The 72,089-nt window shown below is 29.5% G+C and overlaps 2 protein-coding genes across 3 annotated transcripts in view; one reads left to right on the top strand and one right to left on the bottom strand.

Moving 5' to 3' along the window:
• Positions 1 to 4,454, top strand: part of LOC129909111 (protein rhomboid) — an 11,934-nt gene extending 7,480 nt beyond the window's left edge. The window contains exons 2-5 of the mRNA XM_055986073.1: positions 2,889 to 3,144; positions 3,213 to 3,318; positions 3,374 to 3,716; positions 3,772 to 4,454. Coding sequence (XP_055842048.1) covers positions 2,889 to 3,144; positions 3,213 to 3,318; positions 3,374 to 3,716; positions 3,772 to 4,095 — 1,029 coding nt within the window. The 3' untranslated portion in view covers positions 4,096 to 4,454. The remainder of the gene's footprint in view (positions 1 to 2,888; positions 3,145 to 3,212; positions 3,319 to 3,373; positions 3,717 to 3,771) is intronic.
• A 9,659-nt stretch (positions 4,455 to 14,113) lies between these two features.
• LOC129909110 (protein TIS11) lies at positions 14,114 to 50,164 on the bottom strand. Of its 2 annotated transcripts, none has more exons than XM_055986071.1 (3): positions 48,782 to 50,164; positions 17,863 to 18,368; positions 14,114 to 16,469 (listed from the first exon to the last, which is right to left on the bottom strand). In XM_055986071.1, the coding sequence occupies exons 1-3, from the start codon at positions 48,845 to 48,847 to the stop codon at positions 15,674 to 15,676; spliced, it is 1,368 nt and encodes a 455-aa protein (XP_055842046.1). In that variant the 5' UTR covers positions 48,848 to 50,164; the 3' UTR covers positions 14,114 to 15,673. The 2 variants fall into 2 exon arrangements, with proteins under 2 accessions (XP_055842046.1, XP_055842047.1); XM_055986072.1 differs by lacking the exon at positions 48,782 to 50,164 and adding an exon at positions 18,458 to 18,586.
• Positions 50,165 to 72,089: the final 21,925 nt, after the last annotated feature.

The following is a 72,089-nucleotide window of genomic DNA, read 5'->3' as shown; positions in this document are numbered from 1 at the left end:
TGAGGCAACAAACATGTATAACTGAACTTTTTAAAAGATAAAATCAAATAAAGTATTAAAAACATTTGAGCCTTGGTGTAGTAAATATATTTAGATAACATAACTTCCTAATACCTCCGCTAGTAATACAAACTTAAATAAAAAAGGACCTTTAGAACTCAGGGTTTTGTTTATTTATTTTGGAGCTTTAGATTACATTTTTAAATCAGCAAACCTAACTACAGTTTTTTTTCTATTATTTTTGTTAGATATCGGTTCATCATAAATTTGTCAAGTAGAATGTTATTTTTAAGTAACCAAACAAAATACCTTTGTTAACTTCGTGATAAATATATGTGTAATATCGAATAATTGTATATTCTATTTAAATTTAAAGTCTTTACTGTGACAAATAATGTTAATCATATAAAAAGTTGAGAATTTAATACTGCTTGGTGTTACTGGTTATGAAAATATTTTTATTCTAAGGTATTCATTTATAAGTTAACTATACAGGTTTCTATGAATTTATTTATCTAATCAATTATTAAACTTTAAACTTTTTTTTTCAAATTGATATACAGTGTACACGGCATATGTATTTTTTTGCAATAAAATAATTTTCACACGCAATTGAATGACAATGAATCATTTATATGAAGGAAGAAGTATAAAATAAGTACAAGTGGAAAACCACAACTGTATAACAAACCGCATTGGAAAGTGATATTGAATTAGAAGCAACCAAGCTGCTGTAAGTTGAACTATGCAAGTTCATTTAACTCATCTTCTAATGAATATACGTATAAATGAGGTTAAGTCAAGTTCAAAAGAAGATAATAATAAACATTGGTTGGTTTTATGACTTGTAACAATAAAATTATTATATTTTCTTTGTTGAGAGATTGAATTATCATAAAGTAGGCATCACTCCTAAAGATGTTATCATTTTTGTAGTTCTTATTTTCTTATTTATGATTTACATATTGAAGCTTAAAGCTTTGTACCTTTATACAAAATTATTAAAAAAAAAAAATTATGTACTATAAGTAATGTCTGCAAAGGATTTTTAACTATCCTATGAATATTATGTGGTGTTAACATCTCTCAACACTTAGAAAATCGAAAATTGTTTTTTTTTTTGTTTAATAACTTCTTATTTTGTCGGCTTTAATTTAATATTGGATACAAACACATTCTCTCTCGATAATCAACAGAATTTAATAAATTATATCAACAAATGTAACTCACAACAACATCATTAATATGAGTAAACTAATAACAAAAGGTTAACGAACTTGTGGAGTATGATTAACATGTACCTACTTACTACACGGGTGTTTTTTTTTTTTAATTTTAAGATTCTTAAGTAAATAACCTGTTTTTTCATCTAATAAATAATTTAAATTATATTTAAATAACTTTAGTTTAAGGATGATCTTACTGAATTGTAAAATATATAAATTAAAGCTTGATTAAGTCGCACATAAATGCTTTTATAATTTAAATTCTTTCCAATGTTTTACTTTTTATATTAAAATTCGATAACCCTGTATAGCCCAATTTGTATTTTAAGTGAAAAGTTCTAGTGTAATTCCTTTTAATAGTTAACTTTATGTTTTTTTGGGATGTTGAACAGGAATTTGTCAAACAAAATTTTTCGAGAGAAACTGTTTTTGGAGCATAATTTGAAAAGAACTCCTTTCGCAAAAAAAAATTGTATATTTGATTTTATTTGATATCTGTTTTTGTGGATGACTAATGGTTTCCGTTCAGAAGAGCTTTTATAACCATACTTTTTGTATGAAAAAAAATATTTTTTTCAAATGTGCTGATATGCATGAAATTTCCCATATAAAAGTCATCTTTTATAATATGCAAACCGTTTTTATTAAGAGAGAACACTTTTCAAGTAATATGCCAATAATAATTTCGTCATATAGTCTAAGTTTCAACCTCACTCGCGGAATAAAATCATTTGAATTTGATAGGGGTAGGATAAGCCAATTCCAAATTGGCAAAATGCGGACTTCGTTACACCTCTTTTGCTATTAACTTCCAATTTTGGAGTGTCAATCTTTTTCAAACAAAAAAAAAAAATCGCGTCACAACATCAAACATAGGTCTTTATAAATAAAAGAATGTGTTTTTTGAGTTCTATTGATCGCATTATCAAGATTGATGTTTGTAGGCTTAAAGTTTCTGTATTTAGAATATGAAAGAAATATTACGAATTTAGGCTAATGAGTTGGAAAACTAACTTTTTTGAACCCCTTGAAAACAATATAAAGCCAGGACTTGAAAAAATCGAACAAAAAAATTGGAGTTTTTTCTCATTAAAGACCAAAAAGTTGTACATACTTTTATGTCTCGAACAGTTCATTAAACAAAGCGTGTGTGGTGTGGTTTGAATTCATAAATTATCAAAAAATTTAACTTTCAGTGTTATGGACTTATTTTTGACGAAAATAATCACGATCTTGAAGCTTGTAAAATTTCCAATAATTCGAGTCTAAAATCATTTGTGTAGGACCAGTGGTTTCAAATTTTGTTACTATATTATTGGAATCAAAAATACTATTAGATCAAAATTTTCTGCCTTATACGAATGGCTTATATTTAAACGGTAGATTTGCTACCGACAAGTGATCCACATTCCACTTGGACGCCTCTAAACAACAACAAGATTGTATTCGAAGTCAGATTTCCTATTTGACAGTCTTCGCACCAACGATTACATCTTACATCTTTGTTAAAATCTTGGTATTACTAAAACAAGTGCATTATTTTTCTTAACTCTCTTCACATAATAGAGAAGGATTTAAAAATCTCATTTATACTTAAAAATACAAAAAGCTCTTGCCTTATGAATGGTAGTTTTTAATATTATTTTTTTCTTTCAATTCTAGCATGACACCGACAACGATGGCTACCTCGACGTTGGAGAACTTAAACTTCTCATTGCACAAGGACTCTGTCAAGACATACCACAATCTATGGCAAAAAATATTATTCAACTATCAGATGAGGACAGAAATGGACGCTTGGATTTTGAAGAGTTTTATAAACTTTCTGTTAGAAACCGCTGGATGCTGACCAGTTATATACATAGTTATTGTCGAATGGTTGTACCAAGACGAGAACAAATACAAGGCGATCAAATCGGTGAGGAATAAAGAAAACATTTGTTTCTTCCTTTTAATCTTATTGATAAATTTTTAATCTACATTTAGATGGAGCCTACGAAAGACAAATGTCATTCTGTCCACCACCACTTACAATGATAATTTTCTCAATGGTAGAGATCATTATGTTCATGATAGATGTTATTTATTTCAAGTGAGTTTGCATCTTCAGTTCTTTTTAAAAACTTTATTTACACTCGTTTTTTTAGAGACGATCCGAAACAGTCACAACACATTGGTGAAAGCACTAAAGGACCCGCTGCTACTTTATTCATCTTCAATCCATACCGAAGATATGAAGGATGGCGTTTCGTCAGCTATATGTTTGTTCATGTAGGAATAATGCATCTTTTCATGAACCTTGTCATTCAAATTTTCCTTGGGATTGCTCTCGAATTGGTACACCACTGGTGGCGAGTTGCCTTGGTTTATCTTGCCGGTGTAGCTGCTGGATCAATGGGAACTTCACTAAGCAGCCCAACTATTTATCTTGCCGGTGCATCAGGAGGCGTTTATGCTCTTATCACAGCCCACATTGCCACAATAATTATGGTAAAGATCGAACATTGATCGCTTTGTTTCGAAATTCAAACTTTTTTTCTTTCAGAACTTCTCAGACATGGACTACGCAATTGTACAACTTTTTGTATTTTTGATTTTCTGCTTTACCGATCTGGGAACCTCAATATATCGCCATTTAAACGATAAGCACGACCAAATTGGCTATGTAGCACATTTGTCAGGAGCTGTAGCTGGTCTGCTAGTGGGCATTGGAGTGCTACGCAATCTTAAAGAACGTCGTTGGGAACGCATTCTCTGGTGGATTGCAGTTACTTTCTACTTCGCACTCATGCTAGCTGGCATTATGTTCCAAATCTTCTATCCAGAATATTTCCCTAAACAAGATTCATGGAATGGAAATTTATACTAATTATTTTACAATGAACCGACGACCATTGCCACAAATTAAAGCGCAACAATGATTTTTTTTTGTATGAATGTGAAATACGACCACCAAAGTGCCCTTAGAGGTTCAGTTTCGAAGTAATAATTTGAATTTGTCAGCATTTACAAACTAAACTAAACAAAAAAAAAAACAAAAAGTGAAGACAACAAATTTAGTATACAACTAAATCGAACTTAATATTTTTGTATTTTATATCAGCAGGGCTTATTTATATATTTTTTATAAATCTTTTTATAATGGTATTTTTGTACACTTAAATTTGTATTAAAAGGCATTTAGTTTTCTTACGTCCGTATTTTGTTTTGTTTTTAAGTATACAATACATAGCTTAAGCTATAATTGACAAAAAAATATAATAAAATCAAACATTGACTAAATTATCGTGATAGTTTTAAGATAATGTTAAAAACAAAATATTGATTTCAAATACAATTGCAATTACATGAGTGATAATATCAAATTTAGAAGTATTTTTTTTATTATGAAATATTTTTATATTTTGGGAGTCCAATTCAATTTTTTTTCTTTTCTTCTTTTCTAATTATAAATAAAAAATATTTGAAGTTATCAAACTCAATTAATAAGAATTTTAAAATTAAATATAACCGAGGATAAAAGTTGAATAAAAAACGTACCCTAAAATATTTCCTCCAACAAAATTATTATGACTAATTTATGAATATCTCGTAAACGACAAAACAGATTTCAACCAAAATTTTTATACAAAAACGTTAAAACAAACGTTATTTAAAAACTCATTTTTGGATTTTTAAAAATTATTTCAATTTTTTTTTTTTTTTTTGAATAACCGTTTTTTTTTGAAAACGCAATGATGAATTTCATCGAATTTTTGTTTTTATGTGTTGAATGATATTTTCTTAGAAATTTTTTTTAATACCAACTTTTTTTTTGAAAAATGTTATACAATTTTTATATAAAAAAATTATTTAAAAAAACGGCTCTAACGATTTTCAAAATTTGTATGCAAGAAATCAAACTGCATACTTGGCTTTGTGTAAAAGTTCCTTTAAATCGGTGTTTAATTAACTATAAAAACAGATTTTATTTTTTTGCACTACTTATGAAATTCCTTAAAATTAACAACATTTAAATTTATTGTAATTTTTTTGTTAAAAAGCTTCAATATAACAGTTACTTTTATCATAAGAGCAAGTACGTGCGACCCCAGTCGTGCATTTTATTTCAATTCGTTTTCGTCGCTTTTTCCCCGGTGATGTGACAGATATTCATATAATTTACTGTTGGAAACGAAAATATGATTTTTTAGTCCGAGCTACTCTAAACTGCACTGAAACTCTTGAATCAATTTAAGCTCGGCTAAATTTTGGGGAAAATTTTGTATTGGGGCTAAGATTTAACTCGATCTGTGTGCTTATACATATATTTCTCAACATTGGCAATTTGTGGAAAATCATTTTTGCGGAATGTTCAAAAAATTCCTGTAATGTTGCTCAAACACATTTTTATAGTTCTTCTTTAATATTTACCACGTCCTTTGTGCCGGTTTTACGAAAATTTCATAGATTTATCAAAATCACAATTTTTTTTTTGATAATAAATAGTATTCATTTATAATTTCAACATGTATCGACCACAAACATTGTTGCTTTCGATTGAATGTCCGGAAGCGTCCAGAAGTCTTCTGGAAGTGCTTTGTTGAAATGAAAATGACAGATGAAACGCTGCTCAGAAATTAAATTCTATTCTCGACTTCAAATTGGAATTAATTCAAATTAATACATACATACTCCAACGTCAAACCGAATTTCCAGATGCAAAAGCAAATAATAATTTGTATTGATCTTTCACCAACACTTATACACAATCCCAAAAATTGAGTAGAAGCGATTTATAAACTGTTACATTGGATTTTCGTATGAGTGAAACCAATCGATAACCAATTTATTTTGTTTTAACTTGTAAAAAATAAAACCAGTCTCAGTTCAGAACCCAACAAACTGAAAACATAGGTTCCTGATTGACGACTTAGCATATCCTTCCTTAGCAGGAGCGCCAAAAAAGGGAGTTGAAACCCCGGAATTCAAATTTTGGTTGCTTGTGATATCGCACCTCGTAATTTTGATGTTTAAAGAATGGCCAAAAATCAAGTTGCTGAATGTGCTCATTTATAAATGCTAAGCTTTGGTCATTTTTTTAGTCAATGGCCGTTTTCGGGTTTCGCGCTTAACATTTGCACAAATATTTGATTTTAAATTTTTTCATTATCATTAGAAAATACATAATTCCAAAAACCCACTGGACAGTTTCTAGAAGAAATGTTATATATATGTCAGCAGGTAGCTTCTTTATTAAATATACAGATTAAAAGGCAGAATTGCAGGAGCCGCAACAAGAAACATAAATGGTTCACTCGGGCGTATACGTGTTTATTTTTGTCTATAAAATAAAACCACTTGCTAAAAATGAAATATTTTTAATACAAATAAGTTTATTAAAGTTTTATGAATCGTATACATAGCCATAGAGGAAGAACTATAGAAACATACTTTTACGACTCAGTACTTTCTGTTTTTGAAGCAACCTGGAACCTCCGAGAGTTTTCCTGGGAAGCAGTCGTGCATGAATGAATGAAAAGTGAAACTAATTGTTTTTTTTTTCAAACGGCTCTCACACTACAGCCTTTTGTAAACTCGAAGAGCCTCCGCACATTTCAAAAATTTTACCGGCCAGAATTCTATATTATGAAGAAACTACTCGGCCGACATTAAACCTTTTTAACTGCTAGCTGCTATACCTTACCGTTGTATTTTGTATATTTTTATAGGTTTTCATACAGATTGAGACTCCTATTTAAATATCGGCCGATAGAAATTCTGTGGTGTGCGGGGTCATATAATTCAGTTTTAATATTTTTTTTTAAGGAAAGTTAAGTTTACCTGCTGCCAAAAATCTTTTTTTTTCAGAACTTTTATAAATAGAGAAAATCAAATGTTTTTTATTCCCGGGCCAAATAAATAAATCAAATCGAACTTTTTGTGGGACAAAATGTTTTTGTTGGAATGTGTTGGGGTGTATGTATATATTAGGGATGTTGCGGATGTGGATTTTTTTGAAATTTCACATCTGCAGAAGCTGATGCGGATTTTAAAGATCTTATATAAAAAACAAATATAAATGAATGATAAAGTTATTAATAAAATTTTTATTTTTTGTATTTAATAAGATAAATTCAAAATAGTTGCATTAGGCTTAATGAAAAGTAATACCGCCACCTTCTCTGCATCAAGTCGCTTACACAGAGGTTGGTAAATTAAGACCACGCTACTAAATAATAAGTAACTGTTTCCTAAGAACATTGCCTTGTGGAGTGGGTAGAAATCGTCTTCAAAGAAGTGGGGTTTTCTCCACATTGGCTTTTTTTGTCCGGAAAGAAAGATCTCTTTTAAAATTTAGACTTTTTGCATTTTTTGTCGAAACTTCTTTGCATCCGCATGAAAATTCGTATTGATTATTGCGGATGCAATAAAGTGCCATTCCCCGCGTTGAACGCAGGCCACCTGAACTTAAAATCGAATTTTCAGAGACTGTGATAGTGATTTGTCAGATGTCATAAAAAGTGTCATAAAAGGTGGTATTTAGCTACGTTTTTTGACATTTACACCTGAATTCGGCTATTCGATTCACGTGAATCGAAAGATTTCCTTCCTTCACCACTTCAATATGGCTTTGAAAAAACGCTAAATTTCGAAAGCAAAACGTTGTTTCCGTGTGTTTTATAAAATTAAAAAAAAATTTTGTTTAAGTTTAATTTTAACCCCCATTTAAACACTTCTTATTTTAGACTTTCACGTGAATCGAATAGCAGAATACGGTCGTTAGTTACGATTTTCAGGTAGAAATTTTGCACGTTCAAACACCTATCGGATAGGCTATCTAGTTAAAAAAAAACGCGTTTTATATACATAATCGTTAAAAAGTTTTGAATGTTTTCTTTCTCAAATTCTAAAACGATGAAAAATTGCAAATTGCAATCGTTTTCTCTAAATTCAGATTTGGGGTCTCCGACAGTTTTTTTTTTTTTGATTTTACATAGTATTAATACATAGATTGATAGCAAAAACAATGTGAGAGAAAACAGTGTTGACTTTAAACTTTGAACTTTTTACGTTTAAGGCTAAGGCTTGATGCTCATTAGTACTGATAGGAATAAATGCTGCAAAATTCTCAAAATTCGTTATTTTTAAGTTTTAACATTAAACATGCAATCAAAGAAAGAAACAAACCTTAAATTTAATGCTAATAAAATTAAAATCACTAATAAATTGGTAGGACCCTCCTTATTACCAATTTTACCCTTTTTATCCTTTTCAACTTCTGTTGTTCGGAGGGTAAGGGTGTGTAGGCAACCAACATTCACCTCAAAAATTTTAAACATTTCACATCCAATGACTAAAAAATATACCAGGTTAACAAAGTCGAACCATGCAAGAAGAAGTTCGAAGAATAAGTAACTTTTTTTTAATTAAAAATAGGAGATCCAATCCAATTTACATTGTTTCTATAATTATTTTTTTTTTTTGTTAGTTCTTGCAATAGTGTTAAATCATAGAAACTGTTGATTTGAGTGATCCCGACCATATCTGAACTGAACAAACTTTTGGAAAAATAAATTGGAAAAAACTGCAATTACGTCGCACATAGGAGTATTTCGATCAAAAACCTGGACAAAATTATTTTTTGAAGTAAAACTAATTATTTTTGCTAAAAATTATTATTTATGCAAGGAAATAATTTTTTTTTCAGCAAAACTTTAAAAATGCTTGTGAGAAGAAAAACTAAAAAAAAAGTATGAAATTTAATACACCCAAAATGTGAAAAAAATTAAATATCTAAAATATTAGACCTTCTAGAATGGAACCATTGTGATTTTTAGGCTTAGTGAATCCAAATGCATTAATATCAATAAAAAAATTTCTGGAAAATGTTAACAACCAGTTAAAATTAAACGTAGGGCGTATGAGTGATTTTTCTAAAAGTGAAAACTTCACTCGCAAATTATTTTGTTAATCGCAAAAAATCGCACCCAATTTTTTGATATTAAATTTAAAGAATAGTCAAAGTTATCATAAATCTATGTATCGAAGCAGAATAGGAGTGAATACTATAACAAAACACTTAGACTTTAAAAAAAAGTAATAAAAATATCTATATGTGGCAGACTCTTTTCCCACTGTCATTTACTCAAACAAAAAAAATTTAATATTTCCATAACTACTCTTTAATTATTATTCAATACCTGCAATTGTATTTTTCATATGAAAATTTAATGTTTAAAAGCACACTTGCTCACAATCAATCTCTAAATATACTCACCAAATCAGCAAAAATTACAAAAAAAATTCCAGAAAATAAACAGCTGACTTTGAACTTGTTTTGACACACCAAACACTTCACCACAAAAAAAAGAAGTGTATCATATGATTCCATGTATATTTAGCATCCGCTTTGTAAAAACTTTTATTCAAAATTTTGATTTTTAGAAAATCGACTTTTGTCCAGCTTTTCGACCAGAATACTCCTATGTGCGTCGTCTGCAGCGGAACTTGTCTTAAAGGTAAGTAAAAAATTAGTTTAAAAACTGTGTTTTCCTGTGCAATTCACTACCATTATGGACGTTTAGCGTTTAAAAAGAGTTGAATTTTTAAAATTGTTTGTTGGTTCCTTTTGAATCCCGGTCAATATGAAGAAGTTTAACATTCCTGCACTTTTGTTATATAGACCTTCTATACAAATGGCAAATCCATAATCATTTTTAGACCCAAGTTTATCTTAGACTGGGGTTTATCCAATGTTATTTGAATAGGATAAACTCCAGTCTTTTTTAGAAGCGGCTTAGACGTGGGTCGTATACAATAAAAATGAGACTAAGCTCTTATCTCACTTTTCAGTACATTTTCTTGAGATCTATCTCATATTCTCGTAGATAAACGTACGAGTATGTTACCTTTATTACTTTCAATCAATGAATAATCTCCCAAGCATCTTTCAAATTTAGCATAAGCATGCAATCCACGCGATCAATTCTCCCAAGGACAGTACATCCAGAATGCCAGATATGCGGGAATGTAACCCTCACCCCATGGATTAATGCGCAATGGGACCAAACCAGACATAAAAGGGGATGTGAAATGTGAATGAATCGGCATGTCAACTCAGAAGCAGAATGTAGGTAATTAAATACAATTAAGGGTGACGGCAGATGAGTATAGCATGGTTTGGTTTTTGCTTGAACCTCATGGATCTCGACTTATCAACTTATATAACCATCAGTTATGCTATGTTTGGTTTATTTTTAAAAATTGAAGTATGTACCTATGTAAGTTAAAATTTATTTTGGAAAATTTCTGCTGGCATCGTCTGTAGAAATGCGGGTTGAAATCGCCTGCATATCGTTTTGCATTGAATTGAAGAGAGGGGCAATTTAATAATTGATATGTTTAATGTTTACCATTCTAATCACGCGATATAATGCAGTGAATAAATGAATTCATAAATAATACTTTATTCATTTCAAAAAGTAACAGATCATTATGTTATTAGTTTATTAGGTTTTCGACGCTGTGAAAATCCCAACATCAATTTCTTTCACTGCGAAGGAATGGAAAAATATTTGGTTTGTTGAATCATATTCTAGACTCCATTCGATTAAGAAGAGCTGTTCAGTTTTATGCATTACATTTTGCATTATGGGGACAGTGTGATCTCAGAGTTTGTATACCAAAATAAGTACATCAAATAGGTATTTAAGGTAGGTATTTCCAAGGGAACCGTCTCTTGCGAGGAATTGACATTTCACCCAAAGCATCATTGTCATTTTAAAATTGCATCTCTGCTGAGCTGATCTCGTAAATTTTAGGTCCCTTCCATTTTGGCAAAACTAATTACACGCACAAAAGAAAGGTTGAGAGTTGTTAGTCATTATAGGCCTTGCTCCTTCATGGGTTGTCGTGCAGCAAATCTATTAATTTTATAACATAGAGGGAAACTTTTGAGGATGATTTTCGTTTCCGTGTTTTAAACAAGGAAAACATTCCCACCAAAATTTGTATTAACAATAGTCCCCCCCGACAAACAATTTTGGTTATATAAAGCTTTACAGATACAATTGTTGCTTCTGTAAAGCATTATAGAAGCAAAATTGTTAGCAGGGCCATTAACTGGAAAATTTGTATTTTCATAAAAGGAGTTTAAAAACACTTTTCCGACTTATCATCAAATAGGTAGTTGTAAGAAAAAACAAGTTGATATTTTTTCTAAAATGTCAAACTCTAAAAAATCCACCCAATAAAATTTACCTGTAAGAGTTTTATGCAAAAAACATAAATTTTCAACATTTTTAAAGTTTTGAGAGTATTATCTTGAGTATAATTAACAAATCTTCTGATATTAGCTTTAAAAGAAAAAAAAACCGTTATTTCTTACATTTTATTTAATAATTTATGTACCTATATCTTGAAAGTTCCTAGAAGAAAGAAACGACGCCATCTCTTTAAAGATCAGTCGGAAGAAGAAAAGTGTCCAAGAGAATTAAATGATCTTCAAAATGTACATATATGTACCTAATCGTGAAAAAATTTCCATCCAGAAAATTTTAATTTCAATTTTTGCTATTGTGAATTCCGGGTGAAATGTTGCTTATGTCTCGAAAACTCCTCATGGTTTTAGCTTTCTTTCAGGTAATATGCGAGGTAGTTAATAGCTCTCTTATCACTTCTTGTTAGAGAAGAACAAAAAACCAGTTTAGCGAAAAAAACTTACTCCCTTTGGCAATAGCTTTTTAAATTCCAGGCGTTCAAAAATATTTCGGGTGGAAAAATTTCCACGTGAAAACCAACAACAATCATAAATATCGTGCTCTTTATGAAAGTCTCAAAAATGGTGGATTTTCATTATCAACTTGCCAACTACGAACTACCTACTTTTTTCTTAACTTGATTCATTCCACTGTTCTTCATAAAAAACAGTTTTCGATTCCACCAATGGTTATAATGGGTATTAAAATTTAGCTAATAACTTGTGGAGCATTTTTACTTAAAAGCAAGTACAAAGTTGATTCTGATGAAAACTTTTTTAGAACCCAATTTATCATTCGCTTATTTGAATTGATTTCAATGAAGAGCTAATTACGTTGGTTTCAATGATGAACTCTAACCTCAATTGTCTACCAACAACAATTTATTTCACAGGACATTTCAATGAGAGCAATTGATTGCTATGATAAAAATCCACTCCACTGATTTCTTTGAATGATGTAATTCAATGATAGATATAACAAGCCCTTTAGTATATAAATTTAACCACACATTAGGGTGTTATTCCATAAAAATTTTGCTAAAACGTACCAATTAGTCATAAAAAGTTATATATGTACATAACTTTTTAATAAAACAATAATTTATTTTCATATTTAATGATTTATTTATTCAATCAAACTCACAATTTTTTGTTTTTTTTTTATTTAAATTAATATTATTAAATAACTATTTCAATGTAAAAATATATAATATATATAATAATAAAATAGATAAAAAATAAGTTATATAAAGAGAAAAAGCGTTATATGAAAACTAACCCAAATATAATATATTGGAAGAAAAAAAAATAATAATAGCAATAATTATTAATAAGATATAAATTTTAGGCAAACAAATAATGTATCTGCATATTTATATATTAAAAAAAAAAATAATAATTTATTAAATAAATTTTACAAATAAATGAAATCAATTTGTTGTTGTTTTTTTATCTCTGCGGAATTTATTCGGAAAGTATGTTGCAGTGTTGATTTTTTATTTCTCAAATAAATGGTAGATCAATAAATTTTTTTTATTAAATTTAATTTTTTTTGAGGGTCACTGTACCGACACATTTTTAAGACTTTCGTTAAAGCTAAAATTTCAATAATTTTGGAAGATGTGTTTCGTTTTGTTTTTTTTTTTTTAATTTTTTTTTGTTTTTATACATTTTTGAAATTGTATCAATTTTGCTTATGAAAAATGCAAATTTAAACAATTTAATTTATAGAATATTATATCGTTTATTCAAATTTCATGTAAACAAAGAAATTTATAAAAAAAATGTATTTTTTTTTAATTTTTAATCTTAATAACTAGTGGAAGAATTGACTTATTGTTTTCTCTGTAAAATGCAAAACATTAGAAAAACTAAATTTAAATGTTAAACATACAAAAAAAAAAATTATAGAAGTTTTACACACAGCACTAATGAATTTAAATTATTTATTCCTGACATAATGCATTTTTTTTTATTCATAACGTTTCAGTGTTGTTTTTGTTTTTTTTTTTTTTTTTGTTTTGTTATTTTTTATTTCATTTTGTTTTTAATATGCAACATTCTCCATTCATGTAATAATTTAAATATATAATATTTATAAATAAAAAAAAATATTTAAATACGTTGTTTATTTTGTTTATAAACTAAATCAATGTAAAAAAAAACTAGAAATATAAATTATTATTTTTATATGCTATAAAACCATGTCTATTTCTGTATCGTGTGTTTAAACTTAAAAAAAAAAATTAAAGAAAATAACTAGGAAGCCCAATATTTAAGGAGTTTTTCTCAATCAATTTAAATTAAGTTTGTCTTTTTTTTGTTTATTTTTTGTTTTATTTATATAAATTAAATAATATTAATAATTAAATTTATTCCTGGGGATGTCAGTTTTTATTTTTTGTTTAATTATATAAAGGATTTTGCAATAAATAATTCAGCTTATCATTAGATTGAAAAAAAGTGTTTTGTTTTTTTCTTTTGTGTTTTTGTTTTTGTCTTGTCTACACATCAATGTGAAATGAAATTAAAAAAAAATGGTTTTTATACATCGAAAGATTCCATCTACTAAACATAGGTTCACATTTTACTGGATCTTTTTATTTAAATTTTTATCAAAGTCCAAACAAATTAAGCTCAAGTGGAATTTGATTTTTTTTTTCAATAAAATATAATCGATGGATTCTAAAATCAAAAATATAATTTGAGATTTGTTTTTTTTTTTTATTTTGTTGTTGTTTTCATTTTCAAAAAAATGTCTTTTTTGTCGCTTTGATTCAGAGAAGCATTTTTTGTTTCAGCAGAAAAATATAATAATTAAATAAAATATGCGCAATTAAGAGTGAAATGAAAAAAAAAAAAATAAAAATGAAAAATAAATAATAACATTGTTTGTATTAATCATGATTATATATAAAAAAAAATTGCAAAATGGCTTAAATTACTACAAAACTAGATAAAAAAGGGAAATATATAAATGGGGTAACACGTATTCTTGGTCGTTTTTTTTTTTATCTTCGCCATACAGTCTAACAAAGAAGATTTTTTTTAATTTTATTTTTATAAATAATAAATGTTAAGCGGAAGACAGCATATTTCAGCATTATGACTTTTTTGTTTTTAACTTTCATTTTTTTTTGTTTTTTTTTTCAATATTTGTCACTACAACTATTAATCGTTTATATGGAAAGGCTTATATAACAATCATATTAAATAATAATAAATTAAAAAAAAATATATATAAGGCACTTTGAGAATAATAATTTGTAATATCTTGTGTCTTGCGCTAAGTTCTTTTTAAACAAAAATTATTTGTGTGGTTTTATATAAACAGTGATTTGTTGTTGTTGTTTGATTTTTTCTTCAATTATTTGTGCAAAATATTATTTAACAAAAATTCAAATTCAGAAATTTAGACTATTCTGCTTTACTATATGCGTTTTACTCTTAATCTGTTATAATGTTTGTTTAAAATCCATGAAAAATATAAAAATAATTATTCAAAACTCATATAAAAAGCAGAATAAGTCAAAATTCTTTCTTAATTGTTTCTCACAATATATAGTTTGTGCTCTTGCACATACACAAGACTCTTAATTAACAAATAAAAATAAAAAAAATATAAAGATAGATATTTTGTTTTTTTTTTTTTTTAATAAAATTAGTAAGTTTATATCACTTCCAAACAAGTTTTTATACAATAAAAGTTGTTTTTCGATTTAATTTAATTAATTTTTTGTTGTTGTTGTTGTATTTACATATACACAGCTATTGTGTGTAGGCATTTCGTCGGAAATTTTGTTTAAATTATCTTTCAAAAATAAATTTCAAATATTTAAAAAAAATATAGATACATAATTTATAATAGAATAGTTATTATAAAAAAAAAAAACATTTTTTTTTATGAACAGAAATAATTTTTTAAAAAATATATATATACTTGCTGATATATAAGAACTAATATGTTCACCTGCGGCATTTTTTTTTATATAGTCAATCTAATTGATTTGGTCAGTTCGATTTTGTTTTTGTTTTGTTTGTTATTCCAAAAAAGCTTTGAAACGGGAATTATTATAATAAGGTAAAGTCCAATGAAAAAGTTAATATATAAAATAGATTTTTTAAAAAAATGGCATATTCTATCGAATGTCCTGATATTTTTTGTTTGTTTTTTGTTGTTGTTAATTTTTAAAACAAAGCACACAACTTAAAGGGCTAAATTAGAAAAAGCATCTAAGGTTGAGCTGAGTCTATTAAAGACTGGAAGACGTGCTTCTTCGCTGCTTGCAGCACTTGAAGTGTTATTGCCAGATGTGGTGCTATTAGCTGAGCTATTACCACCATTAGCCACAATTGATATTGGTGAGCTAGATTTGTTTGAAATGCGTGTCTGCGAGATCGGCTTAATGTACTGATGGTTATTATTGTTATTATTATTGCCAGTCATAATAATTGATGGTGGTGGTGTATTAACAGGTGACATTGGGCTATTTGGACTGGCTGGTGGGCTATGATTGTATGAAAAAGCCGTTGTTTGAAATACCGAACTAGCCGGACTGATCTGATCAACAAATGGAAAACTACCCATTGAATTTGTTGGACTAAGAGATATAGAGCCAGTTGGTGAGGCACGATCAGATCCAGTTGACATTGACAACGGTGGACTTAATGGTAGTGGATGATTGTTTAGAGCATTTTGACGAGCAAATGCAGCATTGATACGATTTTGATGTTGAATTTGTTGCTGATGATGTTGCTGTTGTTGTTGTTGCTGTTGTTGTTGTTGAATCATTGCACGTGCCTCGTCGGCATTATGGACGAAATGGCATCGAGGACCATAGGGGCAAAAGCCGACACTATGAAAGGTGCGGCAATATTCAGTTTTGTACTTTGGGTGTCTTTGTAAGTTGCGCAACTCATGATAACCATGAGCAAACTGGCACTTTTCTCCATATTTACATTCACCGGCTTCTTCGAATGGACGACACAGCTCGGTCTTGTATCTGAAAATAATAAAAATACACAAAATAAATAAAACAATAATGAATAAAGGATTAATAGTGAGAGTATTTGAGTAATAGCGCAACTTCGCAACAATAACAAAAGAGAAAGGAAATATTACGTCGACTATGTTGGGTGTCTGGTGTGAATTTATTGGGTAATTTGAGCTGCGAACAAACTGAAAGCACGCCAAACTAAACTGTGTGGAAGTATTTTTTTGGTTGTTACGCTTACGTTTGCAAAATAATTTTCTTTTATGTGTGAAATGTGATACGGTTTAAGTGTTTCGATTAAACATCATTTATTTGTAATCAAAGATATTTTTTTTTGTTGCCTTGATACATAAGAGTTGTTTTTGCTGACCCAATTAGTATTAATGTAACATTATAAAAACTCAAGGTTTGTTCCACAGTCAATTGGCAAAAGACTTTGAAATAAATTTAAATTTGGTTATTCCTACTGATGTTCAAAACTTCAAGAGAGTAGGTACAAAGTGCAAGAATTCTTGGTTTTTCATTAAGTTTGGTTAGAATGGACAAGGATATGGTCAACCCCAGTGAATAAACTTAGAATCTAATAAGGTTAATTGAACATTCATAATATTTTAAGAAAACCTTCTTGAGAAAGGCCATATTTTGAAGAAAAAAATATTTCCTTATTCTGTTTCATGAGGTTATTTTTTTAAAACTGTCTACTTTATGATGATAACTTTGAAAAAAAAAAAAACTTTTCTTCTGTTCTCTAATTTGAAGTTGAAGTGTCGTGATGCACCAAAGAAATTCAAATTTCCCGCTCTACTTAACATGCAATAACATAACTTTTAATTTCAATTTGAAATCAGCAACGAAAAGTCACAAAATCAGGTACGAAATTTCATGCAACAAATAAATCCAATGTTTACAAGTGTCGATTATCAGAATAGAGCAAAAAGAAAATTATATTCGCTCACGTATTTAAAGTCTATCAAATTTTGTTTCCGCTTCCGGTGGTTCCGGAAGTGGTTTTTCAAAATGCAATATGCAAATATTTTAATTTTAGACTTTAGTTGTGAGTTTAAGAGAACTTTTAAAAATACCAGGAAATAATAATAAAGAAAAACAATAATTAAAAGTAACCGCAAACATAATGCGGATATTTGTTTGGTTATTATTTAAATGCACTTAGTGGGAAGCAGTTTAAAATAAAAGAAAAACGAAAAAAAAAACAAACAATTTCAATAATAACAATAAATTAGTGAAATTAATGTTAATTATGTGCAGTTTTGATGTGCTGAGAAAATTGGCCATTCAAATATTTTGCGGGACAAATGGTTCAAAACCTTGAACACGTGGTAAAAAAAACGGAATCACAACTAACTAAAGGTAAATTTTATTTAAGAAGAGATTTTTAACTCACCTAGATGTGTTAACCTGTGGCAATGGCTCAGATTGTGTCCTTTCCAATTTGCGGTGGCAATTTTCGAGCAACGTATTAACTAGTGAAACAACATTGGCAGCACTGTTTTGAGGATGTGATACAGCACGTGTTAAAGCTGTATGGATGTATGCTTTTTGTTCTTGATCCTGTTGTTGTTGTTGGTGCTGTTGTTGTTGTTGTTGCTGCTGCTGTTGTGCAGACAACACATTCAAATGATGTTGAATAATATTAGCTGAGGCTGCAACAGACGAAGATGTATTACCATTTTGATTGGTTGTGTTCAAATTCAAATTATTATTTAAAACATTTGAATTAAGAAGTGAAACACCAGTCGATGCCAAATGAGTTACTGTCAACATTGCGTTGTTGATATTGTTATTATTGTTGTTGTTTACTGTATTGTTATTATTGTTGTTGTTGTTCGATTGTGAATTTGCCACCGCATTCGTTGCTGACTGATGCAAATGTATAGATGATTGTTGATTCTGAAAATAAAATTAAAAAAAAAGGAATATTATTAATTTTGAAAATTGTATTTATGTATGTATTTCTTTTTAGGAGTTGGGGGTCACACCTTTAAAACTAAAAAAGATATTCTAAAATTGGTCTTGTTTTTGACATTATCATACGAATAGAAGTATACTTAAAAATAATACAAAATAATGTACAAATAATAATCTAACAAACGGAGTTACGAGATAGAAAATAAAATAAATCATTATTTTTTTTTTTTAAATATTGACGAGAATTAAAATAAAGTGACTATTCGAAAACTTTAAATAGTTACAAGTGTTTTAAATTAGGGACTTAAATTGTCTAAGCTTATTTCTTTAATTAAAGAAGAACCTTGTATACTTATTAGGTAGACATACATTAAGGCATTAATTTTTTTTTTATCGAAATTGGAAGCGACAAGAAAAAGTACCTACAGAAATTTTAACACACAATGCAAAAATTACAAAATATCATTTTGGAAACTTTATTTTTGAAGGAAAAGGCTAACAAGACTAACAACTCCCAGTCATTCTTTTGTAATTAATTTGCAAGAATGGAAGGGACCTACAATTTACCGCCAAATTCGAACAGCAGAGATGTACTTTTTCATGACCATGATACTTTTAGCAGTTTTGTCAATTCTTCGCCAGAGGTAGTTCCCATGAAAAAATCTTTTCAGTTTTAAGTGGTGGAGGCTAGGAACCGAAAAAAAACCTCTAGCAGCAACCATTGCGCCACGGGGTTTGTTCTACAAAGGCAGAAATATATAACTGAAAATTCTGATTCGCAAATAATCACTTTGCTTTGGATAAAGTAGTTATCAATATAGATGTTATCGTAGGGGCTCTTTCTGTAACTTATCACATACTATCATTTTTAATATATCAATTTTAATAATCTAATAGATTGATTTTTAGGAAACCTCTTCAAATTGTACTTGACAACATTTGATTGTGCAAACGAACATACTTTTATAACAGATTTGTGTTCTAAGTAATACAGAAGAAGAGAAATCAGTAGACACAATGTCCTTTCTGAATCATAAGAAGCGAGTTTTGTTTTACACGTAGTATACACTCATTGTAATTCCATACAACTCACACATGTTATTTCAAGGCTATCAGGCTTTTAATAAAATTTCCCATTCCAATATAATGTAGTTTAAAAAAATTAAAGAATCTTCTTGAGAATTAATATTAAATCCATATACCTTTGTCTATACATACATTAAATTAAATTTAAAGATCAAAAACATTAACATCAAAAAACCATTACTAGAAGAAAAAAAAAAACCTGTTAACTTGATAGTCATGTTATTTTTTTGTTTCTTGTTCAATCTTCTTAGCAATATACAATTTGAACTCGGGAAGTTAACTATTAACTTTGGTAATACCATCTATTTTTGTACCTTGAATAAAAAAAAACCAGTCTTAAAAAATTTATATACGATCAACTAATGTGACGCAAATAAAAAATTAAATGATCTTAATTTGACAACGCAATAATAATTAAAAATGAAAACAACAGTTGTTATCAATTTATTTGTACATTTGCAGTCATATACATTTTTTTTTTGGTTTTTTTTAATGGAACTGTTAATGTTACTTACTTACTTAATTGTTAATATGTTTATCGATCTTTAATTTAAGCTTTAGGGATTTCCCAACCCAAGGTGTTTTTTTTTTAGCTATCACCTTTTTATAACTTAAGAGAATAACTCTACACAAAGTACCTGCGGCAACGGGAAAAGTGTAGCGTTTGTTTTAAGTCGTTGGTTGTTTCTGTCGTGGCCTGACTGACTAACTTGTTCGATGAATATCGACTTTGATCATAGAAAGGGAACTATAAATCGGAATAAAACTTTTAACCAAAAAGCAGTACATGTCCCTCTTCAACTTTAAACGTTGAACTTTGATGAATGTGCTATTTTTTGTTACTTTGGAAGCAAGTAGGTACAGAAACTGTATGAATGCTTTCACATTTTAAGTTCTAACAACAATCTCAATTTTCAGTAAAGTCAGTAAATTTATAAAAAAAAAATTGATTAAAATTGATTCATTATTCTTTAAGCATAATTCCGCTGTTCTATAAGAAAAATGCAATTTTGCGATCCCAAGAATCTGAACTAGTCTAGTTTACTTCACATGCGTTACCAAAATGCATGAATATACAATTTTTTAAGAAAAAGATCTGTTCGCTTATTTTATTCTTTTAATTTTTTTAAATATTTTTTGCATTTCATGATACTAGCATATTAAAAAAAAAAAAAATTATAATGCATGGACAAAACGAGCGGTGTTAAAATATTTAATTTATCGATGACGTTATTGGACAAAAACGGAAGTAGCATTTAGCTGTATGTTAAATTTATAAATATGTACATAAATGTACAAAAATTTACTTAATTTTATAATCTTTATCTTAAAAAAATAATGAATGACGCAATTTTGTTATTAGAATGGTTAATATTGTGCATTAACAAAAATATTTATGTGTCGTTTTTATTATTATTTATTTTTAATAAAGGTTTTCTTGATATGGATATTTTGTTATTATAAGAATAACGGTGTTATTGTGAATCATTCTGATAAATATTATACAGGGTGTCCCAAAAGTAATGGATCAAACGAAATATGCAGATAGGCCAACTTTAGGTCTCTCAGAATTTGGTAACTTGTTCATCCCAAATCCTTACGGTTTTCAATTTAATGCAGTTTTTGTGAATTATCGAAAAATCTCGACTTTGCAACAGTATTTTGCTTCCTCCGGTCATAATTGATTTTTGTTTTTTACAATTCCTTCACTAAAACATTGCCTTATAATAAGAAATAATTATTTAATCAAAATATTTTTTATTTCATACGCCATTTTGCTGCAAATTATGTAACAGTTCCATGTTTTATAAAAACTCAATTTCTTACTTTTATTTGAGAGGAACATCCCGAAAAAAAATTGTATGGTGTGATACTAGTTTATTATTTTAAAAACTTGCCGTGTTATTGCACTTTTCAAAAATGTATAAAAATTTCCAAAGTTCAAATTAGAACGAAAGATATTACAATTTTAATGCAAAAAAACAGGGGTTTTCAGAGCTAAGTAACAAACAAAAATCGAGGCTTTTATTCAAAAAGAAATAAACAAACAACAGTCGAGGAAATGTGTTTATTTTTCTTTGTTATTTTTCTCTGAAAAGGCCTGTTTTGTTGCATTAAAATTGTAATATCTTTTGTTCTAACTTCAAGTTTGGAAACTTTTATACATTTTTGAAAAGTGCAATAACACGGCAAGTTTTTAAAATAATTAACCTGTGTCACACCATACAAATTTTTTGCAGTGTGTTGCTCTGAAAAAAAATTAAGTAATTGAGTTTTTATAAAACATGGAACTGTTAATTAATTTGCAGCAAAATGGCGTATGAAATAAAAAATATTTTGATTAAATAATTATTTATTCTTATTAGCCAATGTTTTAGTGAAAGAATTGTAAAAAACAAAAATCAATTATGACCGGAGGAAGCAAAATACTGTTGCAAAGTCGAGATTTTTCGACAATTCACAAAAACTGCATTAAATTGAAAACCGTAAGGATTTGGGATGAACAAGTTACTAAATTCTGAGAGCCCTAAAGTTGGCCTATCAGCATATTTCGTTTGATCCATTACTTTTGGGACACCCTGTATAGTAATATTCCAGACATTTTTGAATCAAAAATAAAGAATTAAATTATCAGTAAAAAATAAGCAATTCAATAAACAAAATTTGAAATAAAATTTGTTCAAAGCTCTTAAGGCAGTTATCGCTTTTTTTTTCATTTAAAAAAAGATAATGTCGTTTGTGAGATTAGTATATTTCATGTCGTATCTTATCGTATTAAATAAATTTGCATTTAATCTAAGTTTGATTGGGGTTCCTTTGACAAACGTCATTCGATTTAATCATAACACACGTTATTATCTTAAATTAAAATGATAAGAAAATGAATTAATCATGATGGCTTAGCTTGGATGTATGAATTGTCTATACATTTAAGGCTAAAGGTTATTTAAGACAATTTTATTATTTAATACTTCGTAAGTGTTTAATTATAAATACTTGTAGATAGGTGTAAACCCAAATGGCTATTTCATAAGTTTTTAAATGAGTCACTTAGAATTACTTTTTTAAGAAAATTAAATTAATGAATAAATGGAATTTTCGGCAATAAACAGAAAATAAGAACTGAATTATTTTCAACCAAAACTGTCCGAACCCTATATCCCAACAAAAATGTGTCTTCGAAGCTGTTCAGAAATATGTGAATGTTGTCAAAAACAACAAATTGATAACAATTTACGAAAATAGACCCTTGTCTTTCAAGCCTTGACATCCTTAATTTCTTCAAAGTGTGTTGCTTAGTTTGAACTACACTTGTTATTTGTTTTATTTGATTAAAATAGGGGAATAAGGAGCAACTCGTCATTTGCGGCAAAAACATTTTTACAAATTTTTCAGTTTAGAAAGAAGGTGTTCACAAATTAAAAACAATTATACCCTATTTATGTACGATCACATAAACATACATTTTGTAGAAAATTTTCCATGTTCTCAATTCTCCTAAAATCGAGATGAATTTTTAAGATAAACATTGTTGAAGCTCAAGAATAATAATAACGCAACTATGTATATTTGATCGAATTATTTCGTAGAACACTTGTTTCAATGATGAAACTAGCTATAAAAAGACGTATGGCAACAAAAATAAAAAAAAAAAAAAATACCCTATAAGAATGTAAAACAACTGTGATAATAAATTGAATGGAATTCATGTTAAATAAAGTGCATAAAACTAAAATATAGAGAAGTTCTGAAACAAAAAAAAAAAAAAAAAAACAAATAAACAAACAAGTAGATACTTAACTTAAGCTAAATAAGTTTAAAAAATTCAATAAATAACGATCAGTAACAAGTTTCAGTTTTAAAGGGTTTCCACTGAACATTTATTTTCAACCTGAGATTTTTAATAAGTAATCTTATTTTTACATATTTTAAATGAAGATTTATTGTGGTGTAGCTATATCCTTATTTGCCTCGTTGTAGTACAAAAAAAAAATTAATTTTCGCTAAGGCTAATGCAAGCTTTAGGGAAGATTTTGTTTAGTTTTTGTTGGGCGCCATTTTTTCAATCTATAATTCGATCCAAATAAACCTATTTATATTTCTTTTCTTCTATTCATTGTTTATTATGACGCAACAAATTTGTATCAAATATTAATGGTACACAATATACAACGATGGATCTATTAAACTTCTATGATATCACTTCATTAGATTGAAAAAAAAAGAAAATATATAAAATAATCCCTCTGAATAAGAGACGCCCCACAAAAAAGTGTGTTTCGTTTACTTCCATAGCATACATATGTCATGGTAAAAATTATTATTCATTTAATCAATTTGTATTTTTGCAATACAAAAAGAAACAAAAATGAAAACATAGATATAATAAATTTTTTTTTTTTTAATTTTTTCTAACGCTGAAGATGTTAAGGGAAACTAATTAAATAATTTTGCTAAACAAAATGAAATGATGATGTTTTTATGTAATGTGGATTAAAATTTTGAAATTGTTAACCAATAAATATTAGACAAAAAAAAAAGAAACCAAGCATTCAAGTAAGAGAGTAGGTACCTATATATTCCTACTTACTTTTGATAAGATAATGACAAAGTAATCTAATCATTTTATGAAAGAAAAAAATTAGTTCAAAACAACAAGCAAGTCACTTTAAAATGTATACTTCTTACATATATAACCATATAACATGTAGAGAAATACACAAAGAAATTATTAATTATCGCCTTATCAAAATAATAACAATATGAGGCGACGTAGTTTCTGATTCCATATTCACAATACCGAAATAGAAAATATTTGAATGTTTTTTATAATGAAAAAGTTCAAGTACGTACACTTCTCAAGAAATAATTGAAAGAAAAATACATTGGACATTTATTTAAAACTCGGAGTTAATATTTAAACTTTTTGCCAAAATATAACAGATAGGCGAAATGTATGTTTTTCAAATATGTAGATTTTAATTGGCTCAAACGTTAGCATCAATAAGAACATACACCAAACATGCGAAAACGATCAAAAAGTCACATGTTTGTATGCAACAAGCGACATGTATGTATGTAACTTAAAAACTGGCATTTACATAATTATAAGGCACATGTCAAAATGTTCACATGTCACTTGTGCAATCACATTTGTAGCATTTGTACATGCTACTTGTTAGTACTCAAAACTTGTTTTTCAACAAAATGCAGCAAATGCTAGAACACTCACAAAACGTCACGAAAGATTGAAAAGTTACCTTCTTGGAGATCATCCTAATGAGGATCAGCCAATTAACAATCTTAAAGCAAAAACTCAAGTTTAAAAACTACAAAAACCAATAGATATCAAATAAAGAAAAAACCTTGAATCTTCTGTCAATGATCGTAACAGAAATGTCATATTTTATTCAATAAACCTATTACCTACGTAGGTATGATATGAATTTAATTTGTTTTCGATTAAAAACTACAAAAATAAACGTGCAACTTTTAGGTCTCTCTAATTTTATAAGCTGCTATAACCACTTTGGACAATGTCATTTACATATATTTTGCATTTAAACATGTTTTTTTTTTGTATTCACATAAAATTTGCATTATTACTTCACACCATTACTGAAAAAAAGTGTCAAGGTAAAACAAAAAGACAAATAAAAAAAATAAAATAGAAAAAAAAAACAAACACACTAAAAAAATTACTAGCCATTAACCCCAGAGTGTGTGATGGAGGAAATAAAAAAAAAATATGAAATAAAATTGTGTTTAAACCTTAATATTTTTTAGTTCAAACTTCATTTCGTTGGCTAAACAAACATACCTATATTTAGGCCTGTTCCATGTAATGACTTTTTTACGCTCTAAAAAGTATACAAAATTTTTATATATCTTTTAATAGCCAAGTCAAGACCCAAGAGATTACATTTTCGATGTTGTAACAAGAAATTATGCAAGTCTGGCCAGGTCGGTCATAACAACAACATAATACCATGGTGCTGCCAGCAGCTTTGTATTAACTAAGTGGCAGCAACAAAGTCGGCGAAATGATTTACTTTCTTTTTTTTTTCTGTTTTTGCTTTTTTATCTATCCCTCTTTCTCTCTCTTTCTATCTGTTTGTTTTTTTCTTACATTTTGATGATGATCGTTTCCCTTTCATTAGAAAAAAACGAGTTTAAGTTTTTCCGCTTCTTTTTCTGTTTATGGTGGTGGCACTGTCTATCTTTTGCTATAATGTGTTTCCTTTCTCTCTACGACTGGCTAAGCAGCTCATCGTCACTTTTTTTTTTTTTTTTGTCTATTTGGATAATACCTCCAAGCCGAGGTGGTACAAAAAAAAAACAAGATGAGGTAAGAAACAAACCATTTGTAAGAAAAAGTTGCATAACCTGGCCTGGTGGGTTAGGTTTTAGCTGCTAGCCGGACGCATCATCATCATCATTATGATAATCAACATCGTCATCATCTTGTTACTATCGTATAACCAAACTAGCAAGTTATAGCAAACAGCTGAAATGTTCAAATGTTTGCTAGCCCCATGCGGATGTAGATTTTGTGTTTGTTTTTTTTTTTTTTTGTAATTTTTTTGACTGCCATCTATTGCGTGAATGGAGGAAGAAAACGAGATAAAATATCGCCAACCAAAATTTGCTAATATTTCAAAAGCTAAAGACGAAGCAATAACATTTAAGCGGATATTGAAAGAGCAATCATTTATGTGAATGTCTGTATATTTAACGACACATCACAGTTGGTCTTGGTATTGAGTTTGGTTTAAAAAAAAAAAAAAAAAAAAAACAAATTGACAGATAAAAGCAGAGGGAGCATATGTACGAAATGAGAGGAGAATAGAATGCTTGTGATCGTGCTTGCTATGGCATGGTGGTTTTTTGTTGGATGAGTAGGGAAATGAGATGAGAAGTAGGAAACTACGACAGTGACAAGGCTTGAGGTTTGGTGCTTGGGGAATTACCCATATGCCAGATTTTTAAGGGGAGCTTTCAGTGTTGTTATAGCTTAGGTAGGTAATTTTGAATACCTTACATGTTTGAGTGAAACGGAAAGTACGTGAGTTTTGAAATTCACAATTTCTATTTCTCAGCAAGTAATTTTTTTGTCCTTCGTTTTCAGTTTTTCCCTTTTTTCAACAAATCACTTCTGAAATTTTCCAAACATGACATGTATGAAGTTTTGAATTTATTTAAAACCTACCCATTTCAATTCCTTTAATCTAATGAAGTAAGCAAACAGAACCAAGCAATGTAAATATAAACACGTTTAGTGTGAATTTCGGATTTCGAGTCGTGTTCCTTTAGAGTTGGCAAAATACTCAGATGTACTTTTCTAATACAGAAGTACTTTGCTAAATAAAGTGTGTTTGTTTACTTAATCGAGCATTGACAGGTGAACTTTGAGGAAATTTTGAATATCTTTAGAAAATCTAGTTGATATCGATAAAATTTTGACACATTTGTTCGAACTCTATATTTGTATTCGATATTGAAGCAATCAAACAAAATCACCTCATTAAAGGTGTGAACACATGATTTTCTGTATTTTCTGAATGAAAATAAATTATATAACATCGCTGGAGGCATTGATGGCGCTGGTGGTGCTCGTGCTAGTCGACAACGAGATGTATGTCTTATCGAGTTGGTGTTACTGCTGCTAGCAGCAGCTTTGAGTAAATAATGGAATACCGGTTTCAAAGATCCGTCATTGTTGGCAACGTTTCGTTTCACAATCACACTTGTTTTTTTTTCTTGATTATTTTTTTTTTCTTTTAATTTTTATTACATATCTGTTTGTTTATTAATAAAAATGATACATGCATGCATAATACTCGTGTTAATATTAGTGTGTATGTTATTTGCATTTTTCGTTTCTTCTATTCTTTATTTATATTTGTGTTGATTTTTTATAATCTTTTTTTTTTTTTTTTTGAACTTTTCTTAAATTTGCTTTGCTTACTTGCCACTTTAGACAAGAGAGATATACGAGTACCTCAAGAACAAGCAATAACATTCATCTTAGCACTCTCAAGGTGGGAGCTCTGACAATAACCGCCGCACAGGGTGCCGATAATGACGATGATATGCATACAATGTGAAACAGGATGTTGTTATTATACATTTTTTATGATTTTGTTTTTTTTGTTGTAATTTGCAGATGCTTCCATAGCTTATACAATAAAATATTTTCATTTTTTTGTAAATGTTAATTAATATTATTGTTAATTCAAAGGAATGAATTAAATCAATGTTATTTACAATTGTGGAACAAGTTTGTTAATGGGAATGTTTTGAGCCAACAATAATTATTATAATTAATTCGAATTCAAGAACACAATGGCTATAAACGATTTAATTTTGTTTTTCTCTGTGACTCGATTGTTTTGTTTTTTTTTTTATGTTAAAAAACAAGTACAGGCAACAAGTTGAATGTCTTGAATATTTTTTTGTGATAATAAATAGGTATTTTAGTATGTATATGTAAGACTTAAGGCAGTTGGTAAAAATTTTAATTATACATTACTATCAAACATAGTTCAGTGTGAGTAGTTTTAGTCATGTGTTTTTGTAGTATTTTATAATAGATTGTACTAGTTTCCTTAAAAAAAAAAGTAAGCAAACAGAACCATTTCGATAAGATTCATGGTGGTCTTCGGCTGTCAAACGAAATATTATCAATAGTGTGGTTCACATACAATACAGGCCTAGCTGAAAAGTGACATTTTCAAAACTTACAGTTGACAGCGTCAAACATTTATTTGCCGAAAGTGCAACTAAAAAAATAATCTTTCAACCGTAGCTTAGTTCAAATTAGTTGCCAATGCTTTAATGAACAAAAACAAAATGTTAACCAACACAAGTCTATATTCAACTAAAGGAAGTTCGTAAACGTCAAAAATGTTACCCGGTAATGTACTAGATTGGGAACACAAAATACACTATATGACTGTGTTTGACTGCTTTAATAACAAAATGGTGAGTAGCTTAAAAATATTCATTATTACTTATTATTATTCGACAAAAACATGTATGAAAAGTACCTACGTATTTATATAGATATCTACCAATATAACTACAAATTATAATCTTCAATTCGTCTCTCTGTTCGTCTACCCACCAATAACAATTAACTAATATTCATGTCGCGTCATATAAAAAACGTCTTGAAAAATGTCATGATAAATGTAGGATAGGTATCGTTTTGCTAAGATGATCGGTATAATATGAATACATAAAGCGACAGGCAGTCGCCATGACAAAGATAACAATGATCTATTAGACACAGGTTCTATTACAATTATCTAGAAAACTTCTATTTCAGCACTATTCTTCATAAATATCCTGAGGTTTATTTTTTTCATATTGGGTAGAAAAGTGTCTGCTAAGGTTTTTTCATTCATAAATCGTTAACAGAGAAATGTGATAGGTTAGGTATGACTAGGTTAATTTATAAATTGCAAAATAAGGAAAATAAGAAAAGATAATTAATGAATGCATGAAGTCAAGCGAACATATGTTTCAAATTGCAAATATGAGCATGCCCATATTTTAACAGATAAACAGAAAAAAAAATGTGAAAATGTTTTGTACTTTTGTTACTGCTAATAAGCATAAATCTAATATCCTAGATTTTCAGTGTTTCCATTAGTTTTCATTTTCACTTTTGCTGTGTTTATGACACTTATGTTTACGAGATCTGCCACTTAAGTGCAACTTACCCAATTATGAAAATAGCCTAAGAATATTGGGAATTTAAGGCCCAGTTGACAGTTGAGTTAGTGACACTAATATTGTGAAATTTTATTTACACTGACCTATTTTAAAATATATCTTCACTTAAGTGATGACTGTCAAAAATTATTTTTAAAAAATGAAATTTGTTTAAAAAAGACCAATTGAAAAACTTAGTATCGACCTTGTACTACCTTATCATTTTTTATATAGACCTTATGCACTCGGCAAAGTTTAATCATAAGCAATTGCTTCATTTTATAACACTGGTAGTTGTGTTATAAAGATTGTAAGTATTACTTATTTCGTTACAATTAAATTCCGAGTTACAAGTAAATTCAAAATGACTAGTCTATAGTCAATAGCTTTTAAGTTGATTCAATGAGCCACTTATTTCGTAAGCTATAGTGTGTATTTAAACTTTCGCTCATTGTGATATCACAATCAAAGTATAAATTACATATTTATAGAAACAACAATAACAGAATAACAACAACAACAACAAGAAAAAATGCATTAACCAGAATTATTAAAGTTGTTGGAATCGATTACACCTTAAAATATGCAAAAACTGCACATTTTCTGTCAACGTGAGTGTCAGTTATTGTACTCTACACCTCATTATATATTTTTTTTGTTTTCAAAGTTCGAGTAAACTTACTTAAAATGCAAAAAAAAAAAAAATCGAATATCATCACATACATATTACTCTACTACATGTAAAATGATAGGAAAAGATATACAAAATTATTTTGTATAAATGCATTAAACAAAACACGAGACTCACAGTTTAGAGTTTGTTGATAAGACATAACAAAACAATAACAGAATAACAAAAAAACATTTAAAAATCATTCGAATAATCAATGAAATACCATGGTTTATCTGGAACGGAAGTTGAATGCATTAAAAGTGTTGTTTTTTTTTTTAATGTTCCTTTGCTCTGCGTAGTATTTTTATTCAATATACCAGACGAAGGGAAAGGAACAAAAAATCGAATGAAATTACTATAAACTTTTCAAATAAATTCAAAACAATGTTGCAATTTTTTAAGTGGTGTAACAAAAAAGTATACAGCTATAATATTTAGTAGCAATCATGTAATAATGAGATACCCCTTGGGTTGGATTTTTGTTTACAACTATTGTAAATGAGGATTAAAAATTTATATCTTTCGTAGAATTATTCGTTACATTAAGTTACATTAAGTTATTTGTTATTTTTCTCAGAGCTGATCCTATTTTATTTCAAACATATTTTTATTATAAAAATAATAAATTCAATTATTCACTTAAAAAACACTAACCCTTACATTATTATAAACTCACCACGGTTATGGTAAATTTAAGGGGTGGATAAAAAAAATACTGTTGGTCTGTTTGATAGTCCAAACGTTATTGTCTCAGCAAGCAAACTGTAGCAAGTTTTCTTACCCCTTCTGAGATAATTTTACTCTTTTTTAAACATTTAACAGATTTTAAACATTTTGTTAAAAAAAAAGTTACCAAACAAACCTAATAAAATTCTGTTTGTTTTATTAATCATGATATGATCCAGATCAGAACATGTCTGGACCACGATTGTACTTTGAACAAAAAAATAAAAACAAGTCAACGTAAAAAAGAAAAAAAACAACAATCAATAAGCTAGATATCTCAGTTTCTATATTGATAAATAATACTCGCAGTTTACATTGTAAATTACGTTGACTTTGTTAGGTAATAATTTGATATTATTTACTGTAACAATTATATACTTAACCGATTTTTGAAGTTGGTTGATGATTAATTTATTGAGATAACATTTTTTGCATACCTTTGTTTGTAAAAATACACAAATACATGTTGCATAAAATTCTCTCTATTTGCACAGTTGATTTTGAAATGTGTATGTTTTTATTTTTAAAATAACTCAACAAATAATACTTGGTAAATTTCCAGTTATTTAGTATACTTATTATTTTTACATTTATCAATAAAATCAACCTTATTTAACCTTTAAAACAAGTGTAGATACCATTTGGATATTTTAGGAAAAAATTTAAATATTGTTAGATTTTAAAGGGTGTTTTTTTTTTAACATAGTACTTGCTTCAGGCAGTTTCATCTGTCAAAACAATAGAATTAGCATTAAAACAGCAAATCAAGACCAATATTGTACAACTGTCACTTTTTTGACACTTCATTATTTAATCTCGAGTGTGTCTCTAGCCTTAAACAAATGAAATAAGGTAGTAAATAGTACTGTTTACTTACTTTTTCAAATGACTAGTTCTTAAGGCCCACGATTATATTATTCCACTACTGGCAAAATTGCAATATTCACATTGTAACAAAATAAAATAGGCTTGCAAAATTACATTTATGTAAGAAAATATAAAAAAATATATACAGTGCTGCTAAAAACATTCCGGATTTTTTTGTCATTTTCATCAAATAAAATTTTATAACACTAAACTGAAACAAAATATTGCTTTAGTATTTTTTCTAGGTCGTTTATATATCAGTTAAGCAATTTCAACAGAAAATAAAGACCTTTAACACATACAAAAAAATTAAAAAATTGAAAAATGAAGTAAAGCCAGAATTTCGGCTGTGAAAAACTAACCGGATTTTTTAATGTTTATGCTTAAAGTTAATATTTTGTTCAGAAACCTTTGTTTTCTAAAACTGCTTGGCACCAACGAGGCTTGGACTCGTACAAATTAAATAACATAGAACTAGGAATATGCTCCTAGTCATTTTTAAAAGCTACAAGAATGTTAGTTGCTGAGGTGTGCTTTTCCTTCTCTACCTGTCACTTAAAGATGGCCCACAAATTTCCAATCGGGTTCAAGTCGGATAATTGTTTCGGCTATTCCAAGCCAGGAGTATTGTCTACCCCGAACTACTGTTTTTACGAGCTTTTAAGAATTTTTGGCATCATAACTTGCAGGAAGAGCCAATGTAAAGGCATTTCTTTCTCCTTTTATGGAGCCATTATCTACTCCAACATCTCTCCATTGTGGAAATGATCCATAATTCCGTTGATTTTGTGTAACGGGGTAGAGCCTGCAGCTAGAAAAACCCCAAACTGTCAATGATCCTCTGCTGTGCTTCACGGTAGGGAGCATATTGTTTTGGTTTCAAACATGTCCATGTTTGAGCGCCTGGCTGCCATTTTACAATCGGAATAGAACAAGTTAAAATTGCTTTTATCATTGAAAAACATATTTTTCCGTTTTGTTATCGAGCAATACAGATGATTTTTTGTAAATACAACCATGATGAAGTATTTTTATTTGAAAATTTAAAGTTTTTCTTTAAGATCCTTTAATTGCCTACCTTTTTAGACAATGCTTAGTATTAAGGAATGACTTTTTTCTGAGCGGAAAGAGATTAAGACCAAATCTCTCAAAGCCTTCCTTACTGTACTTTATGTTGAAGGCAGATTAAGCTCCTCATAAATCGTTTAAGAAGTCGCAAACGGATCTTTTATCAAAGAACTCTTTATTCGCCTATCAGTTTTTAGAGATATTTTGTTATGGCATCCACCCAACTGATCTGCTTCAACTGATTTTTCTCTTTTCTACTTTTTGACGATATCATACTCACTTGACGTTGCAATTTACAACATCCCAATGGGATAACATTTTGTTTTATTTCGGTTTGAATGTGTTTTACGACTAAGTAACGAATTTTATGACTACAATCCGTTATTCCATTAAATTATTTATACATTTCATAAAGCTAACAACTTTGTTTGTCACCACAAACAAAAATTTTACAGAAATGGCGCTTAAAACCGTTACCTCAACACCGAGAATCGAAATCCTTGAAAAATCCGGTTAGTTTTGCACAGACGAAATTCTGACTTTCCTTCATTTTTCAATTTTTAAAATTTTTGAATGTATTAAAGAACATTTTTTTGTGTTCAAATTCCTTAACTGATATATTAACGATCTAGAAAAAATATTAAAACAATATTTTGATCCAGTTTTGAGTTATAAAATTTTATTTGATGAAAATGACAAAAAAATCCGGAATGTTTTTCACAGCACTGTATATATAAAATAAAATAAAACAGCTCGTGTGTTATGAAGCGCGCCGACATAACATAACTTAAGTTGCTCTGTGGTTTAGGTGTCTCTTCTGAATGTGTGACGACAACAACAAACCAAGAAAACCAGCTTATAAAACGAGAAGACTATAGGAAAGTAAAAGGAAAAAAAACCATATCAATACGAGGAAAAAAAAAAAACTCGTATACGGTTGAAAAACCTGTATTTTACTTCCCACGCCAATGTTATATTATAGTAAGTATAAATACGTAGATATTATGTATGTATAGTAATCTCGTCTTACGTTCCAAAATCCCAATTCAGTGTTTTTATATAGAGTTGATATTCATTGCTTAAGCAGCGAAACAGTAAACCAAACCAGTCAAGTTGGTCTCAAAGCATTAACCAGAGCTCTATATGATTCAAATCCTATAGATACTATGCATGTCGACGTCGACGGCTGACGACCGACGTAAAAGATTCGCATTGCAAACTGCTGCAATAACACTGTATAACAAGATACTGTGGTTATTATATACAAAAAAAAAATATTATGTACATATATAGGAATAGGTAGTATTGTATCTTAAAAAAGTCTAAAAGTAATTTGTCGTTTCTCACTTGTTGTAAACTGGGAGTTGGTTTCGAGGAGGTGTATTGGCTTTATTCAATATAAAATTAGGAAATAGTTATCGCATTGTTGACTTCTTGGACTTTATTAAGGTAGACACTCGTATATCTTTTCTTGATAAAAAATACAATTTGGTTAGGAATTACAGACAATTAGACAATTTTAGTATAAATTTAAGTGACCAAGCTGAATTTTGTACATATTCGAAATTAGGAATTAAAAGACTTAATGGGAATGGAAATGAAAAATTTGGGCAAATTTTTAATCCAAAAACGTTTTTAAAATAAATAATTACTTTGAACGAGCGTTGTTTGAAAGAATTTGTTTTTTATTGTTTAAAAAAGTTAACAAACAGAACTTGGCAAATAGAACTGGAGGCTAATGACATTTGAAGAATATGACAGTGTTTTGACAGATATGTGAGTCCAAAGATTTTAAATGAGTTTAAAATTTCCTGCCTCTTTTTGCCTCATCATAAAGTGCAAGTGTGACAGCAACACATAAACGTAAAAAATGAGACGACGCGACGGAGTGAGGCCAATGTGAACACCGTCTATATGACTCAGTTTCCGTCTACTTTTTACGTTTTTTAATGGTGAAAGAGATAGCAAAGTGAGGCAGGATTTTATAAAACTTTTAAAGTCTTTAAACTTTTTTTGACAGTTTCTTTTAATACCAATGTGAACACCGTCATATATGCATATTGACATTACTACTTCTTAAATAGGATGACAGTGTGTGTATAACAGATATATTTTGGTGTTTAGTATGACGCCTTCTAAAACTAGGGAAGCATATAGATTCCTTCGACTTAATTATGCTGATACATGTTCTGTTACTGTTTTACATTTTGGAATACTACTTTAATGTAGTCAATAATTCGAAATTAAATTAGGTATTAATAAAGTTTGAATTCAATTGAAGAAGTTTTGTAATCTATCTATCTCTCTCTTTCTCTTGTTTAGTATGATAAAATAATTTGCTTCTATGCGTTGTTATATTAAATTTCAGTCCACTACCGAAATAGTGTTGAGATCAGTGCTCATGGCACTGCCCAAAATTTAATAGTTCGAGATCTGGTTTCAAATCTATTCAAGTTGCGAATGGCCAATGGTGATATTTTATTGAAGAAAAAAAAAAAAAAAACAGTGAGTAAAGGAACAATGGATAGATAAATTATTGTTTTTTGCCGGATGTCGTAATAAAAGTTCCTTCTATTTCCCTTGGGGCATCTGTTTTTTTTTTTTTCCTTTTTCTTTTTTGAAAACATCAGCATGAACTGCACGAAATGAAAACATTAAACAGGTACTAGGTACCTACCTACATATATTCAACAACTACCAAATACAAAAAAATACATATATTTCTGATCTCAGGTAGACTACAAAGTTGAACAGGTAAATCCCTGAAATGAGATATTTATCTTTGAATCAAAAGAAGAAAATAAAAGAACAAAAAAAAACACATGAAACCTTTTTTTTTCAAAAGAATACATATATAAAAATGTTAAGGGATTAGAAAAAGTAAAAACAAATTTCAAGCCAAACGAAAATGACGACGCGTGTAAAGGTATAAGGTACCTTCTGAAACAGGACCTTCTCAAATATTCTCGAAACAAATAATAATAAAAAGGCAAACTAAAATTAAAGGCCTATACAGATACACAGACCTTTAACAGTACAAATGAAAAAAAAAAACTGAAAAAGACTACCTGTATACCTATGTCATGTTGTCTTCTTGATCGTCGTTGTCGGTTACCTAAGAAGAGGGAGTTTGAGTTTTATCTTCGAAAATGTTGAAAAACAAAAAAAAAATCAAAACGAAACGAAAAACAGGTACGAGATATAAAAATGAAATAAGAAAATAAACAACCTTTACCTCCAACCAAAACCATCAAAAACCAGATTTAATCCAAAAAAAAGGTGATACACAAAAAAATACATTTTTCCAAAAACCAGTTTTTTTTTAAATTTATTTCGAATGATATTTGTTTTTTATCCATCTTCAGAGAAGGTATATCAAGCAATAATAAGAAAGAAAAAAAAAATTCTAAGAGTGTGTCGCATTAATTTAGCTGGATCTTCAATTTATTCGCTGAATGCTTTTCCTTGTTCCTTGTTCTTTTGTTTTTTTTTTGTTTTTTGTTATCTCTATACAACTTAAAAAATATTATTGTTTTTTTGTACAAAAAAAAGGTGGAAACCAAAAATGCAATTTGAACAAACATTTTGATACAAAAAAAAATTATCATTTGTACAACGCAGGTTTAACAGACGTCGTTAAAAAGCTATACAACGACATAGAAACACACATTTAGCTGCCAGATTCTAAATGACGTATTATTATTTTTTTTTTTTGTTTTTTTTAAACTTTTCTCTGGAAACGTAGGAATTTGCGACTAGTATGTTGTAGGTTTTTGTTTTGTTTTGGCAATTCAAGTAAATATTTGATTTTTTTGTATAGATATAAACTGGAATATGATTTGAGAAAAAAATACTAAAAGCCAAGTTTGAATTAAGTTTATTTGCAGATTTATTATTTGCAAAATTAGGTTGAATCATAGTTTAAATGCAAATAAAAAACCTTATATATCCTGTTTTAGTATTCTGACTCATCAATAAGCTGAACTAGTCTAATAGAATCTTATTGGATAATTCGAAATGTCAAATCGAAGAACACTGTTTGATTACACTTTTACAGCTTTAGTTCAAGAAATGACGTAGGATCATCATAGATGCGTTCAATATGATCAATTATCCATGCATTACTACTAAAATTTTCATTGAAGTGTAACAGAAATTTAACGAATGGTTCGCTTTTTTCATAACTATCTTAAATTGCAAATCCTGGCAACGAAGTTACGTTTAATACGTATTCGTAACGTTAGGAAAATTAAAATTATTTTTTGTAACAGTCTGTCTGTTTTAAATTAAAAACTGTAAATTGTAAAGGCTTAGGTTATCTTCGGAGATAATTTTAAAATTACACAGGAAAAAGCTGATGAACTTTATTCTTATACTCATTTTTATGTTAATAGTAATGATCTTGTATCATAAATCACCAACTTTAAATTACACATTACCTATCTTCTACTTTAAGTGCCTACTTGTTGTGATGGTGTCTGTTGTGATTCATAGTTCTTTCCGCGTATATAATCTTATCCCGGATTCTTAGACGCCACATAAAACAAATTATTCATTTCCATAATAAATGTTAATTCATTTAGCACAATTTGCACTCGCAGCTAGTATTTTTTTTTTCGTATCCCTTAATGATTTTTCGACTTAACGTATGTATGAATTTATGTGTATATGAAGAATGAAGGTAAAGTGCTAAGAATACAAATTAATTTCAAGTTTTTTTTTTCTATATGAGTCAGGTTTCTGTTTTTTTTTTATCAACCATTAGTATATATTTTTGCATTTACAAGTACCTAAGACTAGTTGAAGTGTGTATACATTTTCTTTATTATTTCCTTTCCACTTTTGACATCAACGTTGGTTTGACAGATCTTTCTGTAAAGCAAAATTTCAAAAAATAGGAAATTATGCCAAATCTTCACAACCACGCATTTATCGTCATGTTACGTTTTGACAATCATTTAAACGTAAAGAAACGAACAAATGTCACATGAATCGAGTTGAAATATTCATAAATTTGAATTTGCTTGACAGTTCAGTTATGTGTGTTGAGTACTAATATGACAGTTAAAGCGAACTGTCATTAAAATTTGTAAAAAACAATCTATGGAAAAGGATTTTTAGATATGATTTTAAAGTACCCGTAGACTTTGATAAACGTAACGTAATTGTTGCTAAAGGTGTGTGAGGGGTTCAATTATTCCTACTGAAAATCTTATTTTGAATTTGTCATCTTAAAACGCACGTAAGATTTGGTTAACGTAATCCAAGCCTCTGTTTTTTGGACGGATCAGTTTTACAGTGGAGTAAGTGACACTTTAGTGGCTGATTTCGAAAAACTAGAATGATATTTTCTATGTAAAAATGTGCACTGGCTAAAGCGTTAGATACCCTCTCAGTCCCATTGTAATTGATTTTTGTTAAAATTTGCTTAAACAACCTAGAAAAACATAAATTAACAACAAAATATTGAAGGTACTTACGTTACGTTATCGAATAGTTAAGAAAGATTGTAACTTAACAAAGAGAACCGGAAACAAGTTGTCTTCTTAAAATATTAATTTCCAAAGAGGGAAATACTTAAAATATTTTTAATTTTTTCGCGTATCCGGAAAAAGGTAATAATACATTAAGGTACCTCTTTATAATTTTTTAACAACACGAACACAAACCTAACCTAGTCTCTGTTTATTTATCATGAGCAGAGTGATTTCAACTCAGTCACATATTCATCATCACAAAGACTTTTGTGTTTTAATAACAATCATAAAGTTAACAAATGAAAATAAAATGAAAAAAACACCACAACTATAAGTGCCTACCTACAAAGAAATTTTTTGATTAATATATAAAATTTTATCTGCGCTAAGTTAATGTTCTTTGTTTGCAAGATAACACACGCTGTCTTATCACCTCTTTAACTCTCGTTTATACATACAAATATATATATTTTTAATAATCTTTTATTTTTATATTTCTTATTTTTGTTACGAATGAGACGACAACAGAGTAATTTAGTAGTTTAATCATAGTCGCTTATCAGTTGGCAACACACATTTTTATTTATTTTATAATTCATTGTGGATAAAGATAAAATTTCAAAGAAAAAAACTCAAAAAGTTGTTTTTGTTGAAAAGAAAAAGAAAGGAAGTTTTTTTTTTTTTTTGAAAAAAAGAACAAAAGACCTAAATCAACTCTAAACACCAGTTTTTGTGATTTTCAAGAGTGGACGGCTATTAAATAAACAAAAAATTATACGCACCCATTATGGCAAACGATTTATATACAATATAACACACGTGTTAACCATATGGTTGCCAGAAACGGCAGTGCGTTTCACTGATGCATTCTATATAAGCTATGCAAAAAAAAACAAGACTTGAAAAAAAAAACCTTCGAAAAACTGATTGATATTATTTACCATGTGTTGGCCATGGTAATTCGAACCGAAAAGCAGTGTGTGACTTACTGACTTGCGTTTCTAGAGAGATGTTATGGTAGCATCCAGCACCAGCCAACAGTGGCGGCATGGTCATTGATACTTCTCTCTTATTTATTTTTTAACGACAAAAAAAAAAAAAAAAATAAATAAAAACACAAAATCATTCAAAAAAAAAAAAATAATAATAAAATTCAACATGGTCATGTTTGATTAGCACTTTGATTATACGGTTACCAAACAATTAATAAAATCGACCTGGCCTAGACCTTAAATTTTTTTAAAATTTAAATTAAATTGAATCTATTTGTTGGAAGAAGAAGAAATTCATGAAATATAAATTAGTATTAATTTAAATATATAAAAATGTTTGTCTAACTTATACGACTATTATACATCAAATTGGTCTCTGTTGTGTGTGATTTTATAGGGGACTCTGGGGTAATCTCATCAAAGGAGTAAGTAAAAACATTCATACACAAATAGTGTAGGGCACAACTGAAAATTCATTCAAAATTTGTTTGAAACTTCGCATGCTGCTTAAGAAAGTTTCTCTTCAAATGGATATATTTCTAAGAGCCGATGAGTACAGTAAATGAATATTTCTAGAATCAAAGGTGGAACTGGTTGAACTTTTTCAAATTTTGATACTCCCTTTTCCCTTAAAAATTACAACAAAAAAAAAACTACCTTCTCAGAATTAAAGATCAAAGAAAAAGGTAAAATAACAAAGTTTTAAAGTGGATCTGAGGACAGGTTGCTTTTAAGGTTCTTAAATGCTCAAATTTATTTACTTTGGCGGATTTGAAACCAGTTTGGGAGCTAGTAGCATCAGGCATAAATTATAAAGTAATTTTAATTGAAAACTCATAAATATGGTCTTATCTTTATGACCAGTATGCCAAAACTATTAAGAAATTAAAAAAAAAAAAAAAAAAAATACATATATCCAGCCCAGGAAGGATTTTAATTATACAACACCAACAAACTGCGACATTGCAAATCTTCGTCATCATCATCATAATACCTATACAACAACCTACATGTTGATGATCGTGTTATGATCCAATACCAAAAAAACGAGAAAGTTTCAAGAGAGACGAAAAAAATTGAAGAGTAAAGAGATTGGTAAAAGGTGAATATGTGTAGTTTTTTGCGCAAAGCATGGTGTGTTACCACAACAAGTTTTTCATTTAATTTTTTTTTTTTTTTTGAATTTTATGTACCATCAATTAAAGGTTGTGTAATAATAAAAATGGAATGTTTGTGGCACCCCCATTTGCTACAAAGATATCTTTCTTTTTTATTTTTTTCTTGTGTCATTTGAAACATCTATTACTCCCACAGAAAAACAAAAAATACAACACTAATTATCTAACCACAAAGCAAATTGTTAGATACACTGAAATAATTTTTGTTTTTACAAAAATATTACTTAATATTTTTTTTATGATTCGCTTGAGTAAATGGGCCGAGAAGAAAGAGATTACAAAACGCTCTTGTTAATGATTTTTGTGTATTCAATTGCTTGTTGCATAGCGGTTATGAATCAACGTCGTCGATTACGTTTGGATTGTGTTAAGTTTTTGACACATACGAGGTGAATATCTAATCCATAAGCAGAAATGTCAAAGACTAGCATTTAAGGCCGTTCGTGTATTGCGTTTATAAGTTAACACCGTGTAAAATTTTTGACACTACTGAGGTTAATAAAAAAAATTTCAGCTGTATGGATTATTGTTTAAAATTTTGTCTGCCTTTTTTCTGCCATTAAACTCCTTTTTAATAATAAAAAAAAAAAAAAACCATCTGCAAACAAAATTTAACTAAAATTTAACCAGGTCCCAGAGCCCAGTAAATTTTTAACAGCTGAAAATTTTTTATTCACCTCAATAGTGTCAAAAATTTTACACGGTGTTAACTATTTAACGCAATTCACGAACGGCCTTAAGGAAATAAATCCTTGACAATAGAGAACAAGTACAAAATGTTTAACAAGGTGTTAAAAATTTTATCAATTAATGAGCTGTGCCAACTTTGTGTTATTTTTTGACATAAATGAGGTGAATACTGGCAAAAATGTCAGAGATAAAATTTCATTGCCTGTATGTCAATTGCATTATGCGAGGAATATGTATAAAACACACTTATTTCACACACAAGAACTATCAAATTGACACTTCCAAGGTGATAGAACTCATTCATTTGAAAGAAATCAAACCAACACATCAAATAGTAAACGAAGACTTTTTCTTTCTGTGTAAATGGAAGGCTTTTCCTTTTTTATTTTTTGTTGTGTGTTCAAGACCAAACACTCATGGTGTTGAAACAAGGAAAAAATTATACCAAATGCAACTTCAAATCGGTTTTAATTTTTTTGCTACCCCCTTGTGTATAATGTCTATGAAATTGACTATAGTTTTACTTTCACCATTCCACGATCAGTCTTGCGTGTAGACGAATGGTAAGTTATTATAAGGGGTACTACCAGTTGCATTGTGGGACTCACTGTACACATAGTGAAATTAAAAAAAAATATACAAAAAACCAGTGCCGTCACATAACACTGCTGCTGCTGCAGCAGCACACTGGTTGGTATTACCACCGCCATCATTGCCACACAGCACACCACACAACACAGTTTGTATGGTGAGTGTTTCCTGCAGCACAATTGGATATTTCAAAACTTCCTCTTCCTTTCATCCAAACGAATGATGAATAAAAAAAAAAAAAAAACAGAAAAATATGAATGTATAGTGGTAGTGTATAATGTATAAATGTATAGAAAAACCGCTCTGGCGAGGCGATAATAAAATGCAAAGACAGACATAATAATAATAAAAATATATGTATCTTGTTGTTGCAACCTCTAGAGGTCATTACGTCAATTGGCAGTTTTTTAATCCGGGTTCTAGTAAAAAAAAAATTATTATTTATTGTTTTTTTTTTTTGTATTATTTGTATATTATAGATATATAAGTATGTATACATAAATAATTTTGAATTAATCTTAAATATTGATACATTGAAATGCCGGTTTTAATAAGCGGTTGTTTGCCTCATATACAATAATTTTAGCTTTGTTGCTTTTTTATTAGCTGGCAGCATGATGATGTTGATCATGATGATGATAACTTTTGTTACTTTGCACTTGTGTGATGAGCTGTTGTTTTTTTCTTTTTTTTTTTTAATTTAAATATTTACAGGGAATTTTGTTTATAAAAAAAGCTTAGTGTTGAATAGACTGTTAATTAAGAATCTTGTTTTTTTTTTGTTGTACCTACTTTCAATTAAAATTAAAATTGAAGATTTAATCGAAAGTTGTATAGTAATTAGGTTCTAAGGCATGCCAATAGCGTCTTTTTTATAAGAAAATGCACTTTTTTTTCCATAAGCCGCTATTTAAATTTGACAGCTTATAGCCACATTGCATATTAAAAATTTGAATGGAAAACTTTAACTGTCAAATTTGAATTGACGTTTAACACCTGACATAAATGCACGTGCTTTTCACGCTTCTTTTCAATAAGTTTAGCTGTCAGTCATATTGCAAATGGAGTTGCTGTCGCAATGGAAAGCAAAATTGTCGTCTTGAACCTTCTTTAAACACCTAAGACATTGCTAATGCCACACTCTTTATTTGAAATTTTCAAGAGAAAAGTTTTAAGCAATAACTTGGCTTTAAATACAATTTCATTTAGACCGCTTATTACAGCTTTTGTCATGTCATAGTTTTAAAATTTGAAAGATCGAGTAGAAGACCAAAAAAGATTTTGAACACGATCTTTTATTAGTGGATTTCTACAAATCGATCCCTCAGTTCAGCCTTAAAACTTATTATTGGGATAAAATAAGGCTATTTTGACTTTACTCCACTTAACTCAGCGAAGTCAAATTTTAGGAAAACGATCGAATTTCATTTGATTTTTTTAAAAGTAAGATTGAATCCAAATAGAATCATTGAGCTTCTTGTAAACGTGGATGGAAATGAAATAGATGTGTTCAACGTGGCAATCTGGTTCGAATTGGGTTCAGTGCGATTTTTAAAATCGGACTTTGAGTTATTAACTTTCAAAAAAATTGCATTCTTTGATTATTGGACTTAATTTTGTCCCTTGGTTTTTAATAAAATTCATCAACTCATGAGGTTAAAATCTAAAATTCAAAATCAAATACCAGCTTGATTATTCGAGACCGCAGCACAAAAAAAAAAGTCAAACTAAACACGAATAATGTATAATTTTCATTCTAAAGAACAAAGATCTTAAAAAGAAAATCTCAAGTAAAAAAAAAGAATACATTGTAATAGAATTGATTTTTTTTTGTCATAAATTGATCAACCTAAACAATAATTTAAAATCATGAATTACACTGCGGGAGTAAACAACACAGAGAACAACTTTTCAAATAAATTCAGTGCTTGACTTGCTAATATAAAAAAAAAAAAATAACAAACTAAACTGATTCAAACGAGTTTTTTTTTATTAGTTTGTTTTTTATTTTTTTTTTTACTTTTTATCTACAAGTTAAATTCTACTATAAAACCGACACGGATGTTAAATCTATCACCATTAATTAAGCTCGTCGTATAAGGTTGATTCTAGTAGTTTGGGTAAATTTTCCTTTGAAATGTAGAGAAAAATTTATGATGCAAACAAAATTAACTTTGCGTGTTTTTTATTATTTTTTTTTTCCTATATGTAAGATACCTCTCTGGTTTTTCAAATCTTGTTATTTTATTAATGAAGTTTAAATTTTGCATAATTTTTGAAATGGATTTTTTTTTAAGTTTCGTTAAAATTCTCTGGATTAATAGCTTACTGTTTTTTTTATTTTTTGTTTCGTCTACATATTCGGAGACCAAAGAAATACTTAGTTTAGTTTCAACTTAGTTTTAAGACGAAAATATATTTTTTATGGTCCAGACTCCAGAGTACTTAGGTATTCAATTTCAAGAAATACAAATGGAACCGAAAGAGTAAACCAACAGAATTTATTTAGTGCTAGGAAATAAAAAAAAAACAAAAATACCTATCTAAGTGTCAAATCCCTTCAAGCAAACAGGTCCGACCTCGGTCCGAATCCGCTCCGCCTCAGGCGGAGCTGAGTCCGACTTCGAGGCAGGAACTGGTCCTAAGGCGGCTCAAATTAGTATGGAAATTAGAATCACCGCGGAGCCGATTTTATATGTATTGGTTTTTTCACCACGATTTCTCCTTCGACTTTGTGTTCATATACAAAAAGTTGCAAGTGTGTGAGTGCAACCTCGTCTTTCGCGGTCGGAGGTCGGAGTGTCTTTTCTGAACTCCGTTTTCTTGCTTGAAGGGATGGAAGTTGACAATTCAAAAACAAACCATAATTGGGCTTTTAAGCCAAACGTCAGTGTCGAAGAAAAAAAAAAAAAAACAGAAAAAAAACTTTTGACATTTTAATTCTGAGGAAAAAAGTGGCGTATGTTTTCCTCAGTATGCGTGTGTTTTCCTCAGAATTGATTTGATTTGATTGGTTGGTTTTTTCTTGTACTTCTTTAATAAACAGTTATGATAGAAAGGAAAAAGACAAAGACAAATTGCTTAAAAGCCCAATAATGTATAAAAATGGTCGTTCAAATATAAATTTTACTTTTGTATGATGTTTTTTTAAGTTTAACTTCAAAAAAACACATTCCCAATGATCCCATGGTTTTAAAGTTTACCAATTAGAAACAACAACAACAAAATTTTATCCAACAAAATAAATCAATGTCAACGTGATTTTTACTTTAACATGACATTTTAATTTACTGTTACATAGTGAGTATGAGTATACTGCATTACAATGCAACAAAACAACACAACGAGAACAGGAAGTAGTTGATAACAACACAACTATTATAAATACAAGTATAACAACTTCATACCATCATAAAAAATTGTAGCCCACTTACACTTTGTTGTTGAAATAGAAAAGCCGAGAACTCTCCATACAAAATAAAATCGAAAGTATAATAATACTTTATGATACGAAAGAAGTGCGTAAATGTGCGGTAATGCTCAATTAAGAAATAGTATATTATACCTAAGTGGTAAGCATGAAAAGGAAAATACAAAAAAACGAAAACAACAACAACAAGTTGATTACATCCAAATTTGGAGCTTATTATGTTGCTTTATATAGGAACTTTCAATTTTTATTTAAATTCTATGACCAGGTACCTACTAAAATTGGTTCTTAATGTGTTGAAATTTTATAAAATTGATGGTAAGGTAGATAGGTAGGTAGACAAATGATCATTAGGGTAACTATAACTAGGTTTTAAAACCTTTTTTTTTCTTAAGAAAACCTTTTTACTTAGTAAAAGGTTAAAGTTTAATAGTCATAAAGATTTAAAAAGAGATTTATGAACTTAGCCCTAGTTAGAGGGTCTTCTGGGAAATCACATCATACCTTTATTTTTTTTTTTTGCAAAAAAAGGAAATAGAAACATTAGGTACCTACCTACATATTTCTTTTTGATACGTATTTTTTCAAACTTGATTTTTAGTACCTACAAACAGTTAGATAAATCTGAGAAAAAATGCGCAGTCTTCAAAATTTGAGTGTTGAATTTAAGAGGTCTAGTTTTTGAGGTACTATTGGAAACCCGTCAAGATCCAAAAACTGGCACAATTTCTATAACCGTACAAAAATCAACTCTTCTTCTTCTTCTTCCTTTTTCTCGGCGCTGTTATGATCTCGATGTCGAGGGGATCATAACCTTCCCACGTTACTGCTTCACACTAGTGATCCGCCTGTGGGGTTCGCCGGGTTGACCTCAGAAATCGGCGGCAAGCCTCCCGGTTTTGTATTGTTCCGTTTCTGAGGCCAACTGAATGCTGGTGTTTTTGCATTTGCTTGTACCAGGAGTTTTTAGGCCTACCTTTCTTTTTACAAAAATCAACTCATCAAATCTATATTTGAACTCAGAAGATGCTTTTGTAGTTGGGACCAACATTTTAAGAACACGGCTAAATTTTCGAGTTTCCGACCGATTGTCGAATTTTTTGCACTTTTTTCATCAAAAACTTTAAATACATTTTTTGTCAAAAAGATGGATGAACAAAAGACCTTCATATATTATGGTCTTTAGTTGGTTATATAATGCACATATTGTTATATGATTAAGATTATGTGAATATAAAATTTAGCCAGATGAATTTGTTAATTTTTGATGTTTCTCAAAATGAAAAGTTTTTGTTATTGTATTGATGCGAATTTGGTTTATACTTTTTCATGTCGCTAGAACTTTTTTCGGTCAAAATATTTTATAGAGAATCAAGTATGAAATTGATGTACATAGAATATTCCGAGGAATTCGAATATTGTATTCACAATTTCGAAAAAAAAAATATTTTCACCCTTATAAAGAGACTTTTTTGTGACCACTATTCTGAAAAATCGTAATTTTTTTATTTTTGTCCTGCCAAATTCGCACCCGTGTGCCGACAGAGGGTTGACGAATTCCGAACTAGTCAGTATATGAATACTGAACTAACCAAAACCCAACTATTCATTATGGGAAATATTTTGAAAATTTGGTAATATCATTTCAAAATTTTAAATTAGCATTGTAAAATTGAAAAACCTCTTTAAATAAAGTTCTTTTTTTTAATTTTTTTTTTGACTAAAATTATTACTTTATTGATTTATACTAAGAAAGGTAAGTCCCTAAAAAAATCTGAATCTAAAAAATTGATTTAAGATCGAAAAAGAAAATATTTTTTTACCAAGAGAAAAACACCATTAAAATGGACCGTAATTTAACTTTGGTAGAAAAGCAGGGTTCCCAGGTTGAGGGGAAAATCACCATTTTTGCCGATTTTTTTAAACGAAAGGGATAAAATAGGGGACGGGGAAAAATCTAAGCTTACAAAAACATTAAACACAATCTTTAAAAAATGGACTCTATTTAAATAAACCTCAATTTCGAAATAATCTATCGTATTCCACGCTAAGTGGATTTTGAATTCCTCAGCTCTATTAAAGAATAGGGTGCTTTAATTTTGTATTCACTCCTCAAAATACTTAATACATATTACATTAATTACATTTAATTTTTTTGAGTATATCAAACAGATTTGAGCCTGCTGCGCGACGGCAGCCCCAAAAAAGACTAATAAACTGTTACCACACATATCGTGGTTTCCACCTACCGTAAATCCGAGATTTAGCTAAGTAGATTTAGAACAAATCTCGAGATTTATTTTAAATCTACTTAGCTAAATCTCGGATTTACGGTAGGATTTTTCCTCAAAATAAGATTTATATGTACCTAAATTATAAAGTTTTTTTTTAAGATTAAATTAAATAGGTACAAAATTAATATTTTTTAAAAAAAGTTTTTAAATACTTGCATTTTTTTCTTCACAAAAAAAAGGGGATTTTTTTTACGAAAAAGGGGAAACAAAAACGTTTTGGTGTTAAAAAAAGGGGATTTTTGTTTTGAAAACCTGGGAACCCTGTAGAAAAGTAAAACAAAATTTTTTTTATCAAAGTGTAGTTATCTACTAAGTTTTAATTAATAGAAAGATATTGACGGGTAAAGGCAAATGTCTATGGTTTTTGATTTGATTACTAAAAACCAAGAAATAAAGTGTAAGAGTCAAACAAAAGAAAACTGGGATAACTAGGTAGCTATTTGACTAGAATACATTTTCTACTGGTTTTGGATTGCCTCTCGATGTGATGTTTCTAATGATAAAAGAATGCCTTAAGCTTAAAGAATGAAGCGTACACTATCACAATATGACCGTTTTTAACTGAGTTAAAGCTCATACAAAATAATGATTGTTTCCTTAAATTTTTTTTGGACTAGTGCATTTACTCAAAGAAATTTAAAAACTGTCCGAGAATTTTAAAATACTCTATAAAAGATATAACCTAATTCCCTATAACCTTAACATTTTCTTACCATTTTTTCAACATTGATCATACATATTTTTAAAATTTATTAAAATCTTGATTTTTTTGCCAATTTAAAATTTGCCATTTTCACAATTCAGCAATTTTCCTAATTGTTTCAAAAATTAATCAACCGAATAAAACGTTGACTCCAATATTTTAAGGTTGTTTAAAGTTCTAAAGACTATTGACCTTTTTTTACGTTTTCATTCAATATGTTGCCTTCAAAAATTCTGACTACAGTAACTAACTAAACGATACCTTGTTGGTTTGAAAGCCCTTGAATGTCAGTCAGTTAATTACAAAATTACACTTGTGACAGATTTAACTTATCTATTGTTAATTTTTTTACATCTTCATAATTTTAAACACAAAAAACCTACACACTAACGTCGACCGACAGTCATGCCATTTTGATTTTTTTTAAAAACTCATACACGATATACACTATCTATACGTACAAACAACCGCACTATCCACAAAGAAGGCAAAGTGGAGAACTCCAATAACCCCACAGAATGAAACAAAAAAGACAAAAAAAAAAAAAACAAAAAAAACACTGCACTGTGCTGTCGTCGTGCTAGTGTGTATAGTCTGTATAAATAATTCTAAAGCTATAGTATGGTTGTTTTGTTCTTCTCCTGTTGCAACTAACTATACTCACTACTGTGTGTGGTGAATCTTGATTTTGTTTATTTTTTCCCGCCAAATATGTAATTATGTATGCATATTTCGTATAAAAAAAAAAACTACATTATAATAAAGAATAATAAAATGCGAATCACACGCAATCAGAAAGAGTACTAAGAATATATAAAAAAAAAAAAAAAACAGGGGAAAGGCAAAAAAAAAAATAAAAGATTTTTTTATAATTATAATTGAATTGAATAAAGAACATACCTTTAGTAGAAATTCACCACAATCGTGATAAATAGATGCGTTGTTGTGCATAATTGCTGCAGACATTTTTTCTGTCGCGATCGTTTTTTTTTTTTTTTGGTCAAAAAAGCTTTTAGCTAGCTGCTGCTGGTTCTAGTGTTGCTGGCGCTGAATCAGTGATCTTGTTGTGTTGAAAATATGGATGCAGATTTATAGATCTTATCTTTTTGTGTTGTTTTTGTGTGGGACACACGCTTTTGTTCTCGTTGTTGCTGATTTAAAAACAAAAAACACACAAAAAAACGTTGCAAATTTCCGTATTACGTTTTTCTATCGCTGCTGAATATAACTTGTAGGATGTAGTTTTTTTTTTTTTTAATTTTTATTGATAGGGTTGTGGCCTCGAGTTTATTTTGTATATTCACTTTTGCTTACTATTTTGTATATAATTTGGTTTCCTGATTTTGACGCCTTTAAACGTACTTTATACTTTTCTTTCTTTAAGATTTTTTGTTTTCTTGCTTTTGTGTGTTTGTCAGAGAGTGTAAGTTCGTTGTTGTTTTTTTTTTTTTTATTTTTCTATATTATAGGCGACGTTTATTCATATAACATTGCATTTATTTAAAATAAAAAAAAATTATCGTGTAACAAGACATAAATTAAAATAAATTAAAAAAGGCAAATATGCGTGTGGGTATTTTTTTTGAGTGAGTATGTATGTTGTGTAGCAATGGTGGCAGCAAGAGCAAGATTGGTCAACAAGATCAAAAACTATTTGTGGAGCGAGCGTACAGCTTTTGAGCTCGAACGATTGATCTCCAGCTACGAACGGAACGAATTGACTACGGCGACGACTCGACACGATGAAGAAAAGACGACGATGGATGACGACGATCCTTTGTGGTGGCTCGCTATGGATAATTTCGAGAGATTGTGGTGGCTGACTGGGACTGTTGTTGCTGGTTCTGCTAGCTGAGGCTTGTTGCTCTTTGTGCTGCAGTTTTTTTTTTTTTTTCTTTTTGTTTGACGAAGACGTAGATGTTGGCGTTAGTGGTTGACTTGATGCTGTTTTTTTTTTTTTTTGTGTTTCTAGCCGATCGGTCTGTGTTGTATTTTTCCACCGATTCTTGGTTAACAAAAAAAAAATTTTTTTTGTTTAATTCCAAACACTTGGTTTTTTTTTTTTTTTAATAAATTATTTAAATAATAATTAAATATTTTGTTTTGAGATCTTAATTTAAGTTGTTTAATTTAGTATGAAGTCTAAGGATTATTTTGTATGTATTTGTATATCACTTGGTTTTATTTGGCAGTAAAAAAAAAAACTATTTTTGTTAACACTTTTTTTTCTGTAATTAAAGGGGACTCCTTTATTTTAATTATTTTAATTTTTTAAAAAATTAAAATAATATCGTGATTTTTATTATTTTATTTTCAAAATTTGCACCAAAAAAATGTTAAAATAATTTAATATTTTTTTTTTTTTTTTTTTTGAAAAATTTTAGTTTTGAATTCCCAACTCGTTATCAAAAATAAATGGTAAGTTATAAAATTTTAAAAAGAAAAAAATGGTTTAAATTTATTTTTGTTATAATCACATTGACTTCTTTCTTTCTATCTGCACTGTGGTGGTAAGTAACCTCGCGTGCATTTCCAGCGCCGCTCGTTTTCTAACTAAATGATCGTTCGGTCGCATTCGAAACTTGTTCGGTGTTGTTTGGCTGTTTTTCTTTGTGCTTCGGCTTCGTCTTTCTGGTTTTTTTTTTTTTTTTTTTTAATTTGTTGTTGTTTTTTTTTTTTCTTAATATCATTTTTGAATTTGCTTTTGAGGTTGTTTTCGTCGTGGTTGGGTATTTTACTGATTTTTATTTTTCCTTATTGTCATGTAATTACAAAACGTATAATGACGTGTGTATAGCAATAAGCAACAAGCAAGTTAAGTAAGTAGGTATATATTTTTTTTTGATGTGGTGTGAGTTTAGCAAGTTATGTGTGTAGTGTGGATGTGTATGTATGTTAGTTTGGTGGTGTTTTGCTTTTGTTGTTCTGTTGAAGGTGGACGATCGAGTTGATGATGACGAAAACGAGGATGGTGGTTAGCGTTGCCGTATTAAGGATAATAAGATATTATGTTGAAACAAGGATATTTTGATGGGAAGTAATGAAGTAGAATTTGTCCGTACTATAAATTTAACTTTTATGAAGTATTGTCCTTAAAAAGTTATCAAAATAACTAAGTCTGATTTACAAAGTTTGGGTAAAATAGTTTAAAGTCTTGTGTTTTAGCTCGAGATTGATGTTAACCCCGAGTTAACTCGACAAATTACTTGTGTTAGCTCTGAATTATCTTTATAGGATCTACCTAATTTGCTATTTGAATTCTGATTATTAGGTACTAACATCAACATTTTTGACGTTTGACGCTAATGTTTGCTAGTTTTGCTAGATGACAACTACTAATGATTTTGATAAGGATGAGGTAATGAGGTGTTTACCTACTGAAAAGATGATTTTTGTAGTAGATATTTTTATGAATGCACGCAAAGGTACAAACTTCAATTTTCTCAAATTTAAATTTGAATTTTCCAAAAAATTTAAGGTCAAGTTCAAAAAGATTTCTTACAACTTTTACTTTATCATTTAAAAGGTCTTACCAAAAAATGCTAAACTATGAAATAGTTTTTAAAAGTTGCATTGCTTATTAAAATTAAATTCTGCGTTTACAATTTTCATTTTTATTAATATCTTTGGCTTGCTCAAAATATAGAAAGAAATAATAAGCGTAGGAAAACAAATCATTTTTTCATATAAAATCGTTTTTTTTTCTTAACAACTTCAACCCTAATACAAGACGCTAATATAACTTTTGACCACTATTACAATGCAAAATTAGAGTACTTTTTTTCGGCCAAACAAAAGTGACACACCCTAGTCTATAGTAAGGAAGGGAGAATCACGAGTGCCTAGAAAGTAGTTAAAAACTCATATCGGAGTACTTTCGGCAGCACTGTAACTTTAGTATGAGTAAAAAACATACATGTCATGAAATTAAATACCACATGCAATTGCACAAAACTATCAGGTCTCAGCAGCTTTTAAAATTTGAAGAGAATATGTGTTACACACATTAACACAGAGTTGAAAATAAATGATAACCTAAATAATATGCTTATTGTAATCTTTTAACAAGAGGAACCATGTTCTGGAGATTCCTTAGGCGTTCAAAAATGTCCATATGCGCTTGAAAGGCATTGAGATGAATAGTTTCACGGTTAAGTTTTTAGATGGACATTGGGCTGATCATATTAAGAGTGTTTTCGTAAAAAAAATTTTGAAATCTATTTTTGATGCAAAATGTAAAAAAAGTATTTTATGAAAAATTTTAAACACCTGTGGTATAAAATAAATCCATAGAAAGCTAGGTGGCCAACTTTCTTAAAAATATTCCCCTTAAACGAGAATGTTTTTAAGAAAGTTGGCCACCTAGCTTTCTATGGATTTATTTTATACCACAGGTGTTTAAAATTTTTCATAAAATACTTTTTTTTTTACATTTTGCATCAAAAAATAGATTTCAAAATTTTTTTGTGACCTTTGACCCCCCGTAAATTTTTTTCCACACCTCAGATCGATGAGGACTTTTTAGATTTAATTTATGATGGTGTTTCCAACAATCCTACCAATTTTCAGCTTGCTGGGAATTAATGTAACCTCGGATGTCTAAATTGACCGGACTATTAAAGTTACTCATGAAATTTCTTTTCCAAAAATCCTAGATCTATTGAATTTCTAGAAAAATGGCAACACCAAATCCCTGAAACGAGTGTAACCAAAGTATGTAGCAGAATTATTGTCGGATGGACCCTTTGCAAGTGTGGTGCACTTTATGCAGGCACCAGCAGAAATCGAGCCGCTAGGCTCGTTGTAATTATAATCGAAACGCTCCTGAACCAAATAGAAAAGAAATGCGTTTTGGTGCTGTTCAAGCAGGTATAAGTATTATGAGAGTATCTAGGATCGATTTACGCATCATGAAACATAGGGATGATCCTTTTTTTTGGTCTTGATAGTTTTAGAGGGCAATATATATTTTTATTTCGTACTACATCAGTGCAATCATATTTTTAAACTCTATCTGGTAGGTACTTGACAGAAAATCTGTTTTTCTGTTTGATGCGACTCTTTCTGGATTTCTGGACTAGTGTGGGGGTTGTAAAGCAAAAATAATAATAAAATACATCCGATTGAGTACGGGATGATTGTAAAATTGGAAATTTTATGACAGCGCGATGTGTAGTTCATCTTTGCAGGGGGTGACGAAGCGACGCTGCTGAAGTTGATGAGGCATCAGGGATGCATTAAATTCAGCTGGGCAAGGCATGTGTGTTTTGTTATGAGAAAAAAATTGAAAATGATTTAGTAACCCTTGGAATTTTCGGCGGCTTTTGAGATTGATTGAGAGTACCCGTATATTGCAAATAAAATTTTCTCCCATGACAAAACTCATTTGAATTGCAATTGCATGCAAATGTTGTTTGGTGTAATCTATGTTAGATGAAGCAATAATTTACCTTTTGACTTACTTAATCTTTAGGCGCCTTTCACTTAAAATTTGTTATGTATTATGTAGGTTGCAATAGTTAACGCTAAGAGCAAAAATGTTGAAAGCAGTCTTCAAGCTTTATGGTATTTGAATGATGTAGGTATGTAGGAAAAAAATTCAAATCTTTTGAGGCTGGTATCTTTACTTTCAAATAAACATGCATCTTAAGGAAGACTTTGGCAAGAAAGTTTTCAAAAATTGATTAAAATTACAAAGAAGTACAAATTAAAAGAATTTTTACTTTATATTACAAGTATTTTGGACTTATTCAAACATTTACCTAGAAATATTTTATTTTTTTTTAATATTTATGTTAGGATAATGGGATATACATAAATTGTAAATGATCACGTACCTATTCGACTAACTTGAGGAATGAATCTTTTTGTTTTATCTCTACACGATTATTTTTCTCTAAAAAACAGTATCAAGAATCAATAAAAAAATCAAAAAAAAATTGTTTGTTTTTGTTTTTCATTTTTTGAGCTATTAGCTATCGCTACGCTAGTGTTTTTTTTTGGTCATTTGTTCTAAATTGCTTGATTTAAATGAATTAATCTGAATTTTATCTCTCAATCTCATATTAAATCGGCAGGAAGAACAAGGTATTTGATAAATTGAAAGCGATTCTACTGAGATTTTAATATCACAATGAAGTGGTTGATTTTTGGGAATTATAGAAATGGCGTGACTTTAAATATTATTGGGCTTCTATCAATATCTAAAGAACGAATCATCAGACACAAAGTTTTTTGGAGTATTTCTGATAAGAAATTAAATAAGTTTTAATTCCAAATTTCGAACAAAAGTTATGTTTTTACTTTTTGCCCACAAAACAGTAGCATTTATGTTTTTTTTTTTCCTATTGAAGACTTAAACTTTTTAAGACAATCCTTCAACTCCAATGTCTCATTTCGTCCCGCTCATTCTATCTAAGTACAATTTTTGTATCTGTCACAATCACAAGTTTAGCGCGATCTGTGTATTAGGCTTTAAGATCAAAGGATAAAACTTTAAATGGATTGTTTTGGCAAATGTTCTTCTTAAAGCTCTTAGCATTTGTTGTCTTTAGGTCTGACTCTTAATAAAAACTACAAAATAATCATTTTTATAGAAAAAACAAAACCAACTTCCATGGATTAAAACTGGGTTTATGGTTTTTCTAATAGTTTCTATGGCCAAAACTGAACGAAATTGGACCACACTGCAGGCACCAGTACAAAAAGAATTATCAAAATTGGTTCACTAAGTCCAAAGTTATGAGATGACACTTATAAAAAAAAAAATACAACAAAGTAAGTTTTCATTAATTCGTTTTTGAATATTTTAACTCTGGTATTTTTATTTGGCAACATCTCTAAGGAGTCAGATCCCCAAAAATACTGTTGAATTTGATCAAAATAAAGTTTAAGAAGCAATCAGAGTTTCCAGATCTCATAAGAAAATGTATGCCAAATAAAAGATAAATTGTGTAAACTTTTCAAAATGAGCTTCCAAAGACTCCACTTGATTTATTTTTTAAAGATGTATTTTAAGAAAAAAATTCAAAAAGAAAAATTTTAAATTTTAAAAGAATTTAATGTCAAACTTTAGAAAAATTGATTTTCCAAAAAATAAATAGAAAACTTTGCAATTGAAAACTTAATTTTTAAAACTACACCGAAAAAAAAAATTTGATAATAACAGCTCTAAAATTAACATTTTTGAGTGAAAAAAGTCGTCCAACAATTAAAATATCAATTTTGATATGATTATCATATCATTTTGACATTTTTTAATTGTAGGTGGACAATAGCTGCGTTCCTTTGGAAATATTTATCTACTGCTTAGTACTTAAAACTGCTTTGAACTACTACTACTTTTATAGACCATTTTTTGCTGATATTTAAAAAATGTTAAATTGATATTGTTTTTTTTTTGGGTGTGTATAAAGATTTTTGTAAAAAAATGAAATTAAACAAGTCGTTTGGAAGAAAGTCAGAAATAAATAAAATGCACGACTGGGTCGCACGAACTTGCTCTTAGAGTTAAAGTTGCTTAAATTTTTAAGCAAAAAAATGAAATTAAACAAGTCGTTTGGAAGAAAGTCAGAAATAAATAAAATGCACGACTGGGTCGCACGAACTTGCTCTTAGAGTTAAAGTTGCTTAAATTTTTAAGACTTATAGAAATTTGGAAAAAAAAAAATAAAATTCGTTTAAAAAAAAAAAATAAAATAAAATCTGAAATTAAATTGCCCTCCAAAACAAGTATGCAGTTTGAATTGTTATGTTAACATGCATTTTTAGAAAAAAAAATTTCAAAATCGTTAGAGCCGTTTTTTTTAAAACTAATTTTGATTTTTCAAAAAAAAAATTTTCAAAATTTTTTCAAAAATCCAAAAATTATTTTTTGGTTTGTATTTAAATTATATAAATGCTTCTTCACAAAAAGTTTCGTTGAAATCGAATACGCACTTTCGGAGATAATCGGATTTGAAAAAAAAGGTTCTATGGCAGGTACCGTTAATAATGATTTTCAAAAAAAAATTTTTTCATTGATAGATAGACCTTAGCTTAAAACTAACACTTGAATTTTTTTAAACAAAATCGTTGGAGCCGTTTTTGAGATATTTCAATTTTACTAAAATCGTTATATGACAAGTACCGTTATTTTTGGTCCAAAAAAATTAATTCCAAAAACTCCTCTGGAGAGTCGCCAAATAACGCTACATACCAAGTTTGACATTAATCGGTCCATCCGTTTAGGCTGTAGCTCCTTATACAGACATACAGACAGACCTACAGACTGACAGACTGGCAGACAGACAGACAGACGGACTTCCGGGACCCACTTTTTTGGCATTGTCTACCATCGTAATGTCATGGAAAAATGTTATCTCAACTTTTTTTTTTGTACGAATGCATAACTTGATATATCGCAAGTAAAAAATAAAAATATAATAGAAAAAGTTCTTCTCAACATACTGGCTTTAATTCAATTGCAGGACTAGATAACTCCTTCCCATATTGAAAAACTATGTTCTTTAATATTGTATTTTTTCATTGATTTACCAATATATCATTGAATCAAAAGCAAATACAAACGACACATTCGTTCGTTTATTTTTCATCTCTTTTAATCTTTATTGACATATTTAAAGGACATTGTCCTTCGATCTTTTCATGGTTCGCACTATCACACCACAAGTCATGGTAAATTTTTGTTTGTATTTTTTTAAAGAAAAACTTTTCTTGCAAGCCACACATAATGCTTAATCGTTTCCAAGAACTATACAGAGAAACCCCATCAAATTTCTGACTATAATCAAAAGAAAGTCGAGTCCTGCCTATTATTTTGTACTTAATTGAAGTTGCATATTTCTTTTGATTATTTCAAATGTCAATAAAACTTTAAGGAACATAAATTAAATTTTTTGTCTGCTCGCATAACCACAAAAAAAAAAAAAACCTAAAAAAAAAAACGTTAGTCCCAGCCCACTGATGGTCAACAACTTAGGGTATATCTATGCATATATAGTTGCATATATACCTACTACCAATGCTCTGCCTCACTAAAGCATCTCGTGCATGTTTTGTGAGTCTTTCCAAACAGGTTCTGATTTTGATTTCTCGATTTGGATACCTACCTTTTATCCTTCTTGGGCCGGTCAACCTACCGACCGACCGCATTTAGCATCAGAATTCTTATTCTTATATATATATTTATGTATGTTTATCTCTACACATATACAGGGTGTCCCACAGTCACCACCCCAAATGAAAACCATGGATTCCTGAGGTTATTATAAGTCGAAAAACTTAAGTGGTAATTTTCTCGTTTTCGTCCCGTTTTCGAGTTACCACGGTTTTTATGATTTTTGCTCTCTTGTCTTTTAACTGCCCTTATCTTTGCCAAACTACGTTTGATTTGAAAGATTTTTTTTACAACCAATCAAGAATTTATTACAGTTTAAGTTTGTCTCAAAACTTTTTTTCTGCGGACAACCGTTTCTCCACAATTTTGCATCGAACGTAATTTTCTTCGTTTTTTAAGTTGTTTTTTACACTTTCATATCATTTAAGTCAAAAAAACACGTTAATGAGTATTGCTTTTTTGTGCTTTTTATTAAAGCCCAGTTAATTTTCATAAAAAAAATAAGTTTTATTTTATAAAAAAAGGCTACTAAAAGTAATTAAAAAAAAAATAAACGAACTGAGTGAAATAAAAAAAAAATAATTTTTAAATAAAAAATTAATTTAAATTATTTAAAAACTTTTTCTGAGCTATTGTGGTTAAGAAAAGAACAAATAGATAAAGCTCAGAAAGAGTTAAAATTCATTTAAATTAATTTTGTATTTAAAAATTATTTATTTTTTAATTCACTCAGTTTGTTTATTTTTTTTTAATTACTTTCAGTAGCCTTTTTTATGAAATAAAACTTATTTTTTTTATGAAAATTAACTGGGCTTTAATAAAAAGCACAAAAAAGCAATACTCATTAACGTGTTTTTTTGACTTAAATGATATGAAAGTGTAAAAAACAAATTAAAAAACGAAGAAAATTGTGTTCGATGCAAAATTGTGGAGAAACGGTTGTCCGCAGAAAAAAAGTTTTGAGACAAACTTAAACTGTAATAAATTCTTGATTGGTTGTAAAAAAAATCTTTCAAATCAAACATAGTTTGGCAAAGATAAGGGCAGTTAAAAGACAAGAGAGCAAAAATCATAAAAACCGTGGTAACTCGAAAACGGGACGAAAACGAGAAAATTACCACTTAAGTTTTTTGACTTATAATGACCTCAGGAATCCATGGTTTTCATTTGGGGCGGTGACTGTGGGACACCCTGTATAGGTAGAGGTACCTTAACCCGTTCGTCCAAGTCCAATGCCATACAAAAGAATACAAGTGCCTAATGGTCAATCGACAAATAATAACGTCGCGAAACCGGCTAAAATGCCTGCCCTTTTTCCTCGATGCCGCAGAATTGCTCATCCGAAAAAAGAACCACGATCGACGGAGAAGATTGAAGACGACGACGACGGACGGACGCAACACCACAACCCTGGGTTCTGGCAGCCACCATCGCCATCACCAACATCCCGTCCGTCTGTATCCCTTACCCGTTCCTCACCGCAATTCCATCCCATCTTCTTGGGTTGTTAGTATGCCCATCGCCATCTCTCAGCTGCGTAAAAATATACAAAATATCTTTTGTACACATCGCTATAGCGCTACGTGGTAGAAAAGGCCCAAAGCAAGAAAAAGATCAAGACAAACAACACGTTTAGCTGAACTTGAAAATAAAACAAATTAGGAAGAGAACAAAAAAAAAAAAAAAATTTAGATTTTAGATCAATATTATTTTTTGGTGTGTTGTGTGTTGGTGCCGAAACCACGGCCGCCACGCCACTTCTCTATTCTCGTCATAAATTTGCTTGCTATCACGGAACTTGAGCCGAAGCTCTGGAACTTGAATAGTGTTCCCATATTGATTTACCATATACACAACAATATTCGATGACAAAAAAAGCAAAATAAGAAAAAAACAAATAAAAGACCAAGTCAAAGAGACCAATATAATAATAATAATAATACGTATCTATACAATATGAACTTTTGACGGATCCATAAAGTTTAAATTAGTTTCAATTGCTATTCATATAGGGAACCACGACAACAACCACTAACAACAATGATGCGAAGATGAAGATGATGACGATTGGAACGCCCGGCCGCCTGGTCCGGTATAACGATTCCAATGCCGGTTCGAAGCAAGCGAAAACGAATCACAAAAATATACGCGTCGTCCGCGTATTGTCATGGGCGCTCTGTGCTGATGAATGCGATCGGTTCAACAAGCATAAATTGGAGCAAAAAATTGGATTTGTTTAGATAATAGATAGACATGGAAAAAAGATACACACGCTTACGCTGCGCTGCGCTGATGGGCAAAAATTCTGAAACATTACGTCAATTGCCAATGGTCAAACGATGATGATGAGTCTTGAAGAATTATTCTAGATATCTTATTGCTCTTTCGTATCTTAATATACGTAACGTATGAATTTACGGAGTAAATATATACATATTGATAGATTGCACAAGGGAGAAATATTGTGTATAGTATGATCAATTGGGGCAAAGTGTTGTCTTTTGTGTAAATTGGAGAGCGAGATACTTATTGGCCTATACACAATCGTATACTTACATTTATATAGGATCAGAAGCAAGGAGCACCCAACGGGGAACGACGAAAACGAACGATCGACGACAACAAGCAATAATTATATCGAGTCGATGATTATTACATTAATTTTACTTAATTCCAAGGCAATGGAGAATACTTTCGAAATCATAGGTTTTTTACTAATGCCCAATTTATTCACACTCCATTATATTTAAGGTCTCCATTAAAAATGAAAAATCTGTCAAATCGCATACAAATTTTAAAATGGCGACTTTAAATTTAATGGATTGTGAATAAATTGGGCCTAAAGCTATGATTACAGGGCCAACGAAATCGGTCAACGCGTTGACTCTCTGACGTCAAGAAAAAATCCATATTCTCTCTGTCATCTCACCGTCAACGTTCACAATGGGCAGGTTCAGAAACGTTAGGCACTAAATATTTAGGTAATTTCTCGGTCTCTGATTGGTCAGCTGTCAAAAAAAATCTTTCCAATTTAGGTAACTTTATTGGAAACCTAACTGGAAAGTTAGGCAAGAAAATTTTCCCTAAAAATTTAGGAAAGTTTTTTTTGTCAACATGACAGCAGATTGTTTTGAATTAAGGAAGTGTGCATTTTCGGTTATAATTAATATTATTTATTCATTAAAGTTAAGTGAAATTTGGTGTATTCCCCATCCGATCGGTAAAATACTTAAGTAAATTTTGAAATTTGACAATAGCAATATATCGAAGCTAATTTAGTCAATTTCCTCAAATTTCCGTTCAGAAAATGACGTTGCCTAAATATCTAGTCCCTAATATTTCCTGAACGTGCCCAATGTCAATGCTTAAAACATTGACTATCACACGATTGACACTTTTGCGTCAATATTGTCCTAAATTACGTTGACGCGCAGGTGTGTCAACGTGACGTTTACTTAGCAGTGTCAACGCGTTGACTCGCAAAACTATGTTGATCACACTGTTTGATACAAAGCAAAAATTTAAATTTTCCAAAAATATTTTGAAAAAAAAGCGGAGAAAATGAGATTTGAAAAAAGTTAGTTTGACATGGTTGCATTGAAATGTAAAAATTTCGAGATATACACAATGCACTTTTAAGATGAAAGTATTAAATGATTGCTGATAAGATTGTTGAACGAATATATGTAAATGTAAAATTACCAAAGTTTTGTCGAAAAATTAGAAAAAAAAATTAAAAAAGTTTCGACATTTGATTTAAAAAAAATCGAATAAAAATCAATATGGCCACCTTCAAACGCTTATAGCATAGGAACGCCGCACCCAATGTTATAGTTATGGTCTTAAAATGTAGTTTGGAATATACTAATGGTTTTTGGTTTTTTGCAAAAAAAAATTTTTGCATCCAACATGGATGCCATGGCCATACCGAAAAGTTTTTTTTTTTTTTTTTAAATAACAAAAAGGTGAAATGAGAACCGCCCTCCCTCCAAAACGGTACTCCATTCAAAAAATCGCCCTACAAAATATTTTCCCCATCCAACTTTCATCACATTTCTATACAAAAAACAATGTCAATCTGAAAAGATGACACGGTATTAAATTCTGCCGCGTCAACGCCGGGACAGGGTCATTGCGATGACACCCAGTCCTAAAACCCTGTCAACGCGTCCCAATGGCAATGACAGAGAGATTACACGGTCATCGAAAATAGTCAATGCGTTGACCCAAAAATGTGTGTCAACGCGAGTGTCATCGTACCCGTCAATGCAATGACAGCAGTTTTCGTTGACGATCACACGACGTGACACTCTTGGGACAGATTGTGAAGTCATTTTTACGTTGACACATTTCGTTGACCGTGTAATCATAGCTTAAGTGTTAGTTAACTCACTAGTAGATAGCTAACAAAATTTTAATAAAGTTTTCAGAGTTTATTCGTTGTACTTTCGAGTAATCTTCCTTTGGCCAAAAAGTGTTCAAAAGCTAATAGAAGACTTAAGACATACTGCTAACCAAACCTAAGGTAGTGTTCTGGTGAATTTACAAACTTTCGGAAACAATAGAGATGGCTTCCACTATTCTAGTTTAATATCTTCAGCTTTCAAGCATTAAATTTACTAAGTAAATTTGTTCGAAACTTGCTGCCCCAAATTAAACCAGCCAGATCGGTTGATCTGTTCCGAAAAAGCTTCTAAAACGGAAAAGAAACTGAATTGAAATTCAAAGCAAAATGTACTCGCAATATCGGGTAGGTAGCAATGCTGAACAACAAGTTTCGAGCAATATTTTGAAAACAGGAGTTTTCTTAAACTGATTTTTATCATAATAATAAAAGGAACTAAAAAGTTATATTGCAGTGTTAAGGTTTGTTTTTTAAATATATTATTTTCATACATTCAATTCTTTTATTTACCTAATTCAATTATTGCATTATCAGTATTATCAGTAATTTGCTTCGCAACTGATCATAGATCCCAGTTATTTAAAGCACTGATCCCAAAAATTTAAAGTATTAGTCCCAAATAGAGAACGTTTGTGTATATCAGACAGTAGGCACCACAAGTTGTCTGTCATTTTCGCACTTATGCGGTACACTCTTTCTTGGATCTTCTAGAAGAAAGAGGTTGTTGCTCCATCGTCAGAAAATAAAAACTGACACACTTTTGGGATTGTCAGTTGTCACTTTATCTTCAAGCAGGCGATCAAGGACTGTAGATTGTTTGAGCTAAAAATCTGCTTTCCGCTAAAAAAAATAAAATGAACGACTGGGTCGCACGAACTTGCTCTTAGAGTTCAAGTTGCTTAAATTTTCAAGACTTTTTATATAGAAATTTGGGAAATGTAAGTACCAACCTATATAAAAACAAAAAAAAAAAAAACTAAAAAAAACATAAAATTCGTTTTGTAAAAGAATAAAACAAAATCTGAAATCAAATTGCCCTCCAAAACAAGTATGCAAATTTTTTTTTGATATAATTAAGGTGCATTTTTAGAAAAAAAATTTCAAAATCGTTGGAGCCGTTTTTTTAAAAACTAATTTTTTCAAAAAAAAAATTTTCAAATGTTTTTTTTTTTTAATTTGGCTTATAGTGACATTATACATTATGCTTTTTTACAAAAAGTTTCGTTGAAATCGAATCAGTAATTTCGGAATAAATCGGATTTAAAAAAAAAAAAAACGGTTCAATGGTAGGTATACCGTTAATAATGATTTTCAAAATAAAATTTTTTAGTTGAAAGGTAGAAATTTTCTTTAAACTTATGTACATTTAAATTTTTTAAACAAAATCGTTGGAGGCGTTTTTGGGATATTTCAATTTTACTAAAATCGGTATATGACAAGCACCGTTATTTTTGGTCCAAAAAAATTAATTCCAAAAAACCCTCTGGAGAGTCGCCAAATAACGCTACATACCAAGTTTGACATCAATCGGTCCAACCGTAGCTTCGTTTACAGACAGACAGACTGACAGACAGAAAGATGGACTTCCGGGACCCACTTTTTTGGCATTCTCTATCATCGTAATGTCATGGAAAAATGTTATCTCAACTTTTTTTTTCTGTACGAATGCATAACTAGATATATAGTACCTATATCGCAAGTAAAAAGCATAATAATAACAAGCAATTAAGCATAGTCTAAACGCATAAATATATGCCTTTAGTAAAAAATTACAACAGAAGAAAAATAGATTCTATTTTTGATGGTTAAAATCTTTTTGCGATCTTGACAGGGAAAACAATCAAGTTCATCGTTCTAACGAATAGTTTAATTGATCGGGTCTTGAGAATTGCATTGAAATCGGGTTCCGACGTCTTTTGTTCGCTTTGAAGCACCCACTATTAATAAATTTTGAAGTCTTAGCGAAACAATTAGAATCTCCGATTCCATTAATAGTATAGTGAAGTAGAGACATAACACCGATGGAACACTCAAATTGCAGACTCTTTATGTTCCATAGCAAAGCCTCAAAAATGACTCTATGACTACGAGCCACAGGTTGATTCACAAGGATTTAAGGAGAGTGAATCTGATGAATGTTATTTTTAAGTCGATAGTGGTTGGCTTTATCACCGCGTACTAAAGCGACTTACCGAATTTGCCAAATAAAAATATATCTGGGAAATTTTCCTTCTACCTATAAAGTTAATGTGTACCACAGTGATTTTAAGTCCATTCAGCAAAACTTCTTTGCAAAATTATGTACTATTCGGGTTCAATTCTTTCACAAGTCGAATGTAAAAGTTCAAACAAAAACAAGGTCTTGTTTTCGTTGTATATTTTTATAAAGTGAAAGAAAAATTACAAAACGACTTCAAATTCATAAATTTTCTTCCACACCCAAGCTGATTTTTCTATTAAGGTATGAAAACCAAATCTCTATACTTAACATCCATCAATGTTTTCTTTTTATGGGCTACTTAACTTCTGCAGTGCTGATGATACAAAATGAAACTCAGTCTGTTCTCAACATTATTTCCATCAACAAAAATCGTTTTAAATTCGATTTGCCATGGCTTTCCAATGTCCATTTGACAAATATATATTTGCAAGCTTTGGTAAAATTACAATGTCATAACTTTAGCTAAGAGGGGTACTCGTATAATCAAATAACTTTAACCTTATAATTACGATGACATAAATTTATGAAGAATCCCATTATCGACTGCATATTTAGGGCATTTTATAAAAAAAGACACCCTGATTTAGTTAGCTATATATTATACATAAATACATTATGTAGGTAGGTATGTTAATTGATTTCATCGAAAATTACATATTTTAATTTAAAAAAAAAAAAACCAAGAAGAAGAAGAATGAAGAAAAAAAAAAAATAAAAACAGAAAACCTATTAAGAGGCCAATGTTATGTGACCAACGAAGTCATGGACCGGTTGTGGAAGAACCAGTGAGGCAGTTTAACTTGAAGGTCTCCTCTCTAGACTGCAATCTTGTACATAAAATAACGTAATATAAGTACCAATTAAGTGAGTATATCCCTTGACATGACTTGTTGTTGTTGTAAACTAAGCGCGAGAGGTCGTCAAGGCATATTAAATACATTTTGAGTTGAAGTTATTATGAAAAATTCACACGGAACAAGTTGATGTTTGATGACGCTTATGCTGATGGCGCTGCTCTAACAGCGCAGCTTCATCCGCGAATCTTTCAGTTTTTTATTAGTTTGAAAAACAAAAAAAAATCATACACAAATTTATTTGAATTGTTTCGGTTGAATCCACATAGATCCTCATATACATAACATAATGTACACATATGTGCTTATACATATATTCCGTTATGCAGTCAATTAATTCAGATTCATACATTATGGCAAGCTGTGTGTAGATTTTGTTTATGGTTGCAATTCGCCATGTGATGTTTCATTTATTAGTTTCATTTTTAATCCCAAGTCTCAGATAAGCAAATTATTGTTGAACTGAACTACGTCAGCTAATAAAATAATTTTCAATATAATAAAAGAATAAATCAACTGTTGTTTTTTTCTTTTTTAGAATGAGAGCTAAGCGTAGGTGATGACAAAATAACGCCATTTTTACTTTTAGAACATGATTAAGATATTAGGTAGGATTTGGTACGATGAGGAAATTTTAAATCGCTAGTCAAAATTTTCAACAATTGAAAAATGATTTTGATAAAGTTTGGCTTAAGGTCTGAAAATAATCGATCGATTTTCCCTACCTGAGATTATTTTTTTAAATTCTAAATTGCCACCATAGCTCAGCATCGTATAACCAATAAAATCAACAAAAAAGATCAACTCAAATACTAAAGGATTTAATATAGATTGCATTACGTATTTTCAAAAAAAAAAGTTACGCATACGCCATAGTGACCTCAGTAGTTCGCTCTAAATATATCACTAATTCTGTAATGGAATTAGTTGAATTTTTTTGAACACTCTATAAATGCAAAAATTATAACAATTATATTTATATATAGTCGAAAATTAACATATAAGGTTGAAATATCTTAGAGTTTTTAAGTTAAACTATCAAAAGCAAAAAAAGTCCAGTTTTTAACTTTTGACTCGAAAAATAAATTATAAAACAGAATGGCCGACATTTGTGGAACTTTTTATTTATTTGACTGATCGACTAAAATAGTACAAACATACATAAATATACACTGGCGGAAAAATAAAAATGATAAAACAAAAAATTCAATTTTTTTTAAGGTTTTACTTTAAAAATGATCATACTGGAATTTAAAAAGGATTTTGAAGCTCGAACTTTTTAATTTTGAGATCTTACAGTTGAAAAAATATTCAAGCTAGCTGCTATGCTCAGTCCTATTAAATACCGAAAAACAATTTTTTCACAAATTTTTCCGGTTATTTTTGTTTGTCTAAAAACTTGGAAACAAAATTTCGAACTTAACCGACCACCATATGGATCGGATAACTTGTTTATTCAGCTTAAATTTTCTTTTTATTTTAAGTTAGATATCGAACTTTGAACTCAAAAGGATATTTTGCCTTTAAACATCAATATATCAGGAACCCCTTGTTGCACAAAAAAATTAAAGAGTTTTTTGAAATCTTGAATGAATTTCCCACAAAAATTGGGTGTGGATTTTTGGTATACAAACCGCCAAGTTGGAAATTTTGAGAAAAGCAGTAATGTTGATTGTGCCTGTTATAGTTTAATATATAAACAAAAGCTTACAAAGTTTCGATTCAATCCATCCAGCGGTTTTTTTGTTTTATTCCTTAGAATTAAAAAAAAAAATCAATAGCAACAATGTTTGAATTGGTGACATATTTATCAACAGAAAAGCATAAAAAAAATGAAAAAACATTTTTAATCTTATTAAATGAACTAAAAATAGGAGTCCTTTAATAAAATTTCTTGCATGCGTTTATAAGATTCTCCAGCGCTGAACATTCTATGAATTTAAAAAAAAAATACAATAGCAAGGGTCCCTATTTTTTTTCTAATTTTCGGCACTAACTATTGGGATTTTGCGATCACTGAATATTTTTCAACTATTGTTCACACTTCGTATTTTTTAAGTTATTGATGCTTGGGTTTTTTATTATTTTTTTTTTTTTTTTTGTATTTTTATGGTAACCCAAATTTTACATTATATTTTTTTTGATAGTGGTATTAGACTCTACTGACAGTATAAAATATTTTTAATAATTAAAGAAAATAAAAAAAGAAGGAAAAGCTACATCAAAATATTTTATGAAAGGAAGTAAATACACTGAGCGAAAAAAACGCAACGTAAAATTAAAATGTACTGTGGCCAAATTTGATTCAATGTTGATTCTCATTACTTTGATTTCTATAAAAAAAAACTTTTTGACTAGTGAAATCGAACAGGGCAGAAAAAATCGAATGCCTTGTGTGATTTCACTAGTCAAAAAGTTTTTTTTATAGAAATCAAAGTATATTTTTCTAATGGTTTTTTGTGCGCTGAGCTCGAATCTGAAGTCAGAAAAATTTTATCACATAACGTTTTTGACATATTACCATGCCAAAAATCAGAAAAATAGTATTTGCGACGTTCAAAATTCAATATCTCAAAAACTTTTCACGTTAGAGCTATTCTAGTACTTGATTCAATTAAAAAAGGTCAATGAACATTAGAAAAGTATAATTTGGTTTCTATGGAAAATTATTTCTCGCCAATATTACTGTCATTTACGGAAAAATCAATCTTAAAAATCGTTTTTTTGTTTTTTTATTCAATTTTTTTTCAATATTTTCTAAAACAAAAGTATAGTTTTTCCACACAATCTTTAAAAAACGGTTTTAAGCTAAATAATTGCATTCCAAACTTTTCAAAAGTCCAACATTTTTTCGGTAACTTTTTTGATTGAAAAATAGGCAATTTTTTCAAATTAAATTCATCAAAAATCCAAAAATTAACTTTTTGCTCAAAAAACATATTTAGTAGATAGAAAACATAACAAAGTAATTTTTGACCAAGTTTTGTTAAAATCCAACTATTTTTGTAAAAGATAAAAATAAAAAATAAAAAAATCGTATTTTTGCATTTTTTTTCAATATTTTTGAGGTTATAGAAAAAAATTTTTTGAGTAAAAGTTGTAGACATTTATACTACCTACAACTTTTGCATTTGACTTTTTTCGATAGGACGTCTAATTTTGACAGAAATCGTAAAAAAACATGATTTTTGACACCCACCCCACTTTTTCGCCCACCCACCCCCTTTCCCCCAATTTTTTTTGTGGGCAATTTATTTTTCCCCTTTCATATACCATTTATCCTAAATTTTCAGACCACCCATATGCTGCTAATAATTTTTTTATTTTCAAAAATTATTGGCACTGTTATATATAAACAATTTGTTATAGCAAACAGTCATTTTAGTGTTTTTCGTGTCAAATAAAATAATTTATAATTTTTTTCTGATTTCATTCTTAGTTTCTTTTTTTATTTTATTTAACCATTTAAATAAAAATTCAGGCTCAGGTATAAGTGAAATTGGAAGCTATGTATGTATATAAAATAATCAATATTTATTTCGATCAAAAGTTGGTCTACCAAGAACTTCACCTTCTATTAACAAGGAAGAAAAACTTAACTACATAAATTAATTTATTGTATTCTACAGCTGACCGCATGAAACTTTGGTAAGTACTTTCTACAACTTACGCAAAACATAGATTTTTGTTATGTACATATGTAACTACTTAAACCACATTCCTGCAATGATTTAAATCTAAGCTCAGTCATAAATTGTTCCTTAAATGGCGAAAATGACTTCTTAAATTAATTTAAGCTGCAAATGAGATTTGATTTTTGTTCACAATGGATGAGTTTTTTTTTTCTAATCTGTCAAATTGAATGAAACAATACAAAAGTTTTTGTTTTCATTGGGTAAACCACTAACAATTAAGATGCAAATTTTGTCATTTTATGATGCAAGAAAATTTATTTCTCAGCTTAGAATGGATACCAACCATATAACATTTTCAAGATGTTACAATTTTCTCGTGTTATTTCTTGGAAAAATTGTATCTCCCCAGGAAACAACTTTTTTGAATATCATTGTTAATGGTATCATCTACCTCCTAAAAATGGTGCAGGGAAATAATTCCACGGGAATCTGCTCCACATGGGAATTTATTCCACCTTATGTGGGAATCTGTTCCACTTTTTGAAGTGGAATAAATTCCCGCCCCGAGTGAGAATTTATTACACTTTTAATTGGGAAATAACTTCACCTTCAATTTTGGTGATTTATTTCTTGTCATTTTGGAGAATGAATTTACTTTATGTTTGTATTGTATGTGCCATCTGGAAAAAAGCTGCGTTTTTGCGGAAATGGATAGTACCTTCCAATTCGATCTGGGAAAATATAATATATTTCTATTGTAAGTTTCAGAAACATAGCTATGTCTTGGATCGTGTCAACTGGTACATATTAACTACTTACATGCTCTTCATACAAAAACTGATCAAAAACTTTAAAAAACAAAAGTGTCGCTAATAAGTAGGTAGTCTAAAATTTTTTTAAAAGATTTCTTTCAAGTCTCATAGTTTTTAGTTCGCGTGATTTGAAGAAATATCTTACAAACAAAGCGGACAAATAATGATAACGCGAATTTTTATTTTCACACCTCAAAATTGATTCTCCCGTGGTCAAAATTTTTTCCGCTTCGCGTTTCGGTTGTGAAATTTGAGTAGATTCTCATGTGAGCAAATTTTTTTACGCTTCGCTTTCAACCAATTATTACAAGAAGGATTGATATGTTTTTGATCATTAAGTTCTCATTATTTGTCCGCTTTGTTTGTAAGATATTTATTCAAATCACGCGAACTGAAATCTATGAGACTTGAAAGAAATCTTCTTCCTCTTTTCAGTAAACTATTGTTTTGCTATGAAATATATATTATTTTCCCAGATCGAATTGGAAAGAGCTCTACTTTTCTAGGCATGAAAATGGTTTATAAATTTCTGACTATTTGAAACAATTTTCAATTTGCTTTCGTTTCATTAAACACTTCCGTATAGAAAAAAATTCGCTGAAATAGGAGATAACTTCATACTTATCTTAGCAAGAGTGAGATTCGTTTAAGTTTAGCGTTAAGCCTGAAAGCCTAGAACGCTGCTGATGTGAAACGAAATTTTTCGTCGGTCTCCACGAGGATAACGAAATGCTTGCGAAATCTGGACCGAAAAATACTCAAAAATTGCAAAACATAAATGAAAAAAAAGCAAACACGCATCGCAGAAAGACATGCAATTACAAAATGAACAACAAAAACAAACAAAAAAACTCAAAATGTCATTTTTCCACACACAATGAATGTCCCCGGCAATTGTTTGTGTGCGAAAAAGAAGTTTAGACTTTCAATTTCGTTGTGCCGAACAGCGTACTACAGAACGAAAAGTTGAACGAAATTTTTGGTTTACCATTTCGTTGTTTCATTTTTGTATGGGATTTTTCGTTTCTTATCAGCAGCGTACTAGGCTTTAATTTTGACCAATTGAGGCTATCCTCCTAAAAATAAAATGTACTGTACGAGTACTTCGATTGAATAATTTGCCTTAAAACAACTGTTCATTGTTTTCCGCTAGCCCAGAAAGTTAATATAAAAATCGTTTTTACTTAATAACAGTTTTAACTTTTGAATTAAAAGTCTTCTTAACCTAAGGCAAACGAATCGCAAAGTTTTGTAAAAAAATTGCATTGAAAATATAATTTTTTTTAAATTTTGTTTTAAAATTGTATGGGAATTTAAAATATCTCTATTAAAATAGTAAAGACAAAAAAAATAATTTTGGCGATATTTTGGAATTCGTCCGTTTTCAGGTATCTATTAATCAGCGGTTTACAACGTAAAAAACATTCAGTTGTATTTATTAGATTAAGCCTTGCTTTTTCAATCGTCAGATAGACTATCAGAAGAATAAATGTCACTATAAAAAAACTTTTATTCCTAGGAATAAGCTCTAACTTAGGTTTATCTAACTATTCAAAAAATTAGCCCTAAGTGATATTTAATAATAATATTTAAATTGCCTTAGATAAGGTTGCTTACATTGCTTCTATAATTGGCTGGCCATTGATGATTAACAAATCGATAGTTAAAATTAATTAAACGAAAGACTTCTTATACTCATACAATATGAGTATAAGAAGTCTTTTGTTTAATTAATTTTATTAAGACTCATACAGTTCCAGCACGTAAATTTTTTACGTATAATTAAATCGATAGTTGTTTCAAAAAATGCAACAGATCTAGCAAATTTAGTATGTACAAAATACTGTTATATTCTGTAAGCAAACAAAATTCACCAAATTTTATCAGACGAATGTATTGAACTAAAAAGATTTGAGAAATGATATCCTTCTTTAACATTTTGCCGATGACGAATTTTATCAACAGAATTGACCTCCACACAGCAAGGCCACAGAAAGCTTCCCTATTTAAAACATATTTTATTCACTTCATCATATAAAAAAATAGAAGATATGGCTGCATTTTTTAATTGCTGGTAAGCAGTGTCTTGCCCTTAAGATATTATTTTTGTGTACCTACTAGATTCAATTTCTTTTAAAAAGCTTTGAATGTAATACTTATCCGGATTTTGTTTCCATACAAAACTCTACAGCTCAACTAATATTATCGAACGAATGAAAATAATCCTAATCCAGCATAGCGTTCGCTAAAAATGTGACCACATCCCCAAAATATGGTACAATAGTTTGTTTGAATACCAAAAATTTTGTTTACTTTTAATTTTCGTTCATGTTCTAAAACTTCAACATTTTGAAAATAATCTTACTCAAGAGATTTCAGTATCACATAACAAATTCTTTTTTAAGTTCTGAGTTCTTGGGGGGGGGTCATGACCCCGTGACCCCCCCCCCCCCCCCTTGTATACGCCGTTGTAAGAACTATCCAAAAAAGGTGATTAAAATGCATTTAATGATCTAATCCTTATTCCATTATTTCATTAATTCCATTTGACGAAAACAAAAAATTACTCTGATCTCAGGCGGTTCAAACTAGCTTATCTACAATTCCAGTCCTAACATAGTCATTCCGCGAAAGGAAACAATTTTATTTTTAGTTTATTAATATTTACATACATTTTAAATGGAATAAACAAGTTAGATAAAAACATCAACATATAAGTATGTAATAAGTATATGTATAAGTCATAATACAGGATGATTCTAACTGAATTCACTCGAGCCTTATTTTCGCTACCTTTCTTATCAGTCATCATTTTTATCTAATAAAAAAAAAAACTAAATAAAATCTTTATTTGTTTAAATTATCTGTTTCAATTATTTTCTGAGTTAATTCAAGCTTTTAACAACCACTGTATTAGGTATATAATGATTTTTTGTGATTCGAGATACTGTTTAAATGGTTTTTGGAAATTTTGTATCCGTATAATAAATCACGTCAGTCCCATCAGTAACTCGTGCTCATAGCTTGGATTTAATAAAATGTAAACGTGTTTTAATCGACGTATGTTTCTCGTTTCTTCTCGAGTTGTTTTTATTTAATTTTATTTTATTACTTTTTTTTTTTTTGTATTTTTATTTATTTTTGTTTTCCTTAAGGTACACTC

Source organism: Episyrphus balteatus, chromosome 2, assembly GCF_945859705.1.
Source record: "Episyrphus balteatus chromosome 2, idEpiBalt1.1, whole genome shotgun sequence".
Lineage (NCBI taxonomy): Eukaryota > Metazoa > Arthropoda > Insecta > Diptera > Syrphidae > Episyrphus > Episyrphus balteatus.
Note: the sequence above shows the minus strand (reverse complement) of the source record. Positions and strands in the feature narration are given on the sequence as shown.

Bases quoted from the DNA above. Each gene is read 5' to 3' on its own strand.
- LOC129909110 (XM_055986071.1), bottom strand. From the start codon at position 48,847: ATGTCTGCAGCAATTATGCACAACAACGCATCTATTTATCACGATTGT. The intron at 18,369-48,781 runs GTATGTTCTTTA...TTTTATTTTCAG, and splicing joins GTGGTGAATTTCTACTAAAG to AATCAACAATCATCTATACA. The intron at 16,470-17,862 runs GTGAGTTAAAAA...TATTATTTTCAG, and splicing joins CCACAGGTTAACACATCTAG to ATACAAGACCGAGCTGTGTC.